This window comes from Podarcis vaucheri (genome assembly GCF_965113315.1).
Source record: "Podarcis vaucheri genome assembly, chromosome: 9".
NCBI lineage: Eukaryota > Metazoa > Chordata > Lepidosauria > Squamata > Lacertidae > Podarcis > Podarcis vaucheri.
Window position 1 is genome coordinate 35592915 of NC_138767.1, and position 72089 is coordinate 35665003.

At 42.2% G+C, this 72089-nt stretch overlaps 1 protein-coding gene across 1 annotated transcript; it reads right to left on the minus strand.

The window, feature by feature from the left end:
- Positions 1-33061: 33061 nt before the first annotated feature.
- On the minus strand, positions 33062-41769 carry PCDH18 (protocadherin 18). Its single transcript, XM_082237959.1, has 4 exons — positions 38750-41769; positions 37602-37687; positions 37326-37489; positions 33062-34242 (listed from the first exon to the last, which is right to left on the minus strand). The coding sequence occupies exons 1-4, from the start codon at positions 41306-41308 to the stop codon at positions 33575-33577; spliced, it is 3477 nt and encodes a 1158-aa protein (XP_082094085.1). The 5' UTR covers positions 41309-41769; the 3' UTR covers positions 33062-33574.
- Between the last annotated feature and the right edge of the window lie 30320 nt (positions 41770-72089).

Below are 72089 nucleotides of genomic sequence, written 5' to 3' on the forward strand. Positions count from 1 at the left end.
AAAGCATAGGGTGGCATTCAACTCAAAGTAGACCTATTGAAATCAATGGAGCCAATTTAGTCCTGTTTTTTTAAACATCATCATCATCAGTGGGTCTATTCATTGAATACTACCCAAAGTGTGTGAGAGAGGGGGGAGGCAGAGAGAAAAAACAATTTTCACTGGATTGGAATGCAGGGTCCTCTCTGTATCATAAAACACAGATGTCAAATGTCAGGTTTTTCAGCTATGGGAAAGAGTAAATTTGTAGTGAATGATCGTGAATGATAATATTCCTTTCCATCTGGTAAAGTTTCTCCCAAGGGACTTCTGCTCCAAGCTGAATGCTGAGAAATGCAGCCCTGGGTATGCTGTGGGCCTCTCAAATTAGTCCAATAATTTACTGTCACTTAATAACTTGAACTGTGGTGCTTGAACCAATATTGATTAAAACTCCCCCGGCTTCCAGCTGGGTTGGGAGTTCTTGGGGGTTAACAGAACTTACAGGCAGGTACAATGACACCCACAGCTGAAGTACAGGGACACAGAAAAGAAGACCTTCAAACTCTGATGAATTACACGCCAACTCGAGGCCCCGGGAACAGCAGACCAGCTCTCACTTTGAGAAATAAATCAAAGCATTAATCGGGCCTGTCAGTAAAGCAGGTGTTTTGACTGCCTTTATGGTTCATTTTTATGCAAAAGGGTTGTGGGATACAGAAATCACGGGGGATTGCAAATAAATGGCACTGACAGGACTGATCCCACTAGGCGAGGGGGCCAAAATCAGCCTGTCTTTTCATATTATGAAATATACCTAACGGCAGCCTCTTTAAGCCCTGGTTACACAATGCACTGTCTGTGAGCCTAGGATTTTTCCTCTTTCTCTTTTTTTCTTTCTTTCCTGATATGCCAGAGGCTCTTTTCTATTCTTTCATGATAAACTGCTCCAGCAGCCATAGCAGGTTTAGAATGTTAAAGAGCCATTGCTCACACGATTTGACAAAAGGATTCTGTCTTAAAGGGTTTAAAGGACATTGAACGCACTATCTACAATCCCATTTCGGGATAACTTCTTTCTCGTGGTTTTCACTGTTCAATCGGAGCAGCAACAAATACATCATAAAAATGTGTCAATGCTAATTTTCCAGGTTTGGAGGGGAGAAGAATCACTGAAAGAAGAAGCAGCAGTTTAGGCTGGACTTTTAATGACTATAAGTGGCACATTTAGGAAATTTACAAACATCCAGATTACTACTTTATGTGACTCATAGGTAGACATCATTCCTCAAGTGTTTACTGAGAGTTTCATACAAAGCTTGTATTTAACACTGGAATGCCAGTCCTTGCCAGAACTGTTAAATAAATATAAACATGACTGATGGTGATGATAATAATGATGCTGATGATGGAAACTCATGAGTACCGACAGATCTCTGTTCACATAAAAGAGTATGAATAATGGCCAAATTACTATGCTGTTAAGACAAACCTTTAGTATAATGTATCCCCAGGTGGTAGAGTCCAACAGACAAAATATACAAGCCTTCTCACTGGATTTAATATGACATAATTATTTTTACAGTGCTTTCTGTGACATATTTTTTTTTTAAAAAAAGGAAATCACTTTTGGGCTTTGTTAGTAAATTCCATTTATCATTGCAAACTATAAAACAAGCAAGTATTTATCTTTAAATGGCTATATTTCAGTTTATGAAGCCTATAATTTCAGACACAGTTGCATTTGGTTTAGAAGGTCTCTGTTCACAAATGACAGCCTTCTCCAACTTTATTAAGGGATTGATTGGGTTCCCCTCTTTTCATTTAATTAAAATATAAAAAAAATATTGCACAGCTGGCATTTTCTTAGTACAGACAGCCTTGAGACCACTTTATTTAAATCTTTAATGAACCACTTGTGCTATAAAAGAGAGGAACAATGCACTGGAGGGCAATTGTGATGTTCCCTTTTGCTGAATCTCAAAAGAAAACTTTGCATCAAAGTTACTGGGTAAAAATGAAAAAACAAGGCAAGAAAGAAAGCTGAAAGCCTTTAGCTCAGCTTAACAGCACATGGGATGTGACATCAACTTCTCTTCATGAAGGAGATTTTCCTCCCTAAATGTAAAGTTCAGCCTCATTTATGCTGGTGGGTGGGTGAGTAAGGAAGACAGACACTCCTGTGATTATGCACGTCTGCAGGGTTGAACCCTTAGGCCAAAATTAAGCAAGAGGACTTAATGCATGCTTAGCTGAAAGAGTTCTTTAGTCTCTACTGGTATTTAAATTATGAAGTGACCCCAGTAATGTGCTAACAATAAAGAGCCAATATGCATACTTCAGTCATTAATCACGGCAAATATATTTTGACCTCTAGCAACAATACAATGTTGCCGAAAATTTATCATCTATTCAGACTCACAAACAACAAGTTAGAGGCTCTTTGGTTCTCAAATTTAACAGACCCAACCATTTAATGTCTTTCTCCAAAACTCTCCACACCAGAGTAATCTCACAACATATTTGACACCAAAGAGAGGGGAGGGTGTTAACAAAACAATTCTTAATGGGAGTCTTCTTTTGCATATTTAAATTAATACAGTACTTTAGTGACTAGAGAGAACTTTTTGCCATGAGACACTGTGGCTGGACTGCTAGCACTGTCATGAGGCCTGCAGAGGTGTCATGGAGGGGATGGTCGGGTCCCAAGGACAAATGGAAAGTTCTCAGATAATTGGAGTTGGGGAATCCAGGGGAGCATACCAGCAAGATAGGGAAGGTGGAATTGGGGCCCCCAGAAGTGTCTGATCCCGGGAGGAGTTCAGAGGCCTGAGAGATGGTGATCTGGATCCCAGGAATGGTCTGAGCTGCTTGTCAGAGGAGTACCCTGTCCCTTCAATATTGGGGAGTCCAGCATTCATACCTCCTGACATAGCCCAGTTCTGGTGCCTTCCCCTGCCAGTGTGGAGCCTTCCCTTTCTGGAACTGGTGGATCTGGGAAACTATAGACTGGTCATCATTAACTTTTTGTTCTTTATGTGTTTTTGTTTATTTAAAACATTTCTATATCAACCTTCATAACCATATTTTATAATAATATAAGAAGAGCCTGCTGAAGTATGCCAGTGGCCCATCTAGTCCACCACCCTGTTTTCACAATGGCCAATCTATGGGAAGCCTGAAAGCAGGACTACCTGAAGTAGACTCTCTCTACTTGTAATTCCCAGCAACTGATATTCAGAAGTACACTATCTCCAGCAATGGAGGCAGAGCATAGCCATCATACCTTCCCTGATGATTCCCTCTTTGGATTGCTCTTTCCTGCCTCAAAATCTCCCTCCCTCCTCCCCAGTGTGCTTCCCAGGCAACTGGCAGCCACCACTCCTCCTCATCTGCCATATGATACCTTTTATTGGAAATCACAACTGGGGAGGGATGCTGTTCCACTCAGGTCCTGATTCCCATAGACCAGAGTTTTTCAACCTTTTTGAGTCCACAGCTCCCTTAACCAACTACCTTCTTTCTGCTGCACCCCTGTGGGGCTCAGGAGCCCAGTTATGTCATCGGTTGCCTGCAGAGCTGGCAGCATCTCACCCTTCTTCAAACACCCTCCCTTGTGGAGTGTTCATTCAGTCTCCTTTCCTCTCCCTCTCCTTGGTAGTCCTCTGGGCAGCAGCTGCTGCTGTCCCTGATCTCTGAGCTGCCTGCCTCCCCTGCCCCAAAGAGAGGTGCCTCCCAGAGGCACCATTCATGTGTGGAGTTTATAGCCAGGGGTGCAGAAATAAGCAGCTGTGCAAGCCTTCAGGAGGCAGAGGCACGAGAGGGCATCAGAGGAAAGGGAAGAGGGACAGAGGCCAGTGTTGCCCGCAGAACCCCTGACCATCATTCAAGGCAGCCCAGGGTACCACGGCACATTGGTTGAAAACCACTGCCATAGGCATTTGTTTAGTCATTTAAGGAACCATGATGCTGGATTAGATGATCCTTTGTCCTGATTCGGTGGGGGGGGGGTCTTCTGTTATTTTATTTATGCAAGACCTAGGGACAAGAGGCGCTATGTGAGATTGATAGGATAGGATAAGAAGAAGAAGAAGAGTTCAGATTTGATATCCCGCTTTATCACTACCCGAAGGAGTCTCAAAGCGAATAACATTCTCCTTTCCCTTCCTCCCCCACAACAAACACTCTGTGAGGTGAGTGGGACTGAGAGACTTCAAAGAAGTGTGACTAGCCCAAGGTCACCCAGCAGCTGCATGTGGAGGAGCAGGGACACGAACCCGGTTCACCAGATTACGAGTCTACCGCTCTTAACCACTACACCACACTGGCTCTCTAAGAAGTTAGAAGACTAAGAGTTAGAGGAAAGAGAAAAACAGGGAACCAGGAAGGGGTCAAATTTCACATACTGACTCAGTGGTATGTGACCAGTCAAATACTTGGCTGCATAAGTATATTCCCATGCATAATTCCACACAAAACCAAGAGATACACATAATAAGCATTGCCCTGGATCAAGAGAACCATGGCAACATCCCAGAGTCCTTTGACACACCATTTCCTAATAACACAAGAATATGTAGCCTAATTTTATATGGAAGTAAAATAGTCAAATCTCATTAGAGTAGTATTTTTTTCATATGACTAACAAATTGGTAGAACACACAACTTAAACATTAGGCTCAGGAAAGAATGAAACATTGACATATATATTTATCAAGAGAATCTTGGCCAAACATTTTCTAAAGGAAAGAATTACCAATTGCCAGCTTCAAGGGCATAGGCCAGCACTATCTGACAGGCTTAGAAAGCCCTTTCTGTTATGGACGATTTATTCTCTCTCTCTCTCCCTCCCTCTCTCTCTCTCTCTCTCTCTCTCTGTGTGTGTGTGTGTGTGTGTGTGTGTGTGTCTATGTCCTGGCATCTGAATAATCTGTTATTAACCACTGTCAAAAAGACTCAGTGCAACAACTGAACTTACCCCTATTCTGATCTGGCATGACAGTAATGTGCACGATATTTTTATATGATTCTCTCATTCAGCTGTGAGCCTTGGTTAGGGTCTTCCAAATCTGCAGTTATTTTGGGGAGTTTAAAACCCTGCCCTTGCAGAGAAGTGATAACATAGAAGACAGCTCAGGCTGATTTCACTATAGCAGCATCCTAAGACTGAAAATGAAACATTTCTCTTCCCTTAAGTTGCAATCATAGAGCTGCTCAGACATAACTGTCTCCTCCTCCACAGTCATTAAATTTCTTTAGAATTTCTCCCATCCTTCCTTACCACTTGCACCCTTCCCTTAGTTTTGAGCCACTTAGCAGTTCTGCACAAAACCTTTATGTGGAATATGTCAATATTAAACTATTGTATAGCTCTTATCCTCAGTCAGCTCATGACAGCAGAACAATACTTCCAGCCATAACCTTGATCTGGAACAGAAATTTTACACTCCATTCAACAAATGTACTTGCTGTTATATGAGCTCCAATCAGTGGGGGTTTTTTGAAGAGAAATAGGCACTGGTTTACCCTAAAACTGCCTCTGTACACATTATTATTTGTTGTTGTTGTTGTTTATTAGTTTTAACTTGATGTTGTGTTTGAAATTTTATTTTTATTCTCTTCCTCCTCCTCCTCCTTCCTACACATTCTTATACAGTCATACCTTGGAAGTCGAACGGAATCCATTCTGGAACTTCCAAAACGTTTAGAAATCTAAGCATGGCTTCTGATTGGCTGCAGGAAGCTCCTGCAGCCAATCAGAAGCCACGGAAGCCCTGTCAGACGTTCGACTTCCAAAGAACGTCCACAAACCGGAACACTCACTTCCGCGTTTGCGGCGTCCGGGAGCCAAAACATTCAACTTGCAAGGCGTTCGGGATCCAAGGTACAACTGTATACATATTTTAAAGCCATAATACATATTTCTGTAGTGCATTAGTCAAGTGTGCTTGGGAACCTAGTTTAAGCATGCTTGCCCATAGGTAAGCTCTCCTGCCGGCTGGGAATCCTTTTTTTTTTTTTTAAGTCTTGGGACCACATTTCTTCATGGGGGCTGCACACTTGTGATGTATGTGGCAAAAGAGGGTGTGGCCAGGCATTTACCACTCTCTACTCAGGCCATTAAGACATATCAACACAGTTCAAGGACAGATTATTTCAGATAAGTCAGATCTCCAGGGGAGGGCACAGAAGAGTCCCACTGTTATATGGTCTAGGAGAATGTGGCCTACCCTAGGCAGAACCCCCAGGGCCAGACAAAAATGTCTGAAGAACCACATGTGGCCCCTGGGCCTAAAGTTACTCACCTCTGCTCTGTTGCTTCCAAAGGAAAATGTTTCATGGGCCTCCACAGGTCATCTTCTGCCAATGCCAAGTGTTGTGCCATACAGGAGTTAGATCAAGAGCAGGACAAAGCCAGTTGTTTAAAGAAATCCACTGCTGTGATTAAATTACTTACATGTGCACCGGACCTGGGACATTTTCACGGAAAAAGTAATTGCAGCAGGCACTGATATATGCTGATGAAACACTATTGTTCTGACCATTCCTTCTACAAATGTTGCATTGCCAGTATGATGTAATGGCAAGTTTTGGACTTTGACTGGAGAGACCCAAGTTGAAACTTGTAGCCTGCTGTGAAACTGGCAGGTTCTCTATGCCAATCAGTCTCTGTCTATCTCTTTCAGCCTCACCTGTGACAGGGTTGTTCTGAAAGGAAAGATCATGTGTACTGTCCTGACCTCCTTGGATGAAGGGTAGGATAAAATGTAATAAAATTAATTACAGAACCGTGTATGGACAGACACATAAATATAGCAAGGAGAAAGTCAAATCGCAAGGACACACCAGATCGGCACATAGACACAGCAGTCAGAATTGATAAGACTGATGTGTTATTGCCCATCTGGTGTGTCCTTCTGGGCTGTCAAGGACAGGCACACAAATTTGGGGACAGTTGTCCAAGTGAGCCGAAAGGAGGTGGGCGATCCAAATCTGGCAAAGGTAATATCGCAGAGTGGCAAACAAGCAGCAAGGCTGGGGTTGCACTCCAAGTCAGCTATCAGGAAACAGGAGCAGAAACAAGAGTTTAGGCACCATTCTTACACCAGAGATAAGTTGCTCAGCAAACTTTAAGGCTAGAGTGTTATAGGACTTGGAAGTCAGGAATTGACCTCTGGGGTCAGCTGACTGAGGCTGCGTACATACATTTAAAGAATGTGACTCCCCCAGCAGAATCCTGGAACTTTGGTTTGCCCCCTCACCACTGAGCTATAATTCCCAGCTCCTTTAACAAACTACAGTTCCCAGGATTCTATGGGGTGAGTCACATGCTTTCAATGTATAGTGTATACACAGCCTGAGTATACTCAAACCTGCTGGTACTGCAGCCTAGGGGACACTCTTGAAGCACAGAGATCAATCTGCTGAGAAACCTGGCTTCATATCCCCCCGATACCTTGAACAGTACATTTATCCTTTATTCAACAGGATCCTTGCTTTCCCTACAATTGATACAAACTATTTGCTTACTCAAGCAAATTCTGCCCACACAACTCTGGAGAATAACTTTGAGGCACGTTGGTGATAAGAATACTTATAATGAACACTTAAAAGCCGTCCAAATTAAGGATAACGATGGTGTCAGACAAGCCTCAATGGGGAGAGCATTCCACGTGTGTGTATATGTTGCATTTTGCTGTAGTTTTTATATACTTCCCTGGGAACTTTATATAGCCATATCTATAGTTTCATTCTGTTACCTGGACTTACCTTCTCACTGTAGTTCCAAGCTGTAGTTCTCATTACTCACCACATGGGGCAGCCACACACACAAACATAACCTTGCTTCCAGTTTCTAACCTGGGAGCTTCTGCCACCACAATAGAATCACAGAAGCATAGAATTGTAACGTTGGAAGGAACCATGAGGGTTGTTTTGTCAAACCACCTGCAATGCTGGAATCTTTTGCCCAACATGGGGCTTGAAATCATGACTCTGAGACTCTCATGCTCTACCCACTAAGCTATCCCAGTGGTTTCCAGCTTGGACCATTCATTGCTGTTGGTAGTTTATTAGCTGTTCTGCAATACCCTTTCTACAAATTCAGCAGCTTGTTAAACAGCTCATGTAGCCAAACACCACTTACTCAGATAAGGATTCTTTATCTAATCTTCTCTTACCCTGCGGCCACTTATGCCTGAGTTGCATGGTGGAATATGGTGTCAAATGTCTTTAAACAGCAGAAACAAAAATTAGAACAATAAATCTATCTCCATAATGCAGATTTTTTAAAAAAGAAAAATAATGAATAATGGAATCATACAATTGCAGAGTTGGAAGGGACCACAAGGGTCATTTAGTCCTACCCTCTGAAATACAGGGATCTTTTGCCCAACATGGAACTTTGAACCCACGACCCTGAGATTAAAAGTCTCCTGCTCTACTGACTGAGCTACCAAGGCATGCAAGTAGTTTTGCAAGATCTGTGAAAACGAAGAACACAGGAAGCTGTCTTACGCTGAGTAGGACCATTGGGCCCTCTAGTTCAACATTGTCTACACTGGCTGACAACTGCTCTGCAGGGTTTCAGAAGAGGATCTCTCCCAGCCATGGAAGGAGATGCCAGGGATTGAACCGGCGACCTTCTGTATGCAAAGCAGATGCTCTGTGTTAAGTTGTAGGTGAACATATCAGACGACACAGCGATTCTTCAAACAGCTCTTGTTTATTCAGAGGCCAGAACAGAACTGAGCTGAAGGGCTCAGTCAGCCTGCTTATATAGAGCTCCAGTACACATAATTGTAACAACTTTCTAAAACTATCCAATCACTGAACGTCACTTTCGATCCCTTATTTGCATAACTATCTACAGTATATCCCCCTGCTGGCCCAGGGTGAGAACTTCAGTACATAACACTCTGCCACTGAGCTACAGCCCTTAGTAGGTGAAGGTGGGCAGGGGACTTCACCAGAGAATGTTTTGCTTTGTGTTAGAACGGTGGAGGTGGTTCATTTTTCAAGGGCTCTTTTCCAGAGCCTGTGTCTGAATGGCAAACCACTGCAGTGAAAAATATCAGAACCTCTATAACGTAAGTATTTGACCCCTTCACATTGTCACATTTCACAAGGCCAGATCAGAGCCCTGCTCTCAGAGATGACTTTCTTAACTGTTTGTAGATGTGTTTGCGTGCTGAGGTCCCCCAAAACCCCTACCCCAATAACTCACACATCACACATAATTTTTGTTTAAGGTTTTTGGCATAATTTTGGCCACAACTTTATTTTCATACAAATTGAGAGTGGTTGCTTAGGCATTGGTTATGACTATCTGTCCCCCCCCCCCCGCCTTGGGGACAGCGCTGACTCCCGTGAGTCAGCGTGTGGAGGAACAAGACCAGGGACAGCTGGGACTGCGACACAGACCCTCAGCTATTCCCTGCTTGTTCCTTGGGAACTTACACGGCCCGCACCCTGCTCCAAGGGTTTGGACAAAGGGATGGTAAGCCCCAGAATTCCTTTAAAGGAATACCCGTCAGCAGCAGCATTGGAGGGGCAGGCACAGCCAATCCATACCCCTCCACCAACCAATTTAACCAATGCCTAACCGCCACAGAGCCTTAGCTCACCGCCAAACCACTCACAAATGCAACCCTTCCTTCAATCCCAAAGCAACCATAGCCAACCAGGTGTCATTCCCTATAGGGGAAATATTCACCCTAAAGCTGGCAGCAGCCTTGAAGGTAATCACAGGGTGCAAAATCATGGAACCACCTGAAGCAAAGCCTATTTTACTTTATTATTTTTATTTTATTTTATTATTATTTTATTTTATTTTACACTTCCTTATTAACATGCTTCCCGGCCTCTTTGGTGGTAGTTTGTCTAGGCACTGGTTCCTGACTAGCTGCACCTGACCTCAGCAGGGCAGCACTGACGACTGGGCCCCACCATATCGTCAGTACCAGCAACATTGTGGGGGAGCAATGAATCCCAAGGCAATCGCATCCCGCCAGGAGTCGTTCCCCATAGGGGAAAGATGCACCCCCCATCTGCCCCAAAGAGGGGAACAGTCTTGAAGAAAATAGCAGGGTGCAATATCACAGAACCACCTAAAGCAAGGACCTATTTTATTTTATTTGTTATTTTATTTTATATGTTATTTATTTGATTTGATTTACTTTATTTATTTTATTTTCCACCGCCATATTAACATGCTTTCTGGCCTGCTCGGTGGTAGTTTGTCTAGGCATTGGTTCCCGACTAGCTGCACCTCACCTCAGCAGGGCAGCACTGACGACTGGGCCCCACCATATCGTCAGTACAAGTAAACAGCGTGGGGGAGCAATGAACCAGGATCAGACTCAAGCTCACCCCAAATGCTCCCAGGGACTCGTGCGTGGCCCTACCCCTCGAAAGGGGTTGACAAAGCATAGCAAATCCTTGGTTTCCTTTAATGGAATATCTTTGCGCATTGGAGGGGACAGGTGCTCCAACCCCCCCTCCAGACCACCTTGAACCAAATGCCTTAAATTATTTTGAGTCCAGGGAGAGCTGCCATCAACTCAATCCAAGCCCTCTTGCATGCAGGAATGCAGACTTATGCTGGAGGAAGACAGCAAACATTCTCGCCCAGCTGTACCACCAGCCCTGCGGGAGGACCTGCACAGGTCACACTCGACCGCACCAAAGGAAGGACCTCCTCCCAAAGCATTCCCCATCTGGACATCCAGTATATGTCCACATGGGCAGGAAGACTGAGATGGCGCCCCAGTCCAGACTTGTCAGCGCGCTTGCCAGCCCAGTGTACAATGCTGTGGCCCAAATGTGCACCGCTGCTCCTATGAGAAAAGGAAATAACAGACAAGCATCAGCACAGACATCATTGTGACACTTCCTGATATAACCCTTGTCAGCGTCAGACTTCCAATGACCCGTATTCACAATCCTGTCTACAGACAGGCCCCCAGTGTGCAGCCTTTGCAGCAGCCCTATTCGGAAGGAATGAGGCGTGTTCAGTGGTAGGCAAGCCGCAGGCCGTAATAACTGGTGCACGGCGTAAGCACATTAATGCCTGGCTAACGGGAACCCATTTTCATGCACTAGGAGTGGGCCAGCCCCCAGGGGAATGAAAAGCCAATTTTTTCTGGTATCCATAACCGTGCAAGGGCCCTCCTCATCTGTAATGGGAAGCCTGATTGTGGCACTCCTGCCCACTAAGTCTGTTTTAGAGTTCCCAACTCTAATGACAAGCTCCAAAGCAGATAAGGAAAAGTCCTGAAGCAATAAGCCTCCAGACTCTCAGCCCTGTGCTGGCTCCAACAACCATTTCCCCAACCCTCAGTGCCCAAAATGCAATGGAATACTGAAAGGAGTCTCACCTTGATCTTTTACCAGCAGACAAGTTTTAACTTGTTGCAGATCCTGCCTAGGTAAAATTGACCGACTTCCTGCCCACTGTCCTATGAGGTTGGAGCCTATTCCAACCTTCCAAGGCCCTGCACATTACAAACTTTATGCAAGGGTCTCTGAAAAATAAAGCTTCAGTATAACAGACATTGCAGCGGACTGAATTCTTATAGTTATAGCCGCATGCCCAATCTGCGGCAGGTGGACCAAATACTGCAGGATCTGCTCAGAGGATGGGGGCCAGTTCATCTGAATGGCCGAGGACTGCCAGCTTAAGGCTAAGAAATCCATCCAGGCCTTCCCATAAGAGCTAAAAGCAGAAGGGGAAATGGAAGCTGCTGCTCTCTGTAATTACTAATTGTTGTCAAAATGCCACAGGTGGTCTGGAAAAGTCTGGCAGTAGCTGAGTCTGGAGCCCAGGATCTGAAGCGCTCCATCTGAAAATGGGATAGAGTGTCAGAGACATCATTAGAGGATCCCGTAATCAGGAGAGCAGAAAGCACAATATTAAACCTTAAGCGGTGCAGCTCAAAAGCATGAGCGGAGGGGCGGAGACTCTGCTGGAGCGTGAGAACTGTTTAGCCAAGACGCTCACCACTACCTGGTTATCAGACCAAAAGCAGATCCGATGGTCACTGAACTCCTCGGGCCACATGTGAACTGCTACTACAATGGGGAAAACTCAAAAGTTAGGTCACATGATTGCCTCACCATACCGGGCTTGAGGCCATGGCTTTGCACACCAGCAGCCCCTGAAATAAAAAACCAAAGGGCAAAGATCCAGCAGCATCAGCATGAACCTGAAAAATCCCTGTGCAAGTATCCTGCCATGGCCAACTACTATTGCATACATATAGGAATTGCAACCATTGCATGAGAAAGGTAAGGGGACCTCAGGCCGCAGGCAGCCTGGCCTAGTGGGAAGGGAAGGGGCGGCCTGGGGCAACCACTCTGCATGCAAGATTAATTAAGTGACCCAGCAAGATCGGATCTGATGAAGCATCACTTGCTACAGAGGAAGTATTACAAAATAACTTCCTTCAAGGCAGACAGCTTCTCCATAGGCAAGTGGTATGTTTTAGCAACGATATCCAACTGGATCCCTAAATAAAATGGGAATATGGGCAAAAGTATTGAGGTATTGCTTGCCAGCTTCCAGCCCCGCTTGGGCAGGGGGCATCTTGTGCTGCCATCATAATACGTAAATTTACAGGGCCGACGCTGGCCAGAACCGCTAAAAAAGTCCCGACAAAACTGCCGCCAAGCCAGCTTCCTTTTCAGACACACACTGTGCAATGCAAAAACACACTCCGTGCAGTGCTCACACAATCCATGCAATGCAACTATACTCCGTGCGATGCAGCTACACACTCCGTTCAATGCAACTACACACTCAGTGCAAAAACGCACTCCGTGCAATGCAAAAACGCACTCCATGCAATGCAACTACCCTCCATGCAATGCAACTACCCACTCTGTGCAATGCAACTACACACTCCATGCAATGCAACTACACACTTCATGCAATGCAATTACACACTCCGTGCAATGCAACTACACACTCCGTGCAATGCAAAAACGCACTCCGTGCAATGCAACTACCCTCCATGCAATGCAACTACACACTCCGTGCACTGCACACACCCTCTGTTCAATGCAACTACACACTCGGTGCAATGCACTCTCTGTGCAATGCAAAAACAAAAACCAAACCACACACTCTGTGCAAATGCCACTACACCCTCCGTGCAATGCACACACACTCTGTGCAATGCACACACACCCTCTGTGCAATGCACTCACACCCTCTGTGCAATGCACTCACACCCTCTGTGCAATGCGCACAACCTCTGTGCAATGCAAATCTCTCACGCAATGCAATGCAAATGCAGCCCGTGCAGCGCTGTGCCCTGCAACGCACAGAGCAAACTGCAGTGCGGGCACACAAAGGTGCTTTCTCCCGCTTGCATATTGCAAACGTGGCGCCTGTTACATCCCTCGCAGTGAGGGAACCACCAAAAGGCCCTCGACACTGGACCTAAGTGCAGGGACGCGGACTTATAAAAAATATTGGGGGGGCCGGGAAAGCTCGTGAAATGTAAATAAGCTCATGAATATGCAAATAAGCTCATGAATATGCAAATGAAGTGGCGCCGCCCCCTCGTGAGCGAATAGGGGAGAGCGTGCTGCTGCCTATTAATCAGCTCCGGAACAGCTGATATGCGGGAAACCTGGGGCTAGAGGCAGAAGCCCCCGCCCCCGGGGATTCCCCTGTTCTCGCGGGGGACGGCCGGGGCTCTCCAGCTAGGGCGCGCGGCTGGCTGGCTGGCTGGGGAGGGAGCAGGTGGGGAGGAGGCGGGGGACGGCAGCAAGGGCGCCCGAGATTATTGGGGGGGCTGAGCCCCCCCAAAAATTTTTTTGAGGGGGCTCAAGCCCCCTCAAGCCCCATGGAGTCGGCGCCTATGCCTAAGTGTCCAGGTAGAGCAATGGGGGAGCATGCAGCTGTCCCATATAGGGACCAATCCTGCAATCTAGGCATTACCGGCACTATGCGCTGACCAGCTGAGCTATCCAGGATGATCCCTAAAGACCCGGGACAGCCTCACCCTGACCCCTGTAGAGGTCCAAGGTGATGTCTGAATCATGATCCCTGCTCCTCTTTGCCCTCCTCCTGGATTGCAGCCTTCAAAGATGTTTCCTTCTGGAAGAAGACACCTGGGAAGTCCACAAGTCATCCCCTGCAGGAGAGGCAAGCTCTTGAGGCATTTGCAAAAGCCCAGTCATAGTCCGCAAAAACTAAACAATGTAAGGAACTGGTGAAACCAATGCTTCATGGACCACATGGGGACACTATTCAGGCTGGAAACGCTTCCAGGCCATCGAATTCTAGGGCAAAGCCCTAGGATCACCTGCCAGGCCAGGCATAAATGTTTCCAGTGAAATAGCAGAGTTGAGGCAGCCCACAGCTTGTCCAGGTACCCCTGCTTGCCCTTTTAGAGGGAAGCACCCCTTCAAGAAACCCAAAGTTCTTTTATCACAAATGGGCCGAACTACCCAGCAACAGAATAGCCCAAAAGGAGCAGTTTGTTTTGTTTTGTTATAACAATGGCTAAGAGGGGGATATGAACCCTGTCTCCCAGGTCCTAGTCCTACACTTTAGCCACTAAACCACAATGGCTCGCCTCTAAAATGGCAGTCGCCACTATCAGGGCAAAACAAACTTAAAGAAAATAAACTTGTTCAGAAACAGCATAGTTCAAGAGCATATACAGAGTGCTCATAGTCATTGGAGGCACAGAGAGCCTCTGCCGCCCTCTGTCTGCCTCAGATATACATTAGCAGCAACTGAGCCTGCAAGCAGGTACATTCTTATAGAGAGGTCAGAGACTTAACAATTAACTGCTACCTGTAGCATACTTAGGCTCGGAAGTTATGCCCAGGCCGAATAGGCCTCCATGCCTCTGCTCTTGAGAATCTTAGTCTCATAGCAATATTAAAGGAACTCAAAATAGTGCTCCCGCCCAAGGCTAGATTAAAATTTGGCCAACAGCGCTGCACACACTCAAATAAAGCCAACCTTCGGGGGTGCTATAAATGAAAGTGATTCCAGCTAAGCTGGGAACAGCCCTGACTAGCCCCACAATTTACAACAGGAGAAATGGGGGAAACCTTTTTGCGAAAGAAAGGCAAGCCACAGATACAGGGAGAATCTTCCCACAGGGCAGGGTAAGGGGTGGGGTGGGAAATTGAACAGGAAAAAGGGGAATTAAATTATTTAAGGGACTAAAGAGGATTAAAAGAAGGGGGAAATAAAGAAATGTAACCAGACAATGAGAAGTTTGCATCACTGTCCTCCAGACAGTCCAAGTGCTCCATGTGATCCGATGTCCACAGCGAAAGAGAAAGAGAAAGCTGTGGACCTTGCTTAAATAACCACTGATCCCACCCCTAAATTGGCAACATCAAATTTACCCCAGTAACACCATCCTCCAATCTGCTCCAGGCCCCTTGAATCTAATACTGCCTGGCAACCAAGTGGAGTGTTGTTCGGCCCCATCCGCAACACGTGCTCTCTTTTAGTGAGAACACGCTATATCAAAATAGTTTACAGTGGGGATGTGGGGGTGGGGGAGAGCCTTCCTCTCCAGAACAGTTTACCTTTCTTCTTCTTTTTATATGGCGCACAATCACTTCCTTGCCCTGCTCTGCGGTTCCAAAGTGAGCAGCATATTTTGTTTACTATAAATGTCGGGCTCCAGATGCTCGAGACTGTGCTTTTATAATGGAATCTTGGCAAACACTTGCAACAAAGAAGGAAAGAAGGAGGAGAAGGGCTGCAGCGAACAGAGTTTTTTGCCTTTCAAAAAAGCAGATGGTTTCTGAACCATTTGCCAACACATACACAACTCCCACCAACCCTACAGCATGGGTGCTCCTCTTCCAAGCCTGGTTCTGCCTTAAAGCTTCTGCTGCTGCTGTGTTTTCCGTTAAGTCTTAGAGAAGTCACTCAATCTTGGTTTTCTTTCCCATGTGATTTGTCCTGCTTCTAGCGGTTGAAAGGAATGTGGCTTTCTTAAAATAAAAAAAAGCAGAAACAAAAGATTACAGAGGCAAGAGGAGCAAAATATCACTTTGGTTGAAAACTCTGCTATTTTTAACTTGAAGGTCTTTAAAGGACTTTTTGTCCTTCTCATTAAAGTTTAAATGTTTTTGGGTTTGGGGTTTTTGCCATTTTATATGACAACAGAGTCAAAAGAGCACACAACCCTTTATATTTACATTGGCAGTGCATCTAAATTACTTTCAAGTAGCCTTACTCTTTGGCACCTATTCATGTCTACACGCCTCGTCTGACTTTGGTATCTCACTCACCCAGTTACCAATTTTTCCAGTGTTTCTGTCTCCTAGTATGCTGTGAGGCAGAACAATGAAGACAAAAAGAAATAAAGAGGCAGAACAGGACCAATGAGATGTTTCAGCAAACTAAAACCACTATTTTACTTTCCTTCTTTCCATGGAAGAAAGTGGGAATTCTCCCATCAAATTAGGAGAATTTTCCATGTCTCTTGAAGCCATTCCCTGCCCTCTTTATGGATTTTTTTTTTTTTTTTTGGGTTTTGACTTCCTTTATCCTCAGAATACCCACATCAAGGATAACCTCCCTCAAGCTGAGAATGTCTGGGTGAGGCTCCCTTCAGAGTCTATTAATGCTTCTTTTTGGATACAGCCAGAAGGGACACAGAGGACTGACATGAGCTGTTCTCTCCACTCTCTGCTCCCTCAAAGTGTTCTGAAACTTGGACTAGATGATCTCATATGCATTTTCCCATCTCATGTTGCAATGTTTTAAATAGAAACACAGTATAAATGTTGCCTTTTCTTGTTCTTCCTGAAAGTAATGCCAAAAATAATAGAATGACCTCAACAGAGATCATGCATTTCCCCCTCTTTTTCAATTAAATGAGGTTGTGTGGCAGAACTAGCTTTAGTTTTTTACCTTAGGAGAAATTTTGCTATATGGCACAGCTGAGCCAAAGTTAACCAGTTTTAAGTCTCACTGGTTTCAGAGGGAGATTAATCCCCCCCCATGGAAATCAATGGCATAAAAGTGTTTAACTTTGCTTAGATCATGGTGTTCTCTCTGGTCGGCAAAGAATTTTGCTAGAGGCCCATTTTAAGGGGTGAGTGGTGAGCCAAAGCCTCAAGCTTCTTCACTCATGCTCCACATTTCCTCCAGGTTTCTGTCTCCCATTGCATTTGATGTTAAACTTCTGGGTCTAGTAGCTGTTGTCCTTCCCTCACTGTTCTGTTGTTTGTCTGGCTCCAATGAGGTTTTCTTCATTGGCCTGTTTCCCACAGTTCCTTTAGGTATGCCAACCACATGTCTCCCTCATAAAAGCATATAAACATATACTGCTTGGTGGATCATACCCAACTGGGCAACACCATTCTAAGAGGATTAGCTTTGGCTGACCCTGAAATAACTTAGCTAAGCTCCTGCACATTCAAATGAAAGGCAGCATGTGCCAAGCAACTTGGAGATGGTGGTGATGGAAATCTGTTCTTATCAATTACACAAGTGGGAGACATATATGCAGTTTTATTACACATAATATCATCTTCTTTTAACAGTCTGAATCCCATATTGCATTTGTAAAACCAGCTGTTAATAAAATCTCTGTAGTTATAAAAATGAATGTGGTTCATATGAAAATCTGTAAGATAAATGAAATGTAAGCTTCTTCTTAAAGTAGATGGCTTGGACCCTGAGTTCCTCTTCTGGCCATAGAGTGGTACCTCGGGTTACAGACACTTCAGGTTACAGACTCCGCAGGTTACAGTCTCCGCTAACCCAGAAATAGTACCTAGGGTTAAGAACTTTGCTTCAGGATGAGAACAGAAATCGTGCGGTGGTAGCACGGAGGCGGCAGCAGGAGGCCCCATTAGCTAAATTGATACCTCAGGTTAAGAACAGTTTCAGGTTAAAAACAGACCTCCAGAACAAATTAAGTTCTTAACCCGAGGTACCACTGTACAATGGTGGGTTTTGTCACCAGTTCCCCCTCAACCTACATGTAAAGGTAAAGGACCCTGGATGGTTAAGTCCAGTTAAATGCAACTACGGGGTGTGGCACTCATCTCGCTTTTCAGGCCAAGGGAACTGGTGTTTGTCCACAGACAGCTTTCTGGGTCATGTGGCCAGCATGACTAAACTGCTACTGATGTACGGAGGACCTTGATGAGTGCCAGAGAGCACAGAAACACTGTTTACTTTCCCGCCACAGTGGTCCCTATTTATCTACTTGCACTGGTATGCTTTTGAACTGCTAGTTTGGTAGAAGCTGGAACAGAGTAATGGGAATCTGTGTGATTCAAACTGCCAACCTTCCAATAGACAAGCCGAAGAGGCTCAGTGGTTTAGACCACAGCACCACCTGCATCCCCCATCCCATACCATCTCCAAGGCTCCCCAAACCCTCAGGAGCAGATTTTCAGGATACATTGGGAAGGGCAGGTAAGAAACCCATTCTATAAATAGGAATTCTAGTCCGTTCTCCATTTGTGAAAGGGAAGGTGGGATACAAGTCATTGTATTTAATGTATAAAGCCTGCTGAGTAAATACATTCTGAATTTAAGATGTAGAGAGGCTGAAGTCTATAATAGCTTCAGTTACCGTGAATCTGCCATTAAGAACCCAATTATCCACCTTAGGCTGCATTTCAAAGACACATGGTTGAAGTGAAGTTCCATTGAAATAAGTGAAAGTTACTTCCAAGTAAATGTTTGTTAAATATGAGCATTTTCACAGGTCTGTGACTATACAATAAATTTGTTTGCTTGATTGTAAAATACTGGTGAGCAATACGGAAGAGAGAGGAAAGTTAATATCTTTATTTTCAGTTTGCTAAATCCTGCTCCTCAACTTGTATTGTTGTCAAAAGCACAAAACACAACAACTTGGATGCAGTAAAGAAAGTAAGTCACAACTTTGTTCCTCTCTTCTTTTATCCTCCTTTGTGTCTTTTTTTTTTTTAACGTATAGTCACAGACTTTCCATTGTCACCATCTGTTTGCTGAGGCCCAGAGAAATTTGCATTCTGTGTCCTTCAGTTTAACTTTAGCAATCTATGTGCTCCTGTCTTTGTTTCTGCAGTTGTCTACGGACTCATAAAAAAGGATGGCCATTACTGAGAGAATGACATTTTTCTCTGGCTCAGTTCCTTAGTTCTTCAGAATTTAGCAGAGTGTGGGGGGGAGTACTAAGAATAGTTTTGGATGGCCAAAATCATTCCTGGATTGTACTACTTCAGGTCTATTTGCATATATTATCTGTGCAGCAAAACACATGTCCAGATGGGAACTGCATGCTAGATCATTTTTGGAATGAGTTCACATGATGCAACCACCTTGTTGAAGCTAAGAAGGTCTGTGTCTGCTCAGTGCTTGGGACACTGTCTGGGAGCCCCATGAAAGTTGGTTTGTGTTTGTTGATGTAAAAAATGGTGGGAAATTAGGGTTGCCATATTTCAAAAAGTAAAAACCAATTGTTGAGCATTTTGTTGTATTTTTTAGACCTGTATTTTAACGCTTTGCTAAATCCAGTGTCTGGCAGCCACTTTAATACTGCAAGCATCAATTCAATTCTAACATTTACTGGATCCAGGAATTTAAGGAAATCTGGCATCCACAAACTCTGGTTCTCACGACTCCTAACACACACACACGTTAGCAAAACATATCTGTGTAGTCTTGCTTAAACAACCATGGTTTTAGCAAGTGCTTAAAACGTTAAAGGAAAATCACCTGCTATGGCAATGGGTAAGGATTTATATGAGATTATGAAAACTTTGCTGTAAGTATGTTGTTCCATTGCAAAATGATTTATATTGATGTAGCAACTATTTAAAAGTAAGAGGAGACAAAGCTATTTACCAAATATTTGGATCTCAACACCTGCTGCTATAATCCTCTTGGCCCACTGATGTACTTTGTGAATTTAAACTGAGCTCCATACCCAGGATTGTTCAGCAATTAAGGCATAACTGACCTGCGAGAGTCGTTTTATTTTATTTAACTTAATAATAAAAATGCCTTGCTGCAGCTCCAGATTGTTGCTATTTTCAGGTGGGATTCAACCACATACCAGAAAATTCAGGTTATCCAATTAAAGCTGATTTGGAGCTCTTGCACATTAAACCCAGTTCTGGACTTCTTGTAATAAGAAAAGTGATGGAATGGAAAGTGTGTGGTAACACTTGTTTTGACACAACATCATCTAACTTCCCCACAAACAATTCAGAAGGAATACTCATTAAATAGCCAATGCGACCTCATCTCCCTGAAAACAAACCAGAATGAATGCTCAATGAACATGTCATCTGGAAATGCCCTTTCATTCTACCCAGAATTAACACCTGAAGAGGGCTATGGTATCCATTCAACAGGCGAAGCTGGATGGTTTATAGACAAGATTATTTTAGGATTGTAAAGGTTTCCCCAAACAGAGGCTGTAAATGTGAAGGAGAAGGAAAGACAGAAAGAAGGAAAGACAGACAAGTTCTGGGAACCTTCTTATAAATGTTACGATCAGAGTCACTTTGGGGTTTAAGATAAAACAGGCTGGCAGATAGAACTTCATGGGTGCTTATTTCTCCTTTGCAGTCTTTTTGCATCCGTCCTACTACAGTCTTTCTGCTTTTATTTTTGGCATTTGACCTACTTTGTACCAGTTGCCTTAAACATAAGAAATGCAAACAAACAAATGCACTTCTCTTCACTCCCAACAAGCCCTTAGAAACCCCTTGGAAGACAACAATAACACTCCCTTTAGAGACAGCTTGCACCAAACCCTCCTCAGAGCTGATTTGCATATTTCTATGTAAAGGGATTTCTCAGTGTAACAACAGTTCTACTCAGTCAGAACAGCACACTGAGAAGAGTCTGCACTGTGGAGTGCCCTCATTTCAGAAAAAAACCTTAAAACTACCAGTATCCTTGTAAAATAAGAGCCTATAATATGAAGAGACTGAGCTCATTTTAACTCTTTCGAATCCATTTACTAAAGCAGTGTTCTGCAATGTATCTGAATCCCAGCAGAGTCTTTTCAATTTCCAGATTATTGCATTACCAGTGGCTGGTGTATAATCATCACATAAGGAGCGAAGGTGAATGCTGCTACAAGGAGACAGTGTCCCAGCAGGTGTTATCACAGAATCATAGCCTCAGAAAACCATGCTATTATGAAATAAAATGTATACCTTATGAGAAATCCTAATCTTCTCATTACTGGATGGATCCTCACTTAAGTGTCAAGATTTGCTTTGGCCTATTAATATATCAGTGGAATACCAGATAGATATTATGGTGACATATTCAAGTATTGACTCTGACACATGCAACCCCCAAAATTGCAGAAGCAATTTCAACATCAATAATCCTAGAGGGGTAACTTTCTGAGATCTAAAGCACTGAAATGATGATGACAGAATCACCCATGCATCCTAAGAGAGTAAACAGCATGGAGTTCTATCACGATCACCATTCATGTGTACTGAAAGTTTTTACTTTTTATAAGATAGTCATAGAAAAGAGTGCTCATGCTGTGGTGCATAGACCTGATAGTGTGTTAATAGGCTTCTGTGTAAGCTTGTGTGTGTCACCAGGCCTATTTTAGAGATTATTCTTGTACAACCTTCCCATGTCTAGCATCAGAGCTGTGGGGATGGTAGCAGCCAAGCAACATGCCATGTGGGCAAGCAGGTGAGTCTCAGTCTGAGATGGAACAGCTTAGCCTCTTGCCTGAGCAACAACTGCTCAGACTGAGAAGTAAGAGCAGGTTCAGCATCAGCAGCTTTATAGGGTCATATGAAACTGCCTTGTCCCCAGTGTCTCCTTGTCCCTGATGAGCTAGTAGTTCCAATTCTGCTCTTTGGATATCTGAAATGATGCTGTTGCAGCACTTCATTCATTGGCAAGTTCCAATAGAAGTACAGTGAGGCATCACTCCTAGAGCTCCTACTTCAACCCCCTGACAACTTTCTTCATGTAGTATCTGCATGCTGACGAGTGCCAATCGCAACCTCCATAGGGGATCTTAGTCTATCTTAGTGCAGTAGTGCATAGTATAGTGTGCAGTAGTGCATAGTACAGCTAGAAAGCTTCACAAGCAAAGGGAATTGGCTGAGCTCAGAACTGAATTTGCACCAACAGCAGAATTACAAAGTGTAACTCTTGCTAGTACTCTGTATTTTAGACTACTGCTGGAGAGGATAGCAAAGCTGAATTAGAGCCATGTTAAGTCCCGAAAAGCCTGACATTTTGGGAAGGAGGGCTTAGCCATCTGTCTGGAATGGTATGTTCAGATAGATTTTGATACTGACTCCATGGTATAATGTCCCACTATAATTCAAAGTCCAGCAAGCATTTCATAACATTATACCACACTACATGACTAGTTGCAGATCCAAGCACAGCATACTCCCCACAGTTGGAAGGTTAATGTATTGACAAGATAACAAATTGACACAACAACTTTATGGGATTGAAAATTGGCCACAACTTTATTGAATACAGACGTAGGTAGGCTTTGGCTCAGGCACTGGGTGTGTATCGTAAATTTACCTTCTGACTGAAGGCATAATTTTAACCAAGAGAGTGAATACAGTGGTACCTCGGTTCACGAACTTAATCCATTCCGGAAGTCCGTTCTTAAACCAAAACCGTTCTTAAACTGAGGTGTGCTTTCCCTAATGAGGCCTCCTGCCGCCAGTGCTCTTCCACCATTCGGTTTCCGTTTGTAGACCGAGGTAAAGTTTGCAAACCGGGACACTACTTCTGGTTTTGCGGAGTTCATAAACCAAATCATTCTTAAACCAGACTGTTCTTAAACCAAGGTACCACTGTATAAGAATTTACCCTTTGACTGTTTCAGGGCTGATTATGATAGGGGGTATCTGTAATTCTCAGCCTTTTGGCTAAGGCTATGTACATATCTGCATCTTAGAACCCAGCAAGGTCATCCCCCCCCCCACTGTGTTTCAAGCTGCATTTGTACATTGCTGTACACACCAGAGGGGACAGGGAAGTATTTACACGATGTTAAGCCTGAAAACTCCTATTCATGAAGCTGTCATATGTGCTGTCATTTGCTTTTATGCAAAAGCTGTCTCAAATGTACACACCTCAGTTTAACTGCAAAATGAATGTGGTTTATGTTTTCAAATCAGATGGAATCAGGTTTAAGGGGAAGTGCATCAAACAGCATCTCAAGAAAGTGTAGGGTAGATATGGGTTGTGGGTAATGCTATATGTACATGGCTTCAAACACCAGTGGTAGGAACACACTGGAACCAGAGTAAATGTCAATGTGTGCATGGCTTAAGATCAAGTATAATAGAAAGGAATGTCTTCATGTATGCTTCTTCCTACTGTTGCCTACTAAAAACTCTTCTGCATGTGCTTGAATACCCCAGGAACATTGTAAGTTGCTTTACTGCCTGTAATTTGGAATCAAACATTTTGTAATAAAAAGATTGATCTATAATTATATTTGTGAAAGAGTGAGTAGATGGGACATGGACACAAAAGTAATAGTGGATAGGAACCAAAGAAGGGTAGGATTCCTATCAAGAGAGATTGAGTAATAGAATAATGGATTTTAAAAATAATTCTGGGTATGCTTGCCCCCCCCCCCATTCCTGCTAGTCCGTTGCCAACACATGCTATAACCATGCCCAAATTCAATTGGCATTTGCTCACCTGTCTTCTTCTCCACCTGGCTATAAATCCTGAGCCCTAGATGACAAGATATTATCCAGTTCACTAAAAGATGCCACACCCTTTCAGCATTTGCTGTAGTTTCCTCTGCATACTCTGCCAATGCAGTATACAAATATTTATTTAGCACTACAGATCTTAAACATCTGGAAGGTAGTCTACTTTATCTATCATTCCATGATGCAGAGGCTACACTCTAGTTTGGAACATTTCACATTTCTCTACACATGAGAGAGGTTTGCAGAATCTGTTCTGTATCTGTTTTCCCAAGTTGGAACCTCTCTGGCTTCAAGTTGCCTCAACAATGCCTATCATTTCTTATTTAATGCAATCTAATCCATGCACAGCAAGCAACTCTGGAAAAAAAAGCCCACACCACATATTATACACACATTCTCTAGAGAGAAATGATAGTGGAACAATATTCTCATAAGCAGTTCACCAGGGTGACATTCCTCTTCCATTGCAGATTTGAACCCAACATGACCCATCAAACAGATCCTCCTACACTCAGATTTGTTTGTGTTTGCCTCCCACTGGTACTTGTTTGTACTGCTTCTGAGAACCACGTCAGGCTGCATTTAGTTCTGGCACAGATGCTTGTGTTTCACCAGGTTTCACAGGGGAGATATACAATGCCACTGGAGCCTCCAGATTCAAAACTGACAGAATCTGCTTTCATTCCTAAGTCTGGTGGACTTTTACCTGTGGAGAGATAATAATAATGGTCTGTATTCAGTTGTGTGTTTAGCATTATGAGGACGATGTAGTCAGTGAAAATACATCTGAGAGCCCATTCTTTTTGGAGATGTGAGATGGGATCTGTGCAGAAGCAGTTTGCCTTCTTTTCATCTGGTTGTGAGCTCCAAAGGGTTTGGGGTCAGGAATGCCAGCTTGGCCCCACGACTGTGGGTGCTTGGGGCTGTGGACCTGGCACCAAAATTTGTGGATGCCTGGCCCCTTCATGGGGAATTTTGTGGGTGCTTGGGCACCCAGGGCCCCAGGAAGTTGGCACCTATGTTTGATAAAAGAAATGGAATGTGATTACACATTGAGGGAGAAGTGGGAAAAGAGAAAGAGTTCAGACATCATTCTTTCCTGAAATTCAACCACAGAAATGGACAGATGAGCTGGCTGGATTAGCAGTCATTCCCCCTCCTCCTGCCAGTCTGGGGAGTTCTGCCTACAAATTTTGGCTTCCAACCAGGCAGTCAACAGTCTTGAGGATGATACCCTGAATTCAAACAGATTCCTCTCTCAAGAGTTTACCGAAATGGTGTGTTCCCAGTTGTTTGCCAGCTTCTTTGAGAGACAATGGTGGTCATGTTTGGTTCAGTGCCTTGCGCAAATACAGTCTGTGCTTGCCAGAATAGGCACATGCATAATAAAGAAGCAATTAACACTGAATGGTTTACTAATAAAATGAGTGGAGCACACTGATGAGTGGACTGAAAGAATGCTGCTGTTTATCTTCAGGTTGCTGTAAATGCAAACGCCTCAAGGGGCTGTCCTCTAACCCCATTCATTTGCCATACATTTTCAGAGCCAGTTTCATGTCAGTATTTTGCCCAGCCCATTCACCCACTTAGGGCCATGCCCTGAGGGATTACAGCTCCCTAATAGAACACTTAATTATCTTCATGAAGACCAGATTCTGTCCCCAATTAAACTGGACATCAGGTGGTAGAGTTTGCATCTTAGAGAGCTGTTGGGCATAGCACAGCATCAATTAGTGAGTAAAGAAATTACATTCAAAAATTACCAAGAGAGAAAAAAATTCAGTGACATTCCCATAGGTGGGATGCAGTTTTTGTCATGCTCACTTTTGTGGTGAGTGAACGAGGGTTGTTTGTGAGTGTCCTTTCTATCATTATACAAAATTTCTCAACACTGGTCTATATTTGGCAGCCTCTTCAGGAGGCTGCAGACTGCAGCAGAAATGTGTATTGGGAGGGAAATTACATCACCTGTGGGCACGTTGCAATGATAAAGTAAGCTCAAAAGTCCACACACTGAAATTCTAAATAAATTCTAAAATGCCTTGACAACAAGGCAGAAAAAATGGAAGCCTCTTTCAGAATGAAATAAAACTTTAGAAAAATTGAAGGACAGGTTTTTGCACAACACTACTATCCGTAGTGGTCCCCTTATTATAATGTATTATATGCAGATCTTGCATTCTACCTTTCTAATGTTGTCCTTGCTGAGTTGATCCCAGGCACAAAGAGAGCTCAGGATCATATTCATAATGAAATGAAGAGTTATCTCTTTTTATTTTCTTTTGAAAGATACACGCTGTGGAAATAATAAGTGTGCCTGCAGGGAACTTCAATTTCTATAGTTCAGGAAAGCACACCATTTTAAATCAAAGGATATTAATTAGAATTTACTGATTTTTAATATCTTTTCATCCTTTTTTGTGTATAAAGACAGTTAAAGCTTGGCTTTCAAATATTGCATTTTATCACAAAGGTCAGGGAAGAAATATTCCAGGGTAGAGAGGTAGATAGAACAAATAAAGTTATAGGAACTGTACGTGATTATCTCTGTCTTTTTGGGTTTCATCCGAATACTGTTTTTATACAGCCCCTCAAGCAACACACGACTAGATTTATGCATGAATTCCTTCCCTGTCTATCTGTCTCTCTGTTTATACCCAAAAGTACTAACGTTGCTCATGATTTGTTCGTTCCGTGCCATGGAAGCAGTGAAATGTGAAATTATGGGTCACTTCACACACAAAGGTTTTCTTATATGGACATAAGAATGTAGGGAGAAAGTCCACCATATGTACATCATCATGTGTGATGAACTAATACATATATGCATATGATTATGTGTGTGTCATACATTATTTAAGGCTGCCATATTTCAAACAGTGAAAACCAGGACACCCCAAAATTGTTCATCTTTTTTAGGGAAACCCAGAAATGGCTGAGCTTTTTTTTTAGACAGGCCCAAAGTTGTGGTCCCATCAGACATCAATTCCACCTTTGAAATTCCAGGAAAATCTTAATGTATGTGTTTTTCAGACTTTTAACAGGGTCAACTTCTCATCCCACAGATGCAAAGCCTAACCTGTACTTCAGTCTCAGCTCTATAGCCATGTTAGCTGTTATACCATCTGGGGTCAGCAAACTTTTTTAGCAGGGGGCTGGTCCACTGTCCCTCAGACCTTGTGGGGGGCTGGATTATATTTTATTGGGGGGGGGGATAAACGAATTCCTATGCCCCACAAATAACCCAGAGATGAATTTTAAATAAAAGCACACATTCTACTCATGTAAAAACATGCTGATTCCCAGACCGTCCACGGGTCGGATTTAGAAGGCGATTGGGCCGGATCCGGCCCCTGGGCCTTAGCTTGCCTACCCATGCAACTGATACCACTTACGTGGTCACACAGAGATCTGTGAAATGCTCATATGTGTGAGTTGCCAGAACATCAATACCAAATCATAACTTTTAAATGTTTGTGTGTGTGTGTGTAACACACAGTTACGCGTTCCTATTCAATCTTTTCTGCAAAGTGCTCAAAGTGTCATATGTTTTAACCTCACAACAAGCATGTGACATAGATTAGACTGAGAGGCAGTGACTGGCTCAAGGTCACCCATTGAGTTTCATTATGATGGTTTGCCATATGTCCTCTTTTTCCAGGATACATCCTCCGTTTAATGGGTAGAGTTGGGGATTTGAACCCTGCTCTCTGAGGTCCTAGTCCAACACAAACCACTGTACAATGCTGCCTCTCTTAAGGCTGCTTTCTTACACAGTTCTCTTGCTTTTAAATAATCTGCTCTTCTGTTTTAGTATAAACTTGGTTTGGCTTTTAAAAGTCTGTGGAAACTTTACTAGAAAAGTGTAATAGACAGATGGATGGATAAATAAAAGCAGCAATTTCCTATTGTTGCCAACAGAAAGAGAAATTATTGGATTAGAAAAAATAGTGATAATTACTTAATTATTTAATAGTATTTTTATCCATGCTCTTAGTCCAAAAGCAATATGTTCTTTCCAGCTAACAGCAAAAACATTTAAAAATATTACAGTGCTCAAAATTCCCCAAGAAGGAGCAGCACATAAAACAGTTTATAGAAACCAAGAGGGAAATAAATATTCCATAATTAGTCATGCCATAGGCACACAAATATAAAACTTTTAAAGTTGGGAATTTACACTGAAAAAAGTGTCTGCTGCAGTTCCTGGGGTAAGGCATTCCACAGTCTGAGCAACTTGAGAAAGGTGTGTATCTCCTGGGTACTCACCAGCTATATCCCTGGCAGTGGTGGGATGTGTGGCAAGACCTTTACCAACAGATGAGTGTGGAAGAACTCTCCTCTACAACACAATCTTGCCCACCTGCTCAGGCTGTCAGTGGAAAATACGGATAGATCCTGGACCCAAAGCATTTAGGCCTTTAAAATTCATAGCCATCAGTCTGAGCTGCACTGGAAATGGGCCAGAAACCAGTACAATTTGTATAATAAAGGTGTCACAGGATATGAGAAATTGGCTCAAACCTCTGCATTTCCTGGAATACATTTCAAAGGGAGACTCACAAAAAGTGTTACAGTAACCCAACGTTAATGTAGCTAAGCCTTTGGGAACATGGCCAGGTCCACCTTCTCAAGGTATAGCCAGATCTGCTGCACCAGCCTAAGCTGTGCAAAAGCCTTGCTACCCAACACCCTCACCTTTGTGTTCATCCAGGACCAGAATTATACCAGCACAGAGGTATGACTCTGTGATTTTAAAACAATGTTTAGGGGATATTGGACCAACCATGTTAATAAGTTATGATAGGATGCTTGCCAGCATAGCTCACCCAATAAACATTGGAATCTGAACCACTGCATGTCTGTAACTACAGTAGATGGGGGGGGGTCACTCTTACAACCACTTGTTTTCATTGGTTCATCCACATCCCATGTCAGCTCATGAACAGCCACCCAATAAATCCATTCTTTTCCTGGAGATTACATTTCGTACCTGGCAGAGAAAGGTTTAATTTTAGCAATACCACATCCTCTGCAATTCCCAGAAAAGTCTAGGATATGGTGTGTGTGTGTGTGCGTGCATGCATGCGTGTGATATTCCTGTCATAACTGCTTCAAGTCAGCGCATTTTTACACTTAAAGATACCTCTCTGTTTCTGTGGCAAACATTATGCAAACTGAGTAGCTAGCCACATTATCTGGCAGGATAATAGGAAATAGTCTTAAATTAATTCAAACCATTGGTCTGTGTAACTCCATATTGTCTATTCCAGGTTTCCGCAACCTCGGCCCTCCAGATGTTTTAAGACTGCAATTCCCATCATCCCTGACCACTTGTCCTGCTAACTAGGGATCATGGGAGTTGTAGGCCAAAAACATCTGGAGAGCCAAGGTTGAGGAAGCCTGGTCTATCCTGACTGGCAGGGGCTTGCCAGGGTTCAGGCGTGGGGTTTTCCCAACCTTACTTGGAGACTCTCTGCCACTTAGTTATGACCCTACTTCCTCCTAATACCCCCAAGAGTGCCATATGCCACAATTGAAGAAGAAGAAGAAGAGTTTGGATTTGATATCCCGCCTTTCACTCCCTTTAGGGAGTCTCACAGCGGCTAACATTCTCTTTTCCCTTCCTCCCCCACAACAAACACTCTGTGAGGTGAGTGGGGCTGAGAGACTTCAGAGAAGTGTGATTGGCCCAAGGTCACCCAGCAGCTGCATGTGGAGGAGCGGAGACGCGAACCTGGTTCCCCAGATTACGAGACTACTGCTCTTAACCACTACACCACACTTGCTGCTAGCGGCACAATATTTATTGTGGTCACCTGTGTACCTGACAGTTCTGGGGGATTTTGCCCCTTTTTTTTCCACCACAGAGTTTCTTTTCATAACAATGACTTTTAACTAGTTGAGACTATCCATACAAAATGGCCGGCAGGCACAAGCTGATTTAAGGATTTAAAATTTCAAGCAGGTTGTTAAATCCCCTGTGGACTGTGAAAAGTGTATTTATCTAATACAGTTTTTAAGGTCTGAAGGCGTTTCTAGTATTTTCTCTCCTGGGGGACGCAAGGTTTATTGGGGAAGGGGGAGCATCCATCGCAGGCTTCACAAATTAAGTTTAGACTTCACTTTAGTGACACTACTTGAGGGCAGTTGGTCAGGATGGTAAGTAATTCATCACTTCTACCAGTGCATAGTATTTAAGCCTACTTGAATTTTTGGGTATGGGTGCATTGTTATACTCAAGGCATATACCAGCATAAAAGTTGCTGCAATTTAGCCTAGAGAATTCTGCTTTTCTCAGTAAAGCAATGACAATTCCTACATTGCTTGCTTGGAGAAGGCTCTCTGTGAGAGAATGGGACCACATGTGTTTGAACCTCAGAAACTTCCAAATCCCCAATCAGCCTACTGGTTTCATGTGCACATTGAGTATCTTCTTAAAGAACAAAATAGGATTAAACACTAATGTCAAAGGCAGCGTCGTGTGGTTTTTTCCAGAAGTAGATGGGTTGATAACTGCTAGACTTGTCATGGTGTATAACAAAGTTAATGGCCACAAGGAATGCTTTTGTGGCTTCCTTTTTCCTAGAGAAATATTGGAAAAGAGGAACTACTAAAGAAACAGTGAGGAAAATAAGGGTCAAGCTACATGTGAACTTAAGAGGAGCCCTGCTGAGTCAGGCCAAAGATCTACTTGGTCCAGCATCCTGTTCTCACAGTGGCTATCAAGATGTCAAATATGTAATGCCTTTGCTTTTAACATGTATTTGTTTTCATTTTTAATGGAAAGAACAGCCCAAGCAGGGGAGCTGATACTCATCAGGTTTGCAAAAGACAGGGCTTAACATACACACTCACACACCCTCATGCACACCCACACCCACACACCCACACACCCACACCTACTATTTGCATGGGGCAAGGTACACATCAAATGCAAAGATAGATTTAGGAATGATATCTCGCTCGGTCCTGAAGGGTAACATTTTCTGAAGTTACTACCCCCCCGCCGAAACTGCTTCAGATAAACAACAACAGCAGCATTCTGGAGTTTGAAGGCTGTAAAACAATCTTTTGGGTCTCCACATAACACAAGCTTCAAGGGTTAGTCTGATATTGCCTCAAGGCAGTCCCAATATATTTTGCTGCCTGAGACCTGCTACAAGATGGCAACCTCTCCTTATTTCATATACAGAAGCCAACTGGATTGGTAGTTGCTGTGAACTGCTTTACAGATGAAAGGTGCTATACAAATTTAATAAATAATAATAATAAACCCTAGTAAAAATAATCTTACTTTGGTACTAGGGATATGACACTGTCCTTCAGCAGAGAGGAATTGCCCCAGGGATTAGGAAGAGAACCCATGAGCCTGATGTCAGTGGCAATTACCCAAGGCAATTACCTCACGTTGACAGAGCCAGCCTTGTGTCATCTAAGCCTACTTAAGTTGCTGTCATGGATATTTTCCTGCTTGAACCTTCAGATGTTTTCTTTACCTACCTACCTACCTACCTACCTACATGTAGTATGCAGAGTATGCTCTTATACTGTATTTAAATACAGGGAAGCATGTATATGAAAAATGCTGCACTTTCCTCCTTCACTTGATTATTCCTTGCCTCCCTCACAAGAGCTGTTTAAAAGTTACTTAAATATATATTGAAACTCATTCACATGTAATTTGCTCTGTCACAACCACAGCTCCTGAATCTCATATTGAGCCTCCTGCCACCTATATAATTTGCAGAAATGTTTTTCACATCCCCTTTTGGTGGCTGGATAACTCTTCCAATCCCATTTAGCTCCCAATAAGGGTTTGGTTATCCTTTGCCTCCTACAACTCAGCAGCATTCATGTGCTTATCTCTACACTGATACTGGGTTTAGAAAATTGCTTTAAAGCCCCAAATGAAAAACCTTTTTTGGTCTTGATATTTTCCCCCTATCATCTCTTTGCAGAGGATGAATTCTTACATACCTGGTTCTGCTGAGAAGCACATCATTGGTTTCACTGAGTCTGGTATTGAGTCAGGCCGTATTGCACAAGGATAAGAATATCAAAGTCTGGCACCCTGAATTCCACTGTATAACTCAGCACCACACAGCAGATTGCAGGCTGGAAAAAAGCAAAAACAGCATGCTTCCTAAGAATTGGAAGGCTGCTGATTGTCAAATAATTTCTTTTGTTGACGATTCCCTGTTTTACTCTCAGTTGTATTACTGACTTTCCATTTGGACTTGCATTCTGTTCAATTTAACCAGCTTAGTTAGACACTTTGGCAACAGTCAGCTTTAGACGATGCAGCCAAATGGTTCTTAAGTGGGAAAGGAGACCGCTTGTGTTCCTGTATATAACTCTAGCTGAATTATAATCAGCAATAGTCCCAAGAATCCCTTAAGGTTCATAACACCCAGACTCACAAGTAAAACATAAACCATGTTCAGTGTCCAGAATTAGGCAGAAATTTTACTCATACCAACAACTGACAGGCTAGGCCAAACTTTTGTGTGTGTGAGAGAGAGAATAAACTATCCATATAGGCACTCTCAGAGAGTTAGGTGATTAAAATAGTTCCCCTTATTCACTCAGAAATATACCATTAATGGTGATACATACATCTTTGAAAAAGTGAAGATGAAAAGAAAGGCGTATATTTGCATGAAATTCTCATATGCTAATGTAAATTTACAGATGCAAACATAGAAATAATTATAGTAATCTAAATAGAAATGCAATGCATCTCACAATAGCAGGGAAGACTGACCAGGTGCCCCTTCTCAGCCTGCTGTTCAGGTGCTAACTCCTGATGGGCAACTTCAGGTCTCCTTACTCCTTGTGTGATTCGGACCAGGCAGCCTTTTAAATAGAGCACATCTGCAAACAGAGCACTATACTCTGTAAAACAGGACATATGGCTGCCCTATACATATGTGTGAAATATCATTAGCAGGTTGAAATTGGCTTTTTGTCCTAGGCTTCCATTTCTGCCTCAATGTTTGATCAAGTCATATGTTATTTGCATCTATAAAACATCATCACCTGTAATGTACAGCATATCTTTAAAAGACTGAGCAAACAATAACATGGCTTTTATTTTAAAAATGGGTGACATGACATGGGTTGTGTGAAAGGAGAAATAGGCTCAATACATGAAACGGTATTTCTACAATTTACCAACAGAGTTGGTAAATAGCTGACCTATTACACTCTGAATCCTCTGCAAAGGGTCTTCAAGAGATATTTTGAAAGTTGTGCTCCACATGAATATGAATATATATATATATATATATATGCAATGTGTTCTTGGGGTTCAAGGCTGTTCTTCGTATCACCCCCACCCCTTAACTTTGTGGGAGAATTGATTTGTCCCAGCCTGAAAATAAAAGAACTTCTAGGCTTCAAGGGAGTTGATAACTCTTTATTATAAGAATGAAACATTGTAACAAGATGTTAGATCAGTTATTGAAACTAACATTTGGATAAGGTTTCACTTGATTTGATTTTTGTACCATAACAGTTGATTGTGGGGGTGGGGGAGTGGGGGGCGAAACCCATGGAAAATGGCATCCCTTAGTTTTTATACACTCTTGTGGTTAGAATAATGAATGTCAGACACAAACAGTGCCAGGTGCATATATGTAGGAAAACATGCTTGCCATGGGAGTACAAAAATAAAATTTATTTGTTAAATTACACATAAATATAAGGTACAAATGTATTTTTAAAATACAGTTAAAGATAATCACACTTGCATTGTGTACATATGAAAATACAGTATTTTAATATTCAACATACACAGACACATTTATGATAAATGTAACTAATTGGCAATGCCAGTTCTTTTCATTCTGGGTTCCCATCTCTGTTTTCCATAAATATGGAAAATTAATATGCTATGAAACAAAACTCTCTAGTTCTGTCGGACATCTTGTAGCAGCTTGTTAATTTCTGCCACCAGCTCGCTAGCATCCATTAGTTCATGTTTACCGTCACTGAGGTGGTTAAGCACATTGTCAAAGTCATCTTCTTCATAATTCTCTGGGATTTCCTCCATGGCTGGCAGCCATTTAGAAGATGGCTGGGCCCCTGAGTGAGTCCCCAAAGGAAGCCCAGTGTTGTTTGCAGGGTTTTGGAAGTGTGTGCTGGCTGCCCAAGCTGCCACCCCTTGTGGATAGCTTACAGTCTTGGCAGGCAAATGTCCTTTCCTGCGCTCTAGTGAGCTGGAGGGATCCATTTCGTTGCATTCCGTGTAGGCATCTAATGAAGGAGGCAAAAGGCGCTGGAAAACACTGTTCATTTCTGACAGCAGGGATGAGGTGCACATGTCACCTGCTTCGTCCTCGCTCTGACTTTCTTTGCCAAAAGTTGAAAAGCTCTTTTTCTTTTCAGTCGTCTCAACGGCTTGAGCATCCTCTTCCAGTACCTGCTGTTGTGGTGGTTGAGTTTGCTGTGGCTGAAATTCCTCCCCAGGAATAAACATATTACTTCTGTAATCAGAAGATGGAGAAGGCAGAGGTGGCATCCAGCACTGGTCAGAATGTCCCAGGACTCTGCATTCTTCTGTGCATAGTCTCATTGCTGTCAGTAAAATGAAAACAAGAAGTTAATATTCATTACGTTTCCAGGCACTAGTCACAGTGTCACTTTTAACTTTGAAACTTTCTGGGAAATGCTTATTTATAGTGCAGTGGTAGTGGTTTGAACAGAAGACATTTAGGCTATGACTTTAGGGATGAGGAACCTGCATGGCCAGAGATGAGCAAGAATTGAATGACCAGAAGTTCTCCATTCCTCCTATAAACACTTATATGGAAAGAATTCCTATAAAACTAAGGAGGGCTTACATCTAGAGTAAGCATGTACAGGATTGCCCCATCAGTGAATGTGTGTTCAATCCTCTTCCACAATACTTTAACATAACCATCCAGGTATTTAAAGCCTCATGTAAGTGATTGTAATGGGGATATTCTACTGGCCCTCTGTCCTCCATTGTGCCCCCATTGCCTGGTCCAATTCCTCCAAACACTGGAGGATATTTTACCCTGTAGATTCCCACCCCATTTTTGTTGTAAATTGCTTTGGATGTTATGCTATGAAACAGCATATGGATTTGCAAAGATGGGGGGGGGGGAGAAAGCAGAATTAGAAGACTTGACAAAATGATTAATATGTGAATGAGCGTTGTAACATCAACTTTCTGAGTCACTATATTTAAGTGACAGTGAATTTCACAGACTGACTTAAGTTTCTTCCCATTTTGATCAACTTAATAAAGATGGCTAAATAAATGTAGCCTATATACCTTCAAGCCCATCCCAAATTCCATGTATGTGATTAAATTTTACACTTGCAATTGTATTCTTTGCACTTAAATATATTTATAATCATCTAGCTTTGTGCTTCCTTATATCAGTTCTTGGAAGAAGTTGAGATGGCTATGGTCAAGTTACTATTGGTGTATTGGTAAGCTGCAAAAAGCCTGTATGTTTAGAGAACTGAAATGCTCAAAACATAGACAGGTTTGGTAACTGAGTAAAGATTTACACAGATTCCATCCAATTGTTGAAAATGGTTCTCATTTACATTAGTTTGTGTTGAAGGACAACAACAAAAAGATTTTGGCATTCCTATATTTACTGGAAAATACTTTTGCTCTGAGTTATGTTTGTGGACATTTTGTTTGGCAGAAAGCCCAATACAAATTGTACAACTCCTCCTGCATCTACATAGTATCAACAATTATATACATGGCTATCCTAACAGTCATCAAAGGACTAACTTAAACCCCTTAATTTAAATGGGCATTCTCTTAGCATGACTATAGTTGGATATCACCTAATGTTTGGTGCATTCATAATTGGTGGACATTCATCTGCAAAAAATAATAATCTGCTGTTATATCAGCATAATGTACATATCTATAGAAGGTTGGGAAACTCCTATGAGTCTGATGGCCTAAATTTGTGTTAGTTATTTTAGAAGGACCTAATAGCAAATGTTTAATGTTTAGAAAATTATTTCTGCCAATTAATACTTTCCATTGTTTAATATCTGAAGAACCCAATAAATAATGAGCATATGTTGGCTCTCATTTACCACTACAGAATCAAACAGCTCAAGAAACATTGTTCTGTGACATTGTATTTAGAAGGGTAAAGATGTATTGACCCATGGAGATAGGTTGAATTGTTAGGAGACAACTTCTTATGAACTACCCATTCATCTAGTACAGTACTGTCTACACTGACCAGGAATAGTTCCCCAAGGTATCAGGCAGTGGTCTTCCCCCATACCTGATCCCTTTTTCAAACTGAAAATACATAGAACTATTGTTCCTCCCATATGAATGCAGCCTAAGAAGCAATGGGACCTGCTTCTATGTATACATGCATACCTCTACCAAAGGCATTATGGACTTTGAAGAAGCACGAACTCAGGACAAAATGGAGAAATGAGCTAAGAGGAAGGCACATTTGGCAAATCCTCACTGTGATCAACTCCCGCCCAGAAACCTATGTCCCCACTGTGGAAGGATGTGTGGATCCAGAATTAGCCTCCACTTACGGACACACCGTTAAAACCACATTCATGGAAGACAATCTCACTCGGCTATGAGTGATAGCCAAATAAGAAAGAAGGCACATGCATAGAATTTCCCTGTAAGACTACAACTCCCATCAGCCTTAGCTAGTGTGGCCAATCATCAGGAATGATGGTGGTTGCAGTCAAACATCTGGAAAGCTACAGATTCCCCATCCCTGCTATAAGAGAAACTGTTCATTAGGTTGGCAGACTATTTGGAATTAATGTTGGGAGTACAAGGATAGAAGGGTCCCCTAGTAAGGTTTAAGGATTTTATATCACTGCACATAGCCAGTTGTGGATGGCATGGTAGGTCAGGGCAGCTGCTACTTAATGGGAAGTAGAGGGGTAAGTCAATGATGAGGTTGGTGTGGTGCAAATGCCAGTTGTGAGAGTACCAGTTTGTCTCCATTGGTGTGTTTGCATCATGCTGACTTTGATGTAATTGACCAGAGGTCAAGTGGGCTATGCCACCCCACTATGCCATCCACTATGGCACATAACAATAAAAATTCAGTAACAGACACCCAGTGTGAGTTTACAAATGGCAGGCTGGAACACTAATCGCCATTCTAACAACTGTGGTAACTGCATACATATGTGCTTTCCTACTTTTTTCAGAGAAATGGGTCTCATATAGCCTTTCCTTTTGAATATATTTCTCTAAAGGCATTTTGAACACAAAATCTGTAGAACCCATGCATTGAATATCGCCATCCTCAAAAATAGATATCAAATTGTCATTCATTTTGCATTTTAATGCAACCATGAAATTGGCTCCACCCATTATAAGGGGCAAGAGCTACCCACTTTGAGCCAACTCATCGGACTGCAAGTAATACCAGTTGTGGTGTTTGTGGCCATTGAACTTGGACAAGTGTGCAGCACTTTGGGTATACGAGGTGCCATGCTGCACTTGAGCATAAATTGGGCTATAGGTGTTGCTATGTGGAGAAGGAAACTGTTTTTTTTCAAAGCATGAAAGTTAAAGAGATTGTTTTTCATCATTGTGAAGTTGTCTCAGTGTGACTGGCAGGGAGCACTGTAAATAAACTGTTCAACTTTCATTGCATTTTTACCTGCAGGAATTCTCCCATCTGTAAGGAAAAGGTCACTGAATCCTTCTCCAAGAAGTCTGTCAATTGGAGAATCTCTCCCCAAATCATAATCGCTGTCTCCTGCTTCACTGTCACCACGGCCGCTGTCTTTCAAGCTGAACTTATCCATATCTTGAAGGGCGTACCTGTGATAAAACAGAAGTGACATGTGGATTGAGTTATGCTCTATTGGCTTATGTGCTGGGCACTCTCCTCAGGTAAAACTGCTTTCAACATTGATCTGAGTAAAACCCTCACCTGTAGCTTCTGGAATATTTGTTTCCTCTAAAACTTGGCCTTGGCTGATACTGGCCTTGATGAAGCATTGAGAGAAGTTGAGAGACCTGTAAAGAAAAGCACAAAAGACTGATTCCGGAAAAATAATGCCCAAATATCTCCCTAAAAGAAAACATGTGTTAAAAAAATTATTATTACTACTACTATTATTATTAAAACTTCAGCTTTTTTAAAAATAATCATTTAGAACCTCTTCATGTTGCAAAGACATAAGACAATACAGCCAAAGTAGAAGACAATTGGTAATATCTAATGACACTTTACCAGTACAATTTAGTCCTGCTTTTATTAGCCTGAGGATGCCAAATAATTAAAGACCTGATCTTCAGTCTAGTCAAGCTAAAGTATTTGGATGTGAATGGATTTAGCTCCATTGAAGTTAGTGGGCCTAGAAAATCACCTTACATCCAAGTGTTTTGTGCTATGGCTCAGGGCCTTAAAACATATTCATTAACAGATTTGCATGCACAGTTGACACAAGCTGTTAAAGCAGCTGTAGTTAGAATTGCAGCACTATTGGTAATATATGCCCTCATTGTTTTGTATCATTTGTATATGTAAATACACTATGGAATGTGTTCAAATAGAGAGGCAAAGAACATGCAAGTTTAGCATACTTTATTAGAAGCATTTGCGGGAAATGTTCCAAATAAAGCTTGAAACCTTGATTAACAACAATAATAATGGCATTAAGAGTAACTCTTTTTTAATGTTTAATTTGCATGGCAGTGTAGCAAGGGGCTGTGTAGCCTTTCACGATTCACATAAAAGTCACACACACACAGAGAGAGAAACAAACTCAAACACACACAGGGCCATTTTACACATTACATATTTCCAGCACAGAAACAAATACAGTGTAACAATCAGTTTCAAAATCATGCACTGTGTGCAAAGATGTACTGTTACTGGGAAGCTGCTGCCAATCGTGGCTTCCCAGTCTATACAGAGAGAGATTGAGAATACAAGTGTGTGCAATTATCATACATCACAGTTGGCACACTGGTTGCAACTGCATTCTGAAATAATGAATCTGTGAAATGGCCATGGGGTGCCTGCTTGCATTTGTGAGTGAGTACTAGTCCATGTAGCACAGTAAGTGAGCTTACCTCAACAGCAGGTGTAGCATGAGTGAGCTCAAGGGAGAAATTCTCAGGTACGTGATTTGATGAGATGGTCACCAGACTGTTTAGAGACTGGTGACTGTGGTGGCTTTGGCGACTGCTCATCTGCCCTCTTTCTAGTGTTGGAGATGATGATGGTGAAGCTTTATGGTGTGACCTGATTGGCAAAGTACCATTAACAGTAGGCACTAGTGTAATGTCCCCTTTGTGGATCTGTCTTGATGGCCTTTTGGGATGATGCTGGTATGTGGACTCTGCTACACGACAGTTATAGGATCTGGTGTCCTTTTTCTCACGATTGCACCTTGTAGCAAAGACAACCATGATAACTAGCAAAACAGCACATATTGCCCCTAAGGATATAATTGTGATCATGGAAACATCTAGAGAAGGTTGGCTAATGTACGTAGCTTCTGTAGCTGAAGGCAGATAAACATATTTAACAACACTGCATTTCAGAAGTGCTTTGGTACTGAGCTGAGGACTTCCTTTGTCCTGAACCACCACTGAAAGTTCCCATTCTGTTGATTTGGCAGATTCAATGCTAGCATTGAGATAGATGTCACATGTCTGTGGGTCCATTATGAAGAGGTGGTCCTCACTACTACTTGCTAATGAACAGCTGAGTTCTGAGTTCATCCCTGAGTCTTTGTCTATGGCTCTTATCCTAGTGACAGGGTAGTTGATTTCAGCTTCTTTGGGGATTGAAATCTTTGCTGTATTGTTGTGCAGTACTGGCTCTATAATCCAAGGGGCATTGTCATTTTCATCAATGATCGTGAGCACAACTGTTGTATTGCTGGCAAGTTGCTGACTCCCTCCATCTCTAGCCTGAACCACAAAGGCAATTTGGTTTACTTCTTCATGATCAAAAGTTCTAAGTGCATAGATGGCTCCATTGGAAGGATCAATGGTCACATAGGTAGTTATGGAGCTTCCCAAAATAAAGCTCTCCAAGATAGTGTATGTCACCTGCCCATTATCTCCTAGATCTGGATCTGTGGCTGTAACAGAGGTGATATATGCACCTGGAGAGTTATTTTCCAGAATTACAATTTCATATCTGTTGGTCTGGAACTGAGGTGGGTTGTCATTTTCATCAATGATCTGGACAGTAAAGTGTTTCACTGTGGAGAGACTTGGGGTCCCCCTGTCTTCTGCTATGACAGTTAAGCTGTATTCAGATCGCTTTTCTCGATCCAGAGTAGTATTTGTTAAGATGAAATAGTTGTTTTCATAGGTCTTTTGGAGTTTAAAGTGACCATGCCCATGGAGCTTGCACACCACCTCTCCATTCAACCCAGAATCTTTGTCTTGCACTCTCACCAGGGCCACAAATGTCTCTACCGAAGCCTTCTCAGAAATGTAAGCAATTTCCTCCTTCCCAGGAGACATCAGGTTTAAATTGATATCTGGCTTGTTGTCGTTCACGTCCACAACCTTGATGATAATCTTGCAGTGAGCTGGGATAGAATTGGGACCCAGATCTTGAGCCTGGGCATCAATTTCATAGGATTTGGTGGTTTCATAGTCCACTGGCCTGAGAAGGGTCAGCTGTCCCCTCTCAGAGTCCATCTTAAAAGTCTCGATGATCTTGGAAGACACGTGGCTACTGAAAGAATAGACAACTTTCCCATTCGCCCCCTCATCCGGATCAGTCGCGTTGAGGTCGATGAGCAAAGTCCCAACTCGGGAGTTCTCCAACAGCTGGATGATATAGGTCTGCTGTTCGAAAACAGGACTGTTGTCATTGGAATCGGAAATGCTGATCTTCAGGATGGAAGACCCACTGCGCTGAGGCACCCCGTTGTCCGAGGCGGTCAGCTGGAGCTCGTAGCTCGATTTCAGCTCCCGGTCCAGCTCACTCACCACGATCAGCTCGGCATATTTGGCCCCGTCGGTCCTGGTGCGCACTTCGATGGTGAAGAAGTCGTTGGCCGACAGCGAGTACGTGTACAGGGAATTGTCCCCAACGTCCGGGTCGAAAGCGCTGTCCAGAGGGATCCGGGTGCCCACAGCGGCGCTCTCGGAGATCTCGAGGGGGATGAGCGCTCGGGAGAACTGCGGCGAGTTGTCGTTAATATCCAGCACCTCCACCTCGATGTGGAAAAGCTGGAGGTGCTCGGTGGGCAGCGTGATCACGTCGAACTCGATGGAGCAGTTCAAGTTCTTCTGGCACAGTTGCTCGCGGTCGATCTTGGCGCCGATGCTGATCTCGCCGTTATCCTCGCGGACCTTCAGCAAGGGAGAGTTGCCCCTCTGCATGGCTCGGAAGCGTACGGAGGAAGGGTTGGGCAGCCGGTACAAAACGTCTGCCACGTCTTCCGAGAGCCGCGCGATGACCGAGCCCACCCTCTGCTCCTCGTAGATCCGGTATTTCAAAGTCTTGCCCGCGGCGCCTCCCCAGCAAGCCGCCACCGTCGCCAGGGCGAGCAGGGCGGCCAAGTGCGTCTTGCCGGCGCTCAGCCTCGGCATCACGAAAGCCTTTCCTTCCCCACAAGTTCGCAAAGCGCTTCTCTCAACTTCTGCTCGATGTCTCCGCATGCATTTGCCTTCCCCACCCCACTCCCCACGCCCCCAAAAACTGTACCAAAAAAAGAAGAAACAAGAGTCCTTCTGCAACCCAGCACAGTTCCGATATCCTCTCCGAGCTCAGAAAAGTTGCTTACATGCATGCAGATGGTGGCGGGACTCCCTTATACATCCTGGAGGCGAGCCGGCTGGATTGTGCTGCTGCGCTCTAGTCCAGGAGGGTTGGCACATCAGGGCTTTTATTCCTCTTCCTCCTCCTCCTCCTCCTCCAGCCTCTGCAGTTTACTCTCCGCTGAGTGCGTGTGGAGGAAGGAACTGACGCTGGCTCGGCGCTGGGCTCTTTCCCCCGAAGAGATCCGCTTTCCTTTCCCTGCTCGGCTGCCGACTAAGCAGCCTCGATTGCTGACTCCCGTCTAAAAATCTGGGGAACTTCACTCCAACTCAGACAAAGCTTTTTGCCCGGCTGCATGTGTTGAATTGCTTCCAGCCAATCAGCGGGCTTCCAAATCAAAGGACAGTGAAGTCACACACATGCAAAAAAGAAAAAAGAAAAAAAAGAGGGGTGGAGGAAGGAGCTGGAGGAAGGAGGGGGCAGCTCCTTCTCCCTCTCTCCCTCCCCCACCCTACGTTCACTTTCTGTGAGCGTGCCGTTACACCCGCCCCCACCCCCAAAAGTAGGCGACTGGCTAAAGAGCTACTTTAAATCAACTTTTTTGTTCTCCTCTTTATGATGGTTTCGACGGGGGTGGGCTTGGTTTTGTTTTCGTTTGGGGTCTTGTTTGTAATTTTAATGAGCGCTTTCAAGAATCCCCTCATGCGTGGACTTCAAAGTTGCTGTAACCAAAGCGAGTCTATTTTCGAGTAAGTTTTGCGCAGTGAAGAAGTTTGCCCTCCCTCAGCCTTGGTCCCCGCCTCTCTTTTGAGGAATATTAAGATGCTGCTTCTGATTTCTAAGCAATCTTTCCCCCTTTTGTCTTCTCTCTCTCTCTCTCCCCCCCCCCCTTATAATAGCCTTTTTACTTTTAAGCATTTGCTTCCCTTCATCTTAAAGTCAAGAAAATGCTTGCATAGCCTTGTCCTTTTGCTGGCTTCTGATGAAAGTATATATAGCATTTGGCACTGATGTGTGTGTTTGCCTTCCCTGTACTTCCCCCAGCCCCACTTACTGTAGCCCTTGTAGTTCTTCAGAAGCTCCCTTTCATCTTCCTTTTAAAAGCACCCTTTCCTTTTAGCATGATGGAGCATGCTAAAGCATTGTGTCCACATGTAAAACACTTTTATCATAAGAAGCTGTGGGGCACACCATAGAGCAAATATGGTAGGGATCCTCTAAAGCAGGGGTGCCCAATTTTTTTCAAAGAGGGCCAGATTTGAAGAAGTGAACATGCATGAGGGCCATGTTGATTTTTATTTTTTTTGCAATTTTACCCCTAAGTTCTTGAGCTTTTACCCCAAGACATATACTGCCATGGGGGCCAGATTAAATTGACCAGCGGGCTTTGGCCATGCCTGCTCTAAAGGGTGATGGTTGTGATCTACCAAATGCAGTGCTCTCATTAAGTTTAACAGAACACAATTTCACACATTGCAGTGCTCTGTCATTTATGGTCAAAGCAGTTGGTTGGTTGTTGCTATTGTTGTTGTTAACATTTCTATATTGCCCGCCATTCAAGGATCACAAAGTGATTGACAATATAAAACACAAAAATACATAACATAGTAACAAACTATTATACTTTCTCCTGCAATGAAACTCCCCCCACACCAGATCAGAGGAGCCCCCAAAACAGCTTTAAGGGGCATTGGAACACACAGCAGGGATGGGTGGGGCAAAAGGGGGAGGGGAAGGTCCATTGCATGAGTAGAAGCCCTTCCAGGAATGTGATGACTTCACTAAATGCAAACTCATGTATTTGACAGAAATTTACTGATAAGGAGGACTTTAAACTGAGTCCTGTATGGGAGGTTAATGAAATACTAGAAGATAGGATGACATCATCTGCTGGAGATTGGAATATGAGCTAAACTGGGATGCCAATGTGAATAAATTCTAACGTGTAATTAAACAATAGAAATGAGGTGATACAGTCCAAGGTTTCTGATGTCTCTGCAACAATGTATGGGAGATAAATACAATGGGCTTCACATTTTAGCAGGAAAGCAAATATGGTTTGATTGTCATTACTGAAAGCTTGTTGACTGCAACTCATAGCTGGATGTAGGGCTTAGCATGAGATCTTAATAATAATAAAAATGGTTTGCAGGCCATGATCCGAGAATGGGGAAGAACAAGGAAATGGTAGGTCCACTGCAAAGAGAAGATGGAGAAATGAAAGTAGGTGACAAAGAGAAGGTGGAGCTGTTCAACTTTCACTTTGCCTTAAGGCTCATCAATAGTTCCTTTTCTACCATATTTCTAAGCACAGATCCATGATTTCCAGGACTTTATCCAAGTGTTTTGGTTTTTTTTATTCTGCCACTTTGTCTGGGAAAACCCACCTTTTTTTTGCTAATTGGAGCCAACAGCAATTGGGTTTTCTGCAGATTGCCTTGTTCTCTGATTCAGCGGTAAAGTGCAGGTTTTCCAAGGGAAAGCAGTGGGGGAAGAAAAAAAAAACCTGTTCAGATATGGACCTGGTAATCCTGGACCTGTGCCTAGAATGTGTGGCACAAAAGGAAGTGTGGGTGAACCCTTAGCTGCAGTCAAGAAAGATGTGCTTGACCTGGCAATAATAGATCAAATGATAAATGAATTGAGTTGTAAGAAAAGAGCAGTATCCTAGGAAGCAGTGAAGCCCTGCATCCTAGGATACTAAAGAATCTTTCAGACGTAATATCAAATAGCATCTGTCAATATTTTTTTAAAAAAAATTGGAGAATAAGGTAAGTGCTACAAAACTGAAAGTAGGCAAATGTCCCCATATTTTCAAAAGGGGGACAGAGAAGGCAGGCAACAACTGATTAGTCAGCTTGACATGAATAGCTAGAAAGGTTCCATAGCAGATTAGTAAGTCATCATTCTGTGAGCATTTAGGGGACAGAAAGCTGTGATCACAAAGAGTTTCACAAAGCTTCCCAAACACCATGCTAGCCAAAAAAATGTCTGTTCAGACAACAGTTTTCTATTCTGAGCACCACAGATTTTAGAAGGATGTTGACAAACTGAAACATTTGCAGAGGAGAGCAACTTAGATGGGTGGAGGGCCTGGAGACCAATTCTATGAGGAAATGTTGAAAGAGTTGGCATGTTTACATAGATATGAGACAATTAAGAAGTGATATGATAGCTATAATCAAATATTTGAAGGGCTACCACAAAGATGGTGGAGCAATTCCATGCCCCCTGTTGCTCCAGAGAGTAGATCTACTGGGTTCAGATTACAAGAAAAAGGATTTAGCCTAAACAATGGAAATAGCTTTCTGGTGGTATGAACTGTTTGACAGGGGAAGAGTGGAAAGCCGTGGATTCTTCTTCATTAGAAGTTTGTAGATGGTATTCAAGGCAAGTCCTACCTAGAGGAGACCAACTGAAGTTATTGGCTGTTCATGCATGCTAAGAGTTTCTTGAATGAACTGCTTTGTTTGAGTTCTATGTTCTCTGCCATGGATTCTGGGTTTGTTCTGTCACTAGGCAAACATATTCGGATTGGGACTGCATTCAGCTTAAGTTCTCTCTGTGGATTCACCTGATCTGGAGCCTTTGCCTTGTCTTGCTTCCTGTGCATAGGAGTTGTGTTTTCTGGCATGTCCCCTCCCTGAATGATCTGCTTTGCATGGATTTTGTGTTTTTTTCCATGGATTCATTAAATTGGAAGTTCACCATTGTCTGGTCTGCATTATCTGTCCCTTACTTAAAGGTAGTCATGTAGTACCCTTCAGATATCATTGGACTGCAACTCCCATCAGCCCCAACTAGCATGGCCAATGGTATTTGTAGTCCAACAGCAAGTGTAGAGCAACGCATTGGCTATCACTTAAATGAACAGCATCTTTTCTTTGGGTTTCTACATTTTACCACTGGATTATGGATACATGAGCTCTCCCTCTTTGATACTGGGCTCAGGGACAGATACCCTGCTAGAGTCTGTCCCTGAGCACAATGGCCTGTTGTTTTACTTCAGTGTTCCACCCTGGTGCAGGATTATTCCAATTTCTGACCTGTTGGGTAGCAATCTTTTCAGAAATTAGCAATATACATATATAGCCAGTATGGTGTAAGGGTTAAAATGTTGGACTAAGTCCTGAGAGATCATGGTACAAACCCCCATTTAATCATGAAGCTCATTGGGTGACCTTGGGCCAATCAATAGCTTTCAGCCTAAACAACCTTTTGTGAGGATAAGGTGGGGAGAGCAGAACCATGTACACCATCTTGAATTCCATGGCTATTGCATTATTATACATGCAATACTATAAATAACATGTGAGTGTGTACATACCTATACATATTCACAGCACAAATGCATATATACATCCGTGGTGCATGATATAGGCATGGTATACTATGATCCAAAGTAATATTACATCTCTACAATTATCATATTGGGGGACCTGTTGGATATAAAATTTGCTCTGGATTATTATGCGAGCTTCATCCTGCTTCCAGGGTGAAGAAACTTGATAGATTTCCTTTCATTTCAAGGATAATAATTTATGGCGTGCTTTTCCTTCCCCTTCTCTGCATTTTTGTTCCAGTTCATCATTATCTTGCCGCACTTTCATTTTCTTTACATTATTTCTTTGATGTCTTTATCCACTGCTTTATTTGCAATGCTCATAATCTTTCCATCATTTCCCTCCCTCTCTCCTGGGTTCCGTTCTCTCATTACCTGTAACCATGCCCCAGATGTAATAAGTAAAACTCTGAATTTCCAATCCCCCGCAACAACAAAAAATAGAATTCAACCAAAGTCACTAAGAAGCTTCTTGTGGCAAAAGAAGAAGACAGAAGAGTCACAGTGTGAGCTCGCCTTCTTTTTAAGCATTCAAAAGCATTTTATATGCTATTGTCTCTTCCTCTCTTTTTTTTCAGAAACCAGTGCCGTGTAGCAAATTGTGTAGAATAGAAATGCCTATAATGAATGTATTTAGTAGTGGGTCACGCCGATGAACATTCTGCCCCCATGAATAATGCTGTTTTACAAGTTTGCAACCTTTTCAAAGTTCTGATCCCCAAACCCTATAGGCAAACTCAAAAATCTAAGACAAGCAACTGGGACTTTAGAAACCTATAGCCATCTGGCCTAAATCTCTAACAATCCAAGCCAATAATTATATCAATGCAGGCTTTAGTGAGCCCCTTTGCAAACACCAAAAGAGCAAAGAAAGGAATTAGTGTCCATTCTAAGTTGGGGTGAAGAGAATTCAAAGATAACCTAATTCCATTAGCTGCGAAACAGATTTTCTTGCAGCTCTAGTAAACCTTTCTAATTTATTTATTTTTTTAAACTCCAAGTACATTTACCCCCTCTGGCCATAATTGGAAAATTGTTTTATTAAAGGACCTTTTCAATTTCCATTAATATTATTGTGTTGTTGGAAATGAAGCTGTTGCCCTTTTTAAGAGCATTTAAATAATTAATAAGGGAAAATAATTTCAGAGCGGAGCACTGAAATATTGAAAATGGAAATGTAAATTAATATAGATACCAAACGAACCTGTTCTTATGCACAGCAGTTCAGCAAATGCAGGGATGACTCTTAGTATTACAGCACTTATTAGCTTGTCTTCACACAGTCATTCTTTATTACACGATTCCCCTTGGTTTAGAGGTTGGGACATATTGTGTTACCTCTAGACAGAAAATATATACCTGCAGACATCTCCTAGAACATGGCTTTAGTCTTCCAAAGGTTATCAATCAATCAATCAATCAGTTATGAAACTGACAGCTCTGCCATGTCTAGAATTAGGCTTATGGCCACTGCTGATATCTCAGTGTGGTCAAATATTTATAGAACAGCTAGATAATTTTGATGTTTAAGAATGGGGTAGGGAAAAATCAGCTTTAAAGAGTAGCACATTCCTCACAACCGAGGAGCTAGGCAGAAATTCATTTAAAAACTGAGTGGCTGTGAAACTCTGGCAGAAAATTTAGACATTCTAGGTTATCATCAAGTAAACTGCTTACAAGCAGTTGGGGCTTTCGCTTGGCTTCCTTTGTATGAAAGAGTTTTGTTTGAATTTCCCTTAAACCCCAGTCCACCTTTGACATGGTAGGCTTTAGTCACAAAGGAAGGAAAAAACACCCATGTGCAGTCAGCAGACATTTCTTACAGAGTGTGCCATTGTGAGGTGTTGTTAGGCACGTGAGTGGAGTGCTGTTAACCTCCTGGTGGGTAATCTTGGTTACTTCTGCCATATCACACTTCCATTCTACCTCAGAACTCTTATCCTCAGAAATCAATTTCCATCCAACCACAAGTATCCTACCTGGACTGAACAAACCAGCTGAATCTAAGAAGTACTTCCTGAGGCAGACATAGCTCTTTCTGAATCAACCATTATCTAGAAGCTTAATTAACTTTGCTCTTAGCCAAATATTACTTTATATTTGCACAATGTGCACATTACAATTTCTATTACCGCCCCCTCCACTTTCAAAGCATATTTTTGAGCATATTCGAAATCTGTTATTTTAAAAACTTCCTAACCTTTAAGCAACTAACTAGAGGCCTATGGGAAAATGGTCCTTTACTTTTGGACCATGGACAAGAAAGAAAGAAAGCCACCTGACCCAGACCAGGATTTAAAAACTTCCAAGGCAATACTTTAAAGTAATGAAATTAACTCTGCTTTATTTTTAAAAGATGAATTCATATTTGGTTTCCACCTGGTGTATTGCCTTGTCACATCATGTTATATCATGTCATTCCATGCTCTAGGAAACAAGATGTACTCAGATGAGATGTGATTTGACACCTTTATAATGAATGTGAAAGACATGACTTGCCAAGTCCAAATTGCATTTTAAGATAATATTTCCATCATAATGGAAGAGGCAAGAGCTCCACTTTGTGAATAACCCAGCATCTTCGTCCTGTGTAGAAAAGTCGCAAAGGAGTTTTTCACAGGTAGAGTGTAGCATAAACCCTTCACCCCGACTAGCAATAGCAGAAAGAGAAGACCCAGAGGACTTTCTTGGTTGGAGGAAGAATCCCCCCCCCCATTAGCTAAAATTCTTCTTGATCCAGTCTAGGATAAAGAGCTAGTATGGTACAATGTCTACAGAGGTAGCTTGGATGTTGGAAGTGGAAGGTCAGATCTAAGCTTATTGCCTATGAAGGTCACCAGGCAGTGTTTGCCAAGCTCCCTTTCTGTAGCCCAGGATTACACAAAAGATCAAATGAGTGGAAATACCACAGGGGACTTGAATTTCAGAAGGTAAGCATCAATAAAACCTGCTCAGAGAATTGGGGTATATTAATTGCATTCCTAGTACACATTTATAGTAGGCTTAAAATCTAGTTTATACAACTGACTGAGAGAAAAATATGAATTGCATTGGGTGAGACTACATGTGGCTCCCTAGATCAGCTCTCCCCAACCTGATGTCATCCAGATGTTTTGAACTCCTATCAGACCCAGCCAGCATGAGCAATAGTCAGAGATCATGGGAGTGGTAGTTCTAGAGGGCAGCAGGTTGTAGATGTCTGCCCTAGATAATCCTTCCCTTCCCTGACCGGTGTCTTTCCAACACCACACAACAGGCAATATTTAAAAAACAAAAAAACAAAAACTTGTTTTGAATGAAAGCTTCCTAAGCTTTCCCAAGCCTTGGGGGGGGGGATTGCCCCCCACCCACCTCCTTGGAGTTATAAATAAATGCAACAGATGAAGATTATATCAAGCTAGAAATGGACTAAGTATCTCAGTACAGCGCTTAGCATGTGTGAATAGTTTAACTTGATATTTCCATATATATACTGCAGCATTGCAGAAATACCATGAAAATTTACTCACACAGCAGAAAATCTGTTCGCCCACCCTTTCTTCTGATGATTGATGATAATGAAAAAGTAATATTTAACTCGCTTGTCAAATTTTTTTCTCACCTACTGGCAGGTGGGGAGGAAGATTCAGCAAGCCTTATATAGTTTAATATATTACCTGATTTCCCACCTCTTCCTTTTTAAATGAATAAAAATATTGAGGCCAATGGAAGCTATATATTCACAACAAGATATTTTGATCTGCTTTGTTATTACCAGGGGCAGACATTGGTCTTTCAAATTTCAGCAGTCAAAATTTGGCACACACCCCACCTCTCTCCTTCTTTTCTTCTCAATTCACTACGTCATAGTTGTGACGCCCTGAAGCACCCCCTAGGCTCGGCACCCGGTATGGTGGAACTGGTCATGCTGTCCTAAACTTGACTCTGATATTACATAAATATTTGGACCCATACACAGTGCTCCTCATCATTCCTTGAAGAGGATACACAGTGTTGTGTTCTTTTCGGTTTATAAGCTCTACGTTTTGTCTGCTGAAACTCACGGTTTGTTTTAGCTCAGAAATTGATGGTGAGGAAGTTTTAGTGTTATAATGCAATCACACAAATGCTCCTCAAGTGTTCTGCTTTTTGAAAGTAAATCCCATATTGATTATCTGTTCTCTAACATTTTGTCTGTCTTTGAAAAATCTGGTGCACTGTTACATGGCAACCGTCTCAATCTCTCAACCCTTCAAGATCAAAAAAGGGACTTTGTATGACTTGTGAAGGCAACCAGAATGCAGAATGGCTCAGAGGTGCAATCACATGATGTTGCCTAAAAGAGGTTTAACAGGTATAGGATAGCTTGTCTTAGAGCTGGGAGTTGGACCACTGAGGTTTTCAACTTGTTTTTAATACTTGTTTTTATAGGTCACTTTGAGTCCACCTCACTGAAAAAAGTCACTAATAATGATCATAACTCTCACCCAGAACTAATGATGACATCGACCTTTGAAATCGCTTGGTTCAGGTTTTTGTAATTCAAAACTACATTTATTTTAAACTGATTTACATTTTCTGTGCCTGCACAGCTTGCAAAACTAAGCACACAAATGGCATCATTCCTGTGTCTACTCACTGAGATGTTGGTTGCCATAACCCTTTGCTTTCCCAAGAAAATGAAAAATTCCTGTTTGTGATACACATGGTTTTAGTCTAATATTTTGATTGTTCCTTTAGCAAAGAGTAAGTGATCTAAAATAACATGTTGTGACACATGGCACTGTGATGTAGAATGATTATTATTTTTTTGGCGGTGAAGGGACAGCAGCAAATACTATACTGTCAGTGCCATATTTGGAGACACACTTTTGTGACATACATGCACAAAAAATCATAAACTTAGAAAACTTTGAATAACAGAGAACATTTGACAGTATGTTTGTGACATTGGGATTGCAACTTGGTGAGTTAATTACTATTTATGATGAGATAAGGTCACTCAGAAAACAGAACAGAGCCTAGCAATTTAAGATGCTTTTATAAAATGTTTATTGCTTTTTCAGAAATAACAACAATCAGTTACTGCACTACAACCCCAAATTAATACCCCTGTCTCCTGAGGAACCATTTCATGTTTTTCTTTACAATATTAGATACATAATAAAAGTTCATTTGTGAATTTCTCATTCTATCATCAAAAAACTTAGGTACTTTCAGTCTTGGCTGGATTTCATCAACCCGTGTATTTATTCCCACATTATATTTTCTATAGCTCTACAATGTGTCAACCTTGAGCTTTAGGGAAAATTTCTCCTGATATATTAGGTACCTTCTTTATTTATATGTTCTTTTTATAGATGGCTTCATTCACCCTATTCTGATGTTTGCTCCTCCATGCAATGTTAATCATGTGGAGGAGGAAGAGAGGATGTTTTGGACTTCAGAGGTCTAAAATTTGCAGCTGCATAAGTAGAGGAGGCTCCTGACAACAGATGGTTGCCCTCCAAACGGTGGAAGATGACAAGGAATGTGAGAATGGGGCAAACGTGCTCATTTCTGCGTCCTCCTCCACATCATTCACATTGCATGGAGGAACAAACAGGGCCATTGTTTAGTCTCAGTGAAGGTGCTTCAAATGTGATAATCTATTGTGGCTTTTCCCTGAGATGTGGCAGAGAGAATACTACTCCCTGCTTTATTTTAGGACTATTTGTGGTATTAACAAACACAGGCAGAGGCCAAGATGGCAGTGGATCTTGTCTACTTGTAACAGATGGGTGCATATCACCATCCAGAAGGGAGTATGAATAGGGAGCCCTATAGATGGCTAGGTCACCTTAGGAAAAGGATTGTTTCCCTGCTGTGATAAAGCAAATAGACTCAAGACTTATCAGTGACTTGTGTTGTATTGATGCATCCATGCCACAGTAGCATGTGTGCCTCTTTATTTATCACATTCCCCAATATCTAAACTGGGCTTTAGGATCAACAAACTTATGAGTTTCTTTTTGTGAGGCATAGCTGTAACAACTATGTTACACAAATACACTTTTGTGGCAAGATGGGAGGGCAGTGGCACTCTGGGCTGCCGCTTTTGTATGACATTAAATTCAGTGATGAAACACCCTGGCTTATCCTTTGACCTTGGGGCAGGCTGTAGGTGGGGGCAATCTGATCTGCCAGCTCCTAAGACTGATGATTGGGAAGTAAGATCTGTCCTAGTGTTTGAAAGCTGTTCCAGGACCAGAATGGGAACTTGACCCTATAGAAGAATCAGCTATTTTCTTGTGAGTCCAGATCTCATGATTTTATAAAGTGACTTTTACTTGAAAGGGGATGGACCACCAGATTATCCTGGGCTGGTTGAAGGTATTTTGCTGCTTGAGGCAAAAGACAAGTTGCCATCACAACTACAGATGCTGAATGGGTTTATCAATGCTGGTGATATGACCAGTGATATGGCAGCACTCTCCACTGCCTCATGGTTGCAGGCTAGCATCGAGCGTGCAGGACAGACTATACACAGCTGAGTCCTTGAACATCTCATGGTTGCTACACATGACACTTTTTGCCTGCTCAAACAAATGTTGTGCAATGCCTGCTGTAGGATGAGGCCTGGGACACATGTGTTTCTGCCTGCTCAGTCAATGAGGTGCCTTTTCCAACACAGCTGTGGAAGAAGGTGACCAGAGGATGGGAAGAGCCAGGGTACTCAGGAGGAGTGGCTATGGGAGTCTCAGGAAAAACAAAGAAGAGGACTGCTGTCACAGCATCTGCTGCCTGCTCTTAGACCAACCCTGGCATTAACAACATTTTCTTTTTACACACATTCATTTTAAGGTGCAGGGCTCCTATGAATACCCAGAGCACACATATGGGAAACCTTGGAACAGGAAAACAATTCACTGTGAAGTACTGGAGACATTATGCATGCAAATACCAGTTGCTGAGGAGCACAAGTAGAGAGAGGGCTGTTGTGTTCAAGTCCTGTTTGCAGGCTCATCATGGGCATCTTGTTGGCCCCTGGGAAAAAGAGGATGCTGAAGTAGATAGGTTTTCGGTCTCACCCTGCAGGGCTCTGTGTACATCCTTACAGCTGCACAGAATGCAAATGGAATAGCACTGTTTGATCTCCCTAGTTCAAACAGTAATTGTATTTGGTTATTTTCAGTCCCAGAATAGAGTGGAATATAATCTTTTCGACTCCTTTTTTCTCTGATTACTTTCAAAAGTAGGATTATGCTTTTAAGCATAGCAGTGCCTGTGTTTGGAAGCAATTATTTTAATAAAAATGACCAGAATATTTGAAGAGGCACTTGGAATAATAATAATAAAAAAAGATTGCTAGTTCCTACTCCAGAATGTTTAGTGAAGCAAGCCCTGTTAAGAAAATGTTACGGCCCTCCTTCCTTTCCCATGCTGCCTTATTTCATCAGTCTCAAAAATTCAGTGCAAAGCATTGTTTTGTATGACTGCCATTTTCACCCATTTCCTAGCTTATTGGTTTCCCCCCCCCCTCTAAATATAAATTTGGTATCCTCACAAATGCACTCAATTAAAAGCACTCTAATATGTTCCTTTTCCATGGGAAACTTTGTCATTCAGTCAGACTGGATAATTAAAGTCAAAAGTCAAGAGAGGGGAGATTTAAAGCAGAGTTTAATGTAGGTTGCTGTAAATCCTAACAAAACCTAAACAAAACTTAAAGTCTAACAAGGTCAATCAATTGTCTGGTGACCATTGGTCTTGGCTGTGAGTCCTGAAAGACCTGCTTCCTGGCTTGCAAGCCTTTTCCCAACTGACCCTGACTGACTCTAGCTACAAAGGCTGAGGCTGCTGAACAGACTCTTGGGCAGTGGTTCCCAATAGGTGGCCTGCAGACCCAGGGGGTGCATAGCACCATTCACATTACAAAAAATACCATAGAGATATCAACTTTTTTGAAAGTAGATGGTTCATGGCTTGGCTTTTAAAAACAGGGGGTCTGCAGAACTTACCTAATTGGACACCACTGGTTTAGCCAATGTAACTGCAGCACAAATGACATAAAAATCACCACAAATATGACCAGGCATGAGCTAGAAGTGTGATGGTGAAAGCAGCAAAGAAATTCTACTTTACTAAGTCAAGGAGCTAGATCCAACTGAGGCAGGGTTTATTAATATCTAACTTCTTTAAAGAGATACTAGTACCCTCAGAAGCCTGCTCTGACCAGTTTGCAAGTTCTACCCTCTCACATATAGAGCTGACCAAAAGTTAAAACCTGCAGATGAGGCCTGCCTGGTTGCACCACAGGCTGCTGAGATTCATCCTGCAACAAACAAGTGGTGGACCTTTTCTGTCAAGATGCCCAGTCTATGGAATCATCTCCCCTTCAAGCACCAGCTTCTTTTTGATGCATGTTAAACAGCTTTTTATTCATGCTGGTTATTCATGTGGTTATGTGATTTTTTAATTGTGTTGTTCTTCAGAATGTTGTTTATTATGTATTTGGATAGTCGATAGGCACCCCAGTATTGCAAATGAATGGGGATGTAGAAATGTTTAAAATAAATATACACTAATACAGAGAAGCTGTAAAGTGGTGTTGGGGGTTGAGTGTTCAGACCCCTGGGCTCTCACTTGTGGGGTGCCCCAGGGTTCCTTCCTCTACTCCATACTTTATAACATCTATATGAAGCCACTGGGAGAGATCATCAGGGGGTTTGGGCTGGGTGTTCATCAGTACATGGGTGACACCCAGTTCTACCTCTCCTTCAATTCAGAACCAGTGGAGGCAAGTGAATGTCTGTGAGTGTCTGGAGGCGGTTGGAAGATGGATGGTAGCTAACAGATTGAGGTTGAATCCTGACTAGACAGAAGTACTGTTTTGGGGGGACAGGAGGCGGGCAGGTCCTGAATGGGTTAACTGTGCCTGGGAGCCATTTTGGACTCACAGCTGTCCATGGAGGTGCAGGTCAATTTTGTGTCCAGGGCAGCTGTCTTCCAGCTTCATCTGGTACGCAGGCTGTAACCCTACCTGCCCGCGGACTGTCTCGCCAGAGTGGTGCATGCACTAGTTATCTACTGCTTGGAGTACTGCAATGCGCTCTATGTGAGGCTACCTTTGAAGGTGACCCGGAAACTACAACTAATCTAGAATGTGGCAGCTAGACTGGTGACTGCACGTTCAGTATATGGTGTGAAAGTGATAGCTGTGTGGCTAGAGACAACAAATTTTAGTCGCTTGGGTTAAACCTGCAAAAGAGCAAACATTAAGCAGACACTGAAATAAATGCTTGTATTTATGCACCCTGGAAAAGTGATATTTAAGAGATGAATCATGTCATTCCTATTTGGACAAAGTTTGTGTCTTAATGCAGACTTTTTGCCTTCAAAAAGAACTGACATTTCAGACCAATATACATAGACAGAGAAAATGGATGTCACAATATTGCTTACAGTGCTCTCCCCACAAGATCAATGTTAGATCTTTTGTTTGTTTCTTCTGTGTTAAAGAACAGCCACTTCGGACTAGGAACCAGCGAGAGATAGAGTCAAAACAGAACTTACAATTGCAGGATTCATGTGCATCACAAGGGTTTGAAGACAGAATGAATGTTTCATAAGAAACACCAGTTTTCTTTCTGTGTTCCTATCCCAGTTGTATTGGATGTCCTCACAGTTTTCAGCTTTCTGAGGTTTTATTCTAGAAAAATAATGTAAATGACTATGGGGATTTCCATGGTTCTTACAATGCGAAAAATCATGTGCTGATTTTTCCATTAATCATATATAGATCAGTGGTTCCCAACCATTTTAAATTGTTGAGGATCTTGGTAGATCACTTAATGATTTTTCTGGCTTTTTTACCAATTGCAATTCCATATAATTTAGGCTGTAATACAATACTGTCTAATATAGTAAATAAAAGAAGCAATAAAATTACAATTAATAATAAATATTAATATTTGATGCAATGAATGCCCTGTCTCCCATCTACAGCACAAGTCCATAGACCACCTCAGTGAAGCTCAGGGAGCACTCACCACAGTTTGGCTTAGGTTAAGCTGATGAAAGCTGCCATTCATTTCACATTCTTTCTCTTTACAAACAGTTCAAATGCTATCAGGTTTGAAGAGTCCAATAGAAACAAAGTGGTGGAATTTGACTCAGATAGCAAATGAGTGCTATTTCCCAACTTAAGTTTGGAAGGTTTGTGGATACCTGACTCCACGGCAAAAGTCATGCATGCCTATTTGGCCACATATTAAAACAACACCCATAACTGAAATTGTGGCTGTGGGGGAGAATAGCTGCTGCGAGAATCAGTTCTCACAGGATGAAAAACCAGAAGAAACAGAACAAACAAAGGAGTGGTATAGGAGGAATATTGCTGCTCTGTTTAGTTGGGGTCAAAGCAGGATTCAGGAACACCAAAATTATTGCATATGTGGGCAAAATACGTGACACAAGAGATTTTGATTCTAACAAATACTAATAAATTTCTTTTCTTTCCCTGACTATCTTTTCCGTTGCAGAGTCATCTACTATAGAAACAAAAGCTATAATAAGTTCAATCTATGTCGTTAACAAGCGGTTGATTTATTAATTTATTTAGTAATAGATATTTATATCTATTTCCCTCCCCCCTTTTCTTTCTTTGCAGCTGCACGAGGAAATATATGTGGAAAACATGAACCCTGATAGGCTTGCGGGGAGCTGTGAAGGGGGTAAAGCATGATGGTTTATCAGCAAAAAGTGTTACACCCGGTATTCCAAAACAGTTGTTAGTGCTGAGTACAAATGTTCCTCCTTAAGAATCAGATGTTTCAATAGCTCCTGTATGGCAAACCTGGTGCCATAAAGCCATTGTAGAAGACAGCAAACAACTTTGTTATCGTAGCAGGGTGGGTTGTTTTTTAATAAAAAAATAAACAATGGATCTAGCAGGTGGCAAGTGGCTGAGACTGGGCCTATCACCATCTCCAGGGTGCCAAGATATCCCTTAAAGTTTCTGTGGGAGGAATTTGTTGGTGGGATTTGGATTGTAAAGGCACGCGAGCATCTGCTGCCTGCTCAGTCTCATTACCATTCACACAATTAACTCCTGCAGCTCTCAGCCCAGCAGCAAAGGCCGGGGATTCAATTTTACTGCCTCTTTGACAGTTCTCATTATCATTCATCTGAACAGAGTGCTCCTCTACTTCAAATCACTAAAGCAAAAATTTTCTGTGGAAGGGGAAAAAAAGGGGGGAGCAACTTGGAGAGAAACAGCTCCTGTAACCAAGGCAGAACTGACAATGAAAGTTACTTACAGCACTTTAAAAACAACGTCTGAGATCTATGCCAAAAGTCAATGCTAATAGAAATAATGGCTTTTATAACTACCCTGCTATACAAGTCACTTTGAGGTATTCTGCTTTTTCAGGCAATTATATGTGACCCTTTGTAAGCATCTGCTAGTACTTTTCCATGGAGGTTCAATGGAGGGAGATACAGTGGCGTCATGTGCCTTTTGGTAGGAACACTCATTTCCCCTCACTTTCATTCTCTTAAACATTTTGACTACAAATACTGCAATGTCAAACTCAATTACAGGGAAAACAGGTACCGTTAAAATCAACAATCAACAGAATGCACATTCACATATACGTTCTGACACTTAGGTGTCAATTTCTTTCTTTGCTTTTTGAACAGCTTTCTGAGATAGTGTGCAAAGTACTGGATATATATATATATATATATATATATATATATATGCGCACTTTTTTAATAGGATACAGAATTAAAAGATGTTCTTTGACAGTCCCTGCTCAGCAGGTTTGATTAATCCATGATAAATTACATAACTGTCTAAAACAATCTCTGGAAAGAACAGCTGTGCTTTCCTTTAAGTTTCAGGTCTCTTGACTGATATTCATAAAATTACAGTTAACATCACTGCATGCTGAATTAAAATGGTGAGGTAATAAATTTTCATTTCTGAGCAAATGGAATATGATCAGTCCAAGAAAAATGGGCAGTTAGACACTCTGTTCTCATTGATTTCAGTTTAAGATTTAGATCTTCTACAGACGATAACTTGAATTTTATTGATTGGTTTAAAAATATTTATAAACCACTCTTCATCGATATAGATACCAGAGCATAGCACACAACACAAAATAAAAGCAACCAAAGCGTAAAGTAACAATGCATACTGAAATGCACCACTGAACAAATAACGCAGCTAAAAGCAGCAGAGCAGATTAAACACTAACAAAACTTAAAATGCCAGGAGAAATAAGTTAGTTGTAACCTGGCACCAAAATGCTAACATCTACACCAGTTGTACCATTAAGGGGAGGGAACCAGCATCGAAAGGGGAGGCTAAACAAGTGCATTTGTCACTGGGTTTTTTTAGAACATGATTCTACTGGTTGAAATTACGTTGCTCCCACCTCCAGGTCAAGGCATAAGACAAGGTTCTGGGTGAAAAGAGCTGTATTTATTAAACCAGTGATCCACAACATCAACAGTACTTCAGCAAATGCAGGAATTGAATCTGAAGGAGGCAAGGAAGAGAGCCCCTGTGCCTTCTGGTTGGGCAATACCATCCTGACTTGAAGCAACTGGAAAAGTCACAACCCATTAGCCTGCCTAGCTTATGTAGCACTTTGCATAGCTGGCCACTGAGTTCCACAATCCTGTTTATGGAACTGTTCCAGTCAGTGGCACCAACTCCAGGGATCCCAGAGGCCTAGGCACCCACAATTTTTTTGTTGTGCATGCCCAGTCTCCACCCCCACCCTGCTGCTGAGCGCTGACTGCCACCACCATTGCTGCACACCACTGGCCGCCACCTTAACTCTGGCACTAACACAGCAACTGGGCCAGGGCCTGCCTCTCTGCCGCAGGACATCTGTTGAGGCCCGCTGTGGCCATGGATGTGCTTCCAGGGTGCATCTGTAGCTATAGTGGGCCCCAACAGAGGCCCTGCAGAGAAGGTACAGGCTCTGGCCCAATGGCTGCTGTGGCGCTGAGCGTGCGCATGCCCCATGCTGCACTGTCATGACATCACATGATGTCATCACATCATGTGACCATTGATGGTATTTCAGCATGCCGCGGTGCCAGGCTGGCCACTCACAGTCTGGGTCCCAAGTCAGTACTGCTGATTCCAGCTATTTTCTTCACTTTTGTTCCTGGAATGTGAATCATTCAACAACCCTTTTTTATATGTTAAAAATTGCACATCACATTATGGGTTTTTAAAAGAAATTGCTTACTTATTTGAAGAAAATGTTTCCAAAGGACTTACAAGAAATCAGTAGCAAATGAGGCAACATTAGCCTGCAGGCTTGTAATCTAAAAGATAGGCCACAAAAGGAAAGAGGGATGGGGAGGGATAAGAAAAGCAAGCAAAGCCACAAGGGCTGCATCTGCACTGCTGTTTACTCAGCATCTACTATGTACCCACTGGTGGGTGGGAAGTGATGCACACATGAGATTGGCCACAATCCAGATCAATCCTGTATCTTGTCATTGCTTGTGAAATAATGCAATTTGATGTGCATTTCCCCAAACAAGTTCCAAACAAAATTGAGAAACAGAATGACCTAGTTGTGCTTTGAGCTGGTAATGTGCTCACACACGAGTTCTTAAAGTTATAAAAAAAAAGTTTGCTTTTTTGTATATGGGAAACATCAGGGCACTCCAGATTCTTCATACTCAACAATTATTTATTATGATGCACAAAGCAACAATCTTTGCCTTGTAAGAGAAACGTAAACATCTTAACTGAACAATGCCCTGATTCTTGCCCAGGCCTTTTTGCAGTTTAGCAGACCTCAGGCTTTGCATCCAAAAATGAAAGCCTTTTCTTTTATACGTCTCACCTGGCCTGCTATCCTAAGGCCTTCTGAGCATGTCTCTCAAAAAAGCTGTGTAAAGCAGTTCTTATAACAGTCAGCTTGAGTGGAAACAGTTGATGGAGAACCAAAAAGAAGTGGCCTCTCAGAGGATGGAGTGGACTTTGGTTCCCATCTCTCACACTGCTGTGGCCACTTGGGCTGCATTCTGAAGATTACGGAATTAGTTTTCCTGGTTATGATGCTAGCATTTCTGTGCCACGTTATAATCTTCCTTTTACACTGCATTGCCTGTTGCATTATGGAATGAACGCTTTTTGAATGACATACCGCCATGCAGCACTCAATTTCATTCACACCAGTGGCCATGGTGTGGCACAACAGCAGATGTCATTGGACATGGTGCCATCCCCACTCTTTATGCCCATGTGTGCTTCAGTTCCTCCATGATTCACCCATGAAAATGGCAGCAAATAACAGTATGCCAGAACAGAGCCCCAAATGCCACCCTGCAATTTTCAGGGCGACAAACAGATTCCACCCCCCCCCCCGGAAGCCATTAACATAGAAATGAGCATTAAGCTTCCACTAGATTCTGGAAGTGGCTTTTTATGTTGTGCGAAATATCACATAAAATGCAAATAAATCCCAGGTAAGGAAATGTCAGGGAAATGGAATGAAGTGCCACCTGAAGGCAGCTCTGGAATGGCAGCTGTTCAGTGACATAGTGTCGGGGGGGCGCAATGGGGCCATAGCCCTAGGTGAAAATATATGAGGGGGTGCAATCCGGTGCCCCAGCAACAAGCTCACTCATTGAGGCTGAAGTCATGGGGAATCAAGCTGTGCCCAGGCCAGACCTTTGGTATGGGGTTAGCAGTAGCGCCTCCTTCTCCTTGTGGCCGGCAAAGGGATGCCCAGGCATGCCTCACTCCTAGGCCAGCCAAGAGGAAGGAAGAAGGAGGGCGGTGGTGCTGCCCACCAAGGAGGAAGGGAGAAAAAGGAAGGCGAGGAAGCACCGCCAGAGCTATGTGCATTGCCCAGAGCACCTCACTGCAAGGACAGGAGGGCAAGATGACACAGAGACACTCTTGACTTTGCACTTCTCTGCCCAACTCACAGGTTGGGGATAGTTTGCAAGGATGGACTCCCCCGGTTAGATGCTGGCTGACAAAGAGACTGACCGTTGCCCAGTCCACCAGGGGGGCACAACACTTGCCCCATCCCGGGCACTGACAACCCACACTACACCCTGCAGCTGTTAGATCAGAGTTGTGCCTGATAGAGCTGGTCTCTCCGTAGAGGTGATGGAATGGGTCCTGCGTTCTGTTTCTATTTCTATGCAAACATATGCATGCTATGTATCCAAAGTTCCTTTGGCAACATTTCAAAGCTAAAAGAACCAGGTATAGATCACTCCTGAAACAGTCACTGTGGTGCTCCTTGTCACATCTTTAATTAGAGGGAATGAAACTTCCAAGCAGCAATAGCCAAAATTCATTTGCCTAGCCCCTATCAGAGGTAGTGCATTGCATCTACACTTTATGAAAGATGTTGACTATATGTATTCACACTGTAGCTTTATTAAAGACCCATTAGTTAAAATGAAATACTTGGACTGTTTCCCCCTCTGTGCAACTGGCCATTTTTGTGATTTAGTGAAAAGAGAAACAAGGTCATAAACAATACACTGAGACTCTTTGTGGCCCTACTTTTCAATGTCAATTCAGTACAAATTTAGCGACCTTGGGGATTTTGAGGCTGATTGATATCAAGCCATAGTTAAAAGAGAAGAAGAAAAACCCAATCAACTCTGTGATGCCATTGAAGTGAGGGAACATATTCCCACCCAATCTACAAGAATAAAAAAAAACTCATTCTTTCAAAATATTCTATTCCACAACTGAAGGACAAATATTGTACTGGGTTCAATGTATAAAAGTTTTTATACTATTACTTTCAAAAGAATATTTGTATGATCTTAAGTGTACAATACATTTGCTCATTCTCTAGTCTACATTTGCTTGGTTATGTGAATGTACTGACCTTTCACGTACTGAGCTGGAAATTCTTTTTTAAAATTCTTAACACAAGGTAATTGAATTTGACATAAATAAATTCTAGGCTGAATCACTCTAAGCCCACTTGGTATGAGTTCATAATTTTAAAATATTTAACATTTTTTGTTACTGAGTGCTTTTTTTCCTTGAGCACAAACCCACCCAGACCCACACTTTTTTATTAGAATGTTCAGCTGCTTTGCCCCTACCCGCCCCCCTTTTCTGCAATAAAGCCATTAAGCAAATGCAGAATAAGTCAAGCACACATAGCATGGCATATGGGTAATTTCCATTAAAGAAGTTCAGTGTGTGGTTAAAAGTAAAAGTTGACACAAAGAAATGTCAGTGTCAATTACATTTGGCATATGGTTATAGTGATTTAAGTATAGTGATTTAAGTATTGCACAGGTTCTAAGAAGACGTTTCATTGTATTGGGACAGGCTCTTTCTATACGGTGTATACTGTTGCAAAAGTTAAATTTGCAACAACACATTAGATACAGCAGTACATAGTTTATATGCACATGTGAATTAGAATGCCCGGTCCAAACTACACACAAGGTTTTCCTATTTCATTCATTCCTGGATTTAATGTATTGGTTACACTGTCTCTAAGACTGAGGATAAGAACTGAAAAAGAGCGAAGCTAGCTTAGACCAAAGGCCTATCCTGTTTCCTTGCAATCACACAGTTTTCCCCACAACGATGAAGAACACTTGAGAGCAAGCATCTTGGTAGAATTGCTATATTTATTGAAGTATAAGGTCTGCAAACACAGTGTCAATTAATAAGTATGGGCAAGTGAGTTTATTCTTTGTATAGAGGAGACCACCCCTTTTATAATCTCCTGGGCATGTCAGCCACTGGACTCAGTGACTTCCTGTTCAAGGATTGGGTATACTGCCCCCCCCACCTTGTTAGGTAAGCATTGGGGTGTGATGGCTGAGCATGTGCATCATGACCACACAGCCAAGTATCCCTGTCTATTCCTGTGGACGCTCTGAAGGCCCACTCCTAGCCTGAAGCTATAGGTAATGACTCTCACATGCCCACAACCCTATAATGCCTAAGGGGGACATAGAATTATATCTTGATTTGCTCATCTGCCTACACTAAACACCGATGAGACCAAAGTGACCACATTCAGAAGTAAACAATTGCCAGTCAGACCAATACTTTAAATAAGCAGCCCATTGCCAATTAGACAAGGCAACAGATCTCACACCCATCATATCTCAATTCTCCAGTTATGCAAGGAAATGCCAGTTATACCAGATTCACCAAATCATACAATGGAAACATTGCCAGTCTGATGAGACTCATGAAAGGAACAGGCACACTAAACAGAGCAGTGTGAGGTAGGTGAAAAAAGGGAGAGTTCTGGATAAGAAGATTCTCCCCCTGAAAAAACAAGAATCCTAATTTGCCCCAATAAAAGGCAGCAGGCAGAAACCCACAATGTAAAAGGAGGGCACAGCGGAACAGAAAGAAGGCAAGGAGGGGGGGAAAGGGTCCCTAAATTGGCCAGGGCTGCTCCCCTGTGATTGGTCACTTCACCTCAGGTTGCCATGTCCCCTCTTTCCTTGGGGTAATTCAGAGTGTCTTTCAGGTAAATGGGTGGGTGAAGCAAATTCATTCCTACTAATGGCAGGAGTACCATTCCTACAATGGCAGTTAGATTACCACAACAAGGCATGAGAGCCTGCTTCTTCAAATCACATATAGCAACTATAAGCAACAACAGCTTGGATCCATACTTAGAAAAGGCCCAGTGAAATCAATGGGACATTATTTAGCCATGATTAACTCAAGTCCCATTGACCTACCCCGAGTATGGATCCAACCTAATATGTTCATCAAACCTCCAGCTGCAATTGCTCCCTTCATATACACCATCTTGTACATTCCATGTCCGCAAAAGGCCAGACTGAACCAAAAGCATTTGCACCACATCCAGAAGATGCCTGCACCTGGGTTTGGCAAGTTCCTAGAGGAAAGGAATTGAGCAGGTGAGGAGCAGCTAACAAAGAAGAATGCCTGTTTTATGTTTTTGTGGTTTTGACTAGGTTCACTTACTGCAGTATTTCTGGTCACTTTTCCAAGTTGTGATAAGATATAAGGATAGAGGCATCTTTTTAAGATATGCCAGGCCAAGGTTGTTGGAAATTGCCTGTCAGAAGGCAGGACAAACATTCTGCACCAACCAAAGCTTCTCAGCAAGGGTAGCCCTTCAAAAAGCATCTTTTGCTGCTGTGCCTTTGGGTAGCTAACAAGACTATTTCATGATCAACTCTGATTTCTTTTGAAAGACTTGAAATGTGGAGTGATAAAATGAGGAAATATTGTGTCAATTAAAAAATGAATTAACATCTGCTTCTGAACAGATTTAGTGCTGACTTCACAGCACTTTGAATAAAAACTGAGATTAACTTATAATTAAGTTGCCATTTATCCTCTTTATACTAAAATACTTTTTCACAGAAAACAATGTGATTTTACTAGACTTCTTGAGGATTGGGGGAAGCTTGGATTACTCTTTGAAAAGAGAAAGGCAAGAAGGCTTAAGTACAAACATACCATATAATATCATTAACATTGTCCATTACTGGTTTATTCTCAGGAGAGATTTTGTCATTTACCTAACGTTTACACAGGAACGTGCACTGTTTGCTGAGGTGATGTCTATATTGCAATTACTCCTGGTATAAAATTCCATCTTAACTATTGTTAACAATAGATAATTGGGTAGCTCAGAAGTCAATAGCCCTAATTCTGTGAGCACAGAAAGAAGCTACATATTCATTGCTGCCCTCACTGTTCTGAAGAAGCTTTTAGAAAGTAGAAGCTTCTCTTAACTGTTCTAAGTTTTCAGATGGTGGTGGGGTCAGGGGGGTAGCAGTGGGAAGAATGTACTAATATTAAGCTCTGGACGCCGCCCCCCCACTCTTAATAGGGGTGGGGTGTTGTTATTTCACATGACAAAAGTTGGGGCAGTATCCTGGCATACAGTACTTTCCTGCAGGTTAAATATTAGCACAGCCTAGTGGCATGTTAACAAAAAAGGCCATAACTCCATAATGCAACTGGTAAAGGTAAAGGTAAAGGTACCCCTGCCCGAACGGGCCAGTCTTGACAGACTCTGGGGTTTGTGCGCCCATCTCACATCTATTGGCCGGGGGCCAGCGCTGTCCGCAGACACTTCCGGGTCACGTGGCCAGCGTGACAACGCTGCTCTGGCGAGCCAGAGCCGCACACGGAACGCCGTTTACCTTCCCGCTGGTAAGCGGTACCTATTTATCTACTTGCACCCGGGGGTGCTTTCGAACTGCTAGGTGGGCAGGCGCTGGGACCGAGCAGCGGGAGCGCACCCCGCCGCGGGGATTCGAACCGCCGACCTTTCGATCGGCAAGCCCTAGGCGCTGAGGCTTTAGCAACTGGTACTGCAGTGTAAAATGAATGTTAGAAATTGGAAGAGAAGTGCTAGCATTATAACCAGTAGAGTGGTACCTCTGGTTATGAATGCTTCAGGTTACGAGCTCCGCTAACCCGGAAGCAGCTGCTCCTGGTTGCGAACTTTGCCCCAGGATGCAGTAAAAGTGCGCCTCAGGATAAGAACGGTTTCAGCTTAAGAATGGACCTCTGGAATGAATAAAGTTCGTAAACAGAGATACCACTGTAAAGCAAACACAAGAAACCCCATATTTAAATACGGCACAGGACAAACACTGTTATATCACTCCTATGCTATATGAGTGAAATAATAGGTAATATATGTTTCCTCTTATTTTACCTCAACTGGTCATGGAAGTTTTCAGGAGCAAGCACAAAGGAACTGGTAGACAATTAATATGTTTTATTTGTATAAAGAGTAAGCAATTTGCATATAAAGCAAATTAGGTTGTCTGTATTTGGAGAAACTGAAGTATGGCAACTCTACATAAATGTATGTGTTTCAAAATCATGTTTTAATATCTCAGTACTTCAAATTATTTAAATGTTTGTTATCATCTCAAAAAAGTATGTAGATACCTCACAACCTATAAATCATGGAAATCAGGAATAACTGATATTACTAGCATTGCTCATTAGGATAATAAATGCATCTGCATGCACATACATAACTTTGGCATTTTAAAGTGCAACCAATTTGGTGTGAAATTTATTTGCCAAACTCAGTACTATTATCATTCACAAATAGTAAGAAACCATACTGACTTTTTATCGGAACCTTGTAAAACCATAAAAAGCTGCCTAACTTATAGTCAAATAGATGTGCTGCCTATTTAAAATAATTATTCTGTCTTTTTGATGCAGAACATAAAAGGAATGAAATGAGTGCCAGTCATCAGATAAAGGCCCACAAAATATTATATGAATTCTAATGGAGTACATTTTTGAAACGAAACATGCATACACATGCACGTGTCAATGAAAAAGGCATATTTTATCTTCATGTAGAATAATTCAAATTTAGTTTTTATAAATGAAATCCAGTGAAGTAACAGGAAATAATAGCACTTAAGATCAAATTGTTATGCTACTGTATTTTTACTTTTTTAATGGTAGCATGATCTTCAATCCTGTCTGTGAGAGATTGCTTATTTCCACACACTCCAAAATCACTCTCAAAGTAGCCATTTCTTTGCTAAACATGGAGTTGTTCTGAAGCATTTTTGTGGTGTATGAAAATACAGTGACTCAAGTGGAATTAGCAGTTGGTCTCTATTTTTTGTCAGGGCCACTTGACTATGTATTCTATTTTAACCAGGGGCCAACTGCTTTCAGATGCTATGAAAACAGGCTATGTTTAGATAGTTGACTTTGTAATGCCTCACATTGGCCTTTCTGGAGACTATTTTTTCCATACGTAAACCATTTGAAATGGCCATCACCACTGCACCACTGTCTTCTTCATACTGCCATTTGCTGTGACTTGCTCTGAATATGTATTTCACTCATGTTCTTGAAGAGTCTTGGAATGAGTTACCATTTAACTTGCTCCAACTTGTGGATTGGTATCCAGCTAACTTTTTCCATCAGTGCAAAGATTTCTGCTTGTGCAATGGAACCTTCCTGCCTCTCCTTTCCCTGTGTGTGTTCTTCTCCCTCCCCAAATTTGCTCCAGAAAGCTCGGGTAGAACCCAGAAGAGACCCGGGGACTTTGGGGCAGGGAGAAGAATGGAGAACATGTGACCGTGCAAGCAAAAATTTGAGTGCTGCTAGAATGAGTTAGTTGGGTATCACCCACAATTTTCTTTTACTATTTATCTCCCCTCCTTTCCTTCCTTCCTTCCTTCCTTCCTTCAAATCTGCCCAGAACAAGAAGTGGCCTTGGATATAAGAAATGGGAACAGCAAAGGCCAGTATCCAATTTCTCAATGAGATCTGAAATTAAACTTTCCCATCTTCTCCCACGATAAAATAAGTAGGGCAGGAAACAGAATATGAAAAATTTATTCATACATGATGGAAGAGCAGAAACAGGAATTGCAGGTGCTTCTACTTTTTTGGTCAACCATATTTCTGACTATTCAAAGGCACTCAACAAAAATGAAGCACTCATCCTCCCACCCCAAAAAGGATTCATCATTTGCACACTGGATAGTCAGGAGATGAATATGTGGTGTGTTACAGAGATGCTCTCTTAGTATCTACCATGCTATATTTTAAGCACCGGGCAAATATTTTACATTCTGCAAAACTTTAAAAAATTTGAGTACTGGCCTTTTAATCTGCTTATTTGAATCTGTCAGTTATTTTGTTTGTGGTGTAATCATTTCTTTCGATTTCACTACATTATTTTATTAAATCACTCTTTGGACTAGATAGGTCTTTGGTCTAGTTGAACAGCACTCTTATTATGTTCCTAAAGATGTCCTTTAGGGGGTTAGATGGGTACCCCAAAACTTTTTGGACCCAGAGGTACAATGAGAAACCTAGATATCTGAAGAAGTGTGCATGCACACGAAAGCTCATACCAAGAACTAACTTAGTTGGTCTTTAAGGTGCTACTGGAAGGAATTTTTTTATAATGAGAAACCTAAGTAACTGTTCCAGATACCACAAAATACCCTTTCACAAAATAAAAACTGGTGATTCTCAAAAACACCCCCCAAATGGATAAAACACAGACAAAAACCAGCAGGCAATGTTCTCAAGGAAGCTAACCCCTCCCACCAAACAGAAAAGAATCTTTAAAAAAAATGGAAGAACAATAAACTATGGTGGGCACTAAGGAGAGATGTCAGAAGGTGCCATGGTGGCAGTGGCCTCCACACTGGAGACCTGAAGTTAAGGCTATCAATAGCTAATCATCATGATGACTATATTCAGTCTGTAGGTTCAGAGGCAGTATAATCTCAATCACCAGATCCTGGAGAACAATAGTGGCAGAGGGCCATTGGGTTCAATTTGTGGGTTTTCTATAATTATCTGGTTGACCACTGTGAGAAAGACGTTGGACCAAATAGTTATTTGATCTCATCCAGCAGGATCTTCTTTTGGAAACTCTGGTTGAATGGTCTTTTATACAAATCTTTTAAGTAAATGAGTAGATTCAAGGAGCAGTGAAAGAGCTTCAATGGTAAACACTTTTGAAGCAGTTTAAGCATACTGAAGACAAGGAGAGGGCATCTCAGGAAAGGCTTTGTTGAAGAAGTTTATCCTGAGAAGAGCTTCAAAGAGGAAGTGTGTGTTCCATGTACAGACTTCAGAAGTAGCTTTACAGCACATGCCCTACTGAGAACTTGTAAATGCTAGAAAAGGCTGAGAAAAGGGCAGCCAAAATGATCAAGGGATGGAGTAACTCCCCTATGAAGAAAGGCTACTGTGTTTGGAACTTTTTAGTTTAGAGAAAGGGCAAGTAAGAGATGACACGAAAGAAGTTTATGGCATTGTGTGTGGCATGGAGCAAGTGAATAGAGGAATGTTTTTGCCATCTCTCACAACTTTAGAACTCATGAACACCCAATGAAGCTGAATGTTGAAAGTTTCCGGAGAGTTAAAAGAAAGTACTTCTTCACATGGCGCATAGCTAAAACATGGAACTTGCTCCCACAGAAGGCAGTGATTGCTACCATTATATATGGCTTTAAAAGAGAATTAGACAAATTCATGGAGGAAAGGCTACTAGCTGTGATGGCTATGCTCTGCCTCTGCAGCTGGAGTCAGCAGTGCTTCTGAACAGCAGCTGCTGGAACCACAGGAGGAGAGGGTCTCTTGTGCTTGCAACCTGCTAGCAGGTTTCCCACAGGCATCTGGTTGGCCACTGTGAGAACAGGATTAGGTGGGCCATTGACCTGATTCAACAGGCTCTTCCTATGTTCTTAAACAGAAATCAAGGACTGAATCTGCCCATCTTTTCAGACCCGGCGATGATTTGCCAAGATGTTCTAATGCTTTAAGCAGGCAACAGTGGAGACTGCCGTATATGCACAATGGGACACCTCAGTTTGCCTTCATCCTGATCCCAAATGCCTGCCTTTTTACCTATAGCTTGTTCAACGGATGGCTATACATGTCACCTTCCTCCTCAGTCTCAGCACTGCCCCCTGGTAGGAATCAACAGGGGAAAGGATGGGGACAAGACAAGTTACTTGGCTCTGCCTGTCATTGGTTCTGGCTCCACCACTGTTGGTTTCCCTGACTTCTGCTGCATCAGTCCCAATGGGCGCCAGCCATGGGCAATGTACAAGAACTCCTAGGTTGCCATACTATACTTTGATAGGACACACACACACACACACACACACACTGCTAGAGACCTAAAAGGTGTCTGATCATAAGAATAACTCAGGTGAACTGTTGCCATGTCTTAGAACTATAGGAGGGAAACAGCAATAAAAAGATGACCAAATCAATGGAGCTTCCTGAAAATGCTGTAGGATAGGTCAATATATTTTCTAAAATGCCAGGCTCTGAATTGCTTCTTTCTCCATCAGTCACTATTCAGTGTGTCCTTTTCATTTCTTTGAGTTTAGCTGTTCTCCCTCTCTGGGTTTGATTTCTCAGCCAATATGCTGATGCCCAGCTCTGTGTACATTGACACTTCTCATGCTCTCTTCCCTGACCCCTCCAGTTTCCCAATATTTTATTTAAGTACTGAATGTATTCTTCTGCTGTCTCGGTTTACTATCATTATGGGAATTAGCAGTTTCAAGTGCTGTTAAAATGTTGGTTACGTTTTTCTTTTACAGTATAATGACCATTAACCATGGAGATCAAAATTAAATATATGAAAACTGAGGCCTGGAGCAAACATTTTTCAGAGGTTCCTACTCCATTATAGTCCTAATGAAAGCAAAACTCTTATCACTTTCAAAAAGTCAGATAAGTTACTGGATAAACATAAAAGGAATTTGGAATGCAACGTAAATTATTTTTGGGGACAGTCCAGAGGTTACTGACTCCCACTGTGGGTGAGGGAATTCTGGAGCATTCAATGAACTGTGATCAACTGGCTACACATTTTGATGAGAATGTTGCTTGACTCTCCAGTGCCCTTGACTCTGCAACTGTTGAGTGGTGTGGTGTGGGATTGGTTCCAGCTTATTCAGTCTGCTGATGTTTCAGCTTATTCAGCCTGCTCCTTTTGGCTTATTAAATCTTTCAAGAGGGGCTTTGACTAGCTGGCTCCGGATTGTAGTTACTGCTTCATGGTGTGAGGAGGTGCCTTGAAATATGCAGTGGTACAGCCACTCCTAAAGAAACCATCCCTGGACTTTCTGGATTGGAATAACTATCAATCAGTCACAAATACCCTCATTCCATCTTTCCACCAAGGCTGGCCTTCAAGTAAACTTAGAATCCATGTTCAACAGTACAGAAAAAATGCACTGCTTAAATTCCAAAAATATACAGAAGTAGTAACAGCATTTGAAAAAACAAGCTAATGAATATTTGCTTTCAAAGGCTAAATAGAACAATTCAATGTCATCTTGTTACTGAAAGAATAACAAGATCCACATGTTATCCTTTACTCCAGGATACTCCAGCACACTCCCACAACTGGTGTTTGAAGCCAAGTACACATCATGCTATGCACAAGTCATCTGTATTCACAGAAAAGTCCCTGAATCTGGTAGCCACTCACCTAACTTCTGAAAATGGTAGTTCCTGGAGCAGGGACCCAGATGGTTACGTTAGCAGATGGGAACGTTCATATGGGAGGTGTCCCTTTGCATACAATGGTCCCACCATTTAGGGATTTATAGGTTGAAAACTGCCCTTGGAATTGTGCCCAGAAACAATCTGGGAGCCAAGGCCTTTAGGAACTTGTGGAAAGTAGAACAAAAGGCCTGTGTTCAAGTGTTAGTAAAGAAGAAGGAGAGAAAAACTCTGTATTTTTTGGCACCACAGCTAGAATCGGGTGGAGTTCATTATAAAACTGCAGAACTGTAGAAAATGTAAACTCAAATGTGGAAGTTCCTTGAATTTTAATTTAATTTCAGGAGTAAACGATAGCTTCTGAGAAATCCAAGAATAGGAACAAAGAGCATGAACTAAGCATTTTATTATAGCCATAAGTGATCTACTTTCAGCAAGTAATTTTCTACCAGTAACTGGAGAGGTTTGCATGTGCTGCTGGATATTGAAATCTAAAGGTATGTGCTATCTTATCCTCATCTAGCATAATTAATATTATGAAAGACTTCATTATGGAAAATCAAAATAAAACAATATCCCCTTTCCTGGTTTCTAATGACTGATAAATATCAGATTGAGTCCATAGCATTTATGTCTTGCCATATGAGAAAAAAGTATGATTCTGGAGTATATAGACCAGAAGAAGAGCCTTCAGAATAAGATCCACTGTTTCCCACAGTGGCCAACTCAGTGCCTATGGGAAGCTCACAAGCAGGACATAAGGACCATAGGCCCCATTGCTGCTGTTACCCAACATACGATATACAGGTGCATATTGCCACTGAAGTAAGAGATATAGCCCTCATGATTTGCATGACTTGCACCTATTGACAGTTGCATCCTTCTTGAACTCTCCAGTTTTATCTTTTAATATCAATCCATGTTGGTGACCATCACCACATCTTATAATAGCATTATATAGTAGCTGTATGAAGAAGTTGTGTTTGTTTGCTGTGCCTTTGGACATCTGCTAAGATAAAACCAAGTTTTGCATGATGGTCTCTGAGATCGAGGAGCAGGTTTTTGTCCATGTTTGGATGCAATTGAACTCCGTTTTGAATCCAGATGGCAGACAGAGCCTACACTGCAGATTGAACTGCACTGATTTTAAGCACTGGTTTCAAAACAGCACAGATTTTAAGATTTCTTAGAATTCCTCAGCAATGCTGGGTAAGAGGTTGCTAGATTTATATGCCATGGACAGTAGTCTACTAAGTCCAAACCCATTGAAATCAATGCCTCATTACTTAAATCCATCTATTTTAATGAATCTATTCTGAGTTTGACTTACATTGAATATCGCCCAGTTAGTTTAATGTTAATT

What these genes read in the sequence shown, in the direction of transcription:
- PCDH18 (XM_082237959.1), bottom strand. Translation starts at nt 41,308, where the DNA reads ATGCGGAGACATCGAGCAGAAGTTGAGAGAAGCGCTTTGCGAACTTGT. An exon ending in AAATATTCCAGAAGCTACAG is followed by an intron (nt 37,490 to 37,601) that starts GTGAGGGTTTTA and finishes GTTTTATCACAG; the next exon opens with GTACGCCCTTCAAGATATGG. An exon ending in AGATGGGAGAATTCCTGCAG is followed by an intron (nt 34,243 to 37,325) that starts GTAAAAATGCAA and finishes TTTTACTGACAG; the next exon opens with CAATGAGACTATGCACAGAA.